The following is a 68,205-nucleotide window of genomic DNA, read 5'->3' on the forward strand; positions in this document are numbered from 1 at the left end:
ACACTCAGCCCCTAACTCTGAACCCTTTTGTTTTCACAAGACTCTACTGAAATTCAGGAACCAAAGGCTTCCCTCAAGATGACCAAAAAACAAAACAAAACAAAACAAAAAGGAAAAGGAAAAAAAAAAGAAAAAAAAAGCATGCAGAATATTACAAGACATACCCAGTGCTTAATACTATGAGCTAAACAAGGAAAGACAATTAGAGCGTGGTGAGCCCTAAGTAAAGGGTTGAGGGAATCTGTGAAAACAGAGAGAAGGAAGAGAGTGCAACAGAAGTCAAGACCTCCTCCCGGAACTGCTAACACTGAGGAGGCTCAAGGAGAAAAGGGGGTGCTTGGCTAGAATTTCTAGGCCTTCTGAGCGCTATCAAACCACACATTAAAATCTCCAAGACTTCATAATTTTACCTTTTAAAGTGCTTGGTGACTGGAAATTTAATTCCTTTACAGTCAGTGCCCTCACAAATCTGTGAGCACTCTCACTCACGTGGCTTTCAAGGTTTTGAACAATTAAGCCAGAAAGCATTTATTTTGTTTTCTGGGTATTTGGATATTTTTGTTCTTTGCAGTTTGCAACCAGTATTCCCCCCCCTCCCATCCAACCTCCCCTCCCCCTGTTTCCTGCAAACATTCTCATAGCTTATAAATCTAAGACACAATGCCTTTAATTGCCTAGTCATTAAACAGTAGTGACCCACAGAACCCAAGACATGGGGAAATATGTGTTTGGGATGGAGTTCCAGGAACTCAACAGCCTGAAATTGCTTGTCATAGCTAAAGTTGGATCCCTTCACACAGCAAGAGAGGCAGCCCCTGAGAAACACAGCCTCTTCTACCATTCTTCCACAAAGGCTAGCAAGAGCTTCAGGATGGCCTGGCACACCCAGACACCCAGACACCCAGACACAGCAGCAGGAAATAGTGTCCCTGCTACTCTATGTCCCAGTCTTGGTGACCTGGACACATATGCCAGAGAAGAGACACCTAAGGTCACCACATGCCATCGCTAGGCTGTGTACCTTCATATTTAACATGGCGTCTACCATCATCCGTTTGAGTACATCATTTCCCCAAATCATAGCAGAGAAAAACCTAACAAGTCAAGCCAATCACAATAGCTTTTGGATGCAAGGTTCTTTAAAGGGCTGAGAGTTGTGGGAGAGGAACCAGGTATGCCTCGGGCCCTCTGAGAAACCCGATGTCAGAAATCACCCAGAATGTTTTCAAGCAAGTATGACCAGGATCTGTTGGGTCAGACTGTCTTGACAGGTATGACAAGGACCTGGGGGGCAGTCCTACACCCAGCACCCTGACAAAATGACAACTCGTGTTTGAGTAAAGCAGTGGTGTGGCTTGATTTGTTAGATATCAAACCCCGATAAATCATTCTTCTCAGATGACCTCTCAGATGTGGTCAACAAAAGTACATAAAGGCCCGACCTGCTACGGACATTCCCACTGTTAGTCACTCTGGAAGAACAGGCTAGGGCCGCCTGAGTGTGGAGTTCCAAGTCCTGGTTACTTGTCATTACTTGGATGGGTGAAAACCAATGGAGACATGGGTTGGGCATATAGACCATAGAGCTGTCCCGCCATTCCTCAGGCGGCCATAACCACACAGGCAACTCCGCATCTTCTCATATGCTTATTCAGCCAACTCTGCCCCCTTTACAGCCAGGTAAGTCCATCCCTACTGTATATACACTGCTAAAACTTCAGTCCATTTCTGTGGTGTTTGGGTTTTCCGCCTACCTACTGTACTTAAGAGTGGCCTGTATCTGAGAAGAGCAGCCTGCTGGTTAGTTTTTGTGTCAACACGACACAGGCCAGGGTTATCTGGGAAGAGGAAACTTCAATTGAAAAAAAAAAATTAATCAAATTGGTCTACAGGAGTCTGTGGAGCATTTCTTAGACTGATGATGGATGTAGGAGGGCCCAGTTGACTGTGAGTGGTGCCGCCCCTGGACAGGTGGTTCTGGGTCCTGTAAACAAGCAGGCTGAACAAGCCAACAAGCAGCACCCTCCATGGTCTGCACTTGAGTTTCTGCCTCCGGTCTTTGCTTCAATTCCTGCCTTGACTTTCCTTCATGATGCACTGTGATTGCAACATGTTATGTCAAAACAAACAGCCCTTTCCTCCCCGAGCTGCTTTTAGTCATGGTATTTTATCACAGCAACAGAGACCAAAACCAGAACAGGCAAAGTCAGCAAGCCAAATTCCCAAATCAGATCTGCCAAACGGAACTCAAACTTAGAAGTAAGCACTCAATAAATGACTCCTCCCTAGTGAGTAGCTAGACCAAGGGACAAAGCCAAGAACAGAACAGACTGTAGGAGCTGAGGGCTCTCCAGACGCCAGCAGGCGGACGACTCCTGCCTAGGGCATTGCTTCTTTGGGGAAATTGAAAAGGGATCAAGAACAGGTTGGTTAAACAAATATTGCATTTGTGGGAACGCATTCCTGTGGTGGTAGGAAGCTGAGGCACAGCAAGTGTGGACTATTTCCTATAATCTTATCCAAATGGGGTGGGGGTGGGGGAGAGAATCTATCTTTCCTTATCTTCACCACTGCTCCCAGATGCCGACTCTAGACGCAGCTGTAGCAGAGGGCTGGAACCTACCGGACACACCTGCACCTACAGACAGACACACGTGCTCTCTGCTGCTTGCCACAGTCTGCTTAGGCTTCTACCTGCTCCCTGATACTGACCAACAGTACCATTTCCAAAGCTTGTACCAAAGGACAGGAAGTCTCTATCAGAGAAAATATGGCAGGTGCAAGGCAATGTGGCCACTAAGGTCTTTTTGGGTAGGTCTGACTTAAAACAAGAGTGACCTCAAATATATGAGGCGCAGAATTCTAAGATGCCCAATCAGACACTAGTTCAGTGCCATGACTGGCAAATCTTCGGACAGGAGGATTCCCCAGGCAGGACTGCTGTAACCACAAGTTACTTCCAGGTGATCTTTTCCCTAGGGTGCACCCCAAAAAGAAGTCAGATTCAATTTAAATGTCAAGGATTTGATAGTCTTGTTGGCTTGCTGATGGAGGAGTCAAGCAAAAGGAAAGGCTGGCAGAATGTAGAGGAAAGTTGTTGGCAGTAGCCAGCAAAGGGGGGCGGGGGGGGGGGGGGGGGGAGGAAGAACTGGACTTCCGTCTCACACCCTGAAACCTCCTGCACCTAGTTTTTCCCAGAGCCTTCAAATAGCCTCAGGGCCAAGAGCAACCTTGTGAGAGGTCAGATAGAGATGCTACCCACACGAACCACACTTCTGACCTACTGACTCTGGGATGGAGAGTGAGTATTGCTTTAAACTGTCTGTTGTGCACCAGCACAACACTAATAGGGAAAATTCTGTGCTCCGGGCCTCATCCAGAATATCCAGGTGTTCCTCCAGGACAGATCTCCAGCCTCTGCACCTTCAGGCAGCAGCAAATGGCATTGCTCCTTCACTGAAAAGAAAATGTTCCGGGGAAGATAAGTGAAGCAGCGGCCATCCTAACTTCCAAAGCCCACTTCAATAGCCCTTATCCTGTCCACACGTCAAACACAGAACCTCCTGATCGGCTGGGGGTCTGCCACGGTCCTTGGTATGCCTGCACATTCCAATTGGTCTCTGCCTAAGTCCCTTCTCAGAACTGTGTTTGCAGTTAAGTAGTCTTGAGTGGTGAAGTAGTATTTCTAGTGGAACAAAGAACTGACTATGAAAAAGGAGGTATCTGTAGCATCTGTGGTCCCTGCCTGTGGTGCAGGGCTTACTGTATGCACACCAACCTGCGCTCCTGGCTTCCACAGCAGGCCTTGGCAGTAGCAGACATCTGTTTGCATCTGTATGCTGCCTGCCATGCAACAAAATTCTATGGCTCTGACTCGGGACTCTGATGTCTTCTGCTAGCATTCATGAAACAGGAATATTAACTTACAAGTAGGTAAAACCCCAGACTCTGCCTGTTACATCTTTAAATGAGGAGATCTAGTGTTTTTGCATTATAAACATCGAATGAACAAAATACACTTTTGAATTGTCTTATGGAAATAATTTACACTATAGTGTTATTAGAAGAATAAAAACAAAACTTTAGGCCATACCTGCAATACAGGGAAGATTTAGCACATTCCGTAACAGCCGTCCCCATCCCAAGCACCAGACCCTCACAAGCACAATATTCCAGACTAAGTGCTGCATGTGCTCATGCAAGCAACTCATTCACAAGACAAGAGACAGAACAGACAGCTTTCACACACACTGTCTCATTGCTCCTACACAAAGCCACAGAAGCGCTGCCAGGACACTGTTCTAGCAGCATGACCACTTAATGAGGGCCTCTCCTCCAGATGAGCCAGGCAGCCCACACAGCCTGCGCCTCCAGAGAGTGTCGCTGTCACCAGAAGAACCTCTGGAAGCCACGTGGTACAGACTTCTCCTATTTGCTGAGCAGTGTTTTCAGTGGAGAATGAGTACAGTCTAATGTGGACAGGCGGCCTGGATTTGGTCCCTTTGGTCCTTGGCAGCTTCTGCTCCATCCTTCTGGGGTCCAGGATCACTTGAGGGTCTTGCTGAGGTTAGAGAAGCCAATACCCACGCAGGTCATCAGCACTTTGTCCCCACCCTTGAGTTCTTCCCCACATGGCTTGGTTTCAATTTTAAACATAACCTGGAAAAAGCTCTTCAAATGCCGCAAAAATTCTATCCTATAAGAAAATAATGAAAGCAGTCATTAAAAACAAAACAAAAACCTGTCTTCTTAAAAGCCAAGATTTTCATTTCTGAGACTAAAAAGACTGAGACTTAAAATGTCTAATCAAAATTGCTTAAATAATACTAAGCCTGTCAGTTTCCCACGAGGACTGGAGCAGCCTTCAGAGACACACACAACCCAGCGGGGTAAGTTTGACTGGAAACAGGGTACAGGTTAGTGTAGGACACACAGCCATTTGGTCCCACACACTTGTTAGAGAGAGGACACATAAATATGGAGGTGACTGAGTGGCCCATACAACATGAACCTCCATGAGCCACAGCACCATGGAGGTGAACAAAGACTGTTTCTGGAACTGAACCCCAGCACCTGCCTTCTACTCACTCAACGTTTTCTGGGTGTCTCTACTAGATGCAGCCACTGTTACTGGTGCTAGGATGAAAAGATGAAAAAAGGAATGCTTCCCCCATCATCTGGGACAAACTAGAAAAGTTTAATATTCTTAGGAACATTTAAATAAAGTAACACAGAAGGAGAAGGGAAGCTGGGGTGTGGCTCGCCTCGCTGAGGGGAAGAACTGCATTTGTGCAGATGTGCAGGAGACAAGTGTTCAAGTACCGCGGGAACAGCTCACAGTGAAAGACTCATGAGGCCGTTTCTTACCATTTCCTGTAACAGAAAAATGGCCGCTCCCTTCCTGAGACAGCAGTTCTTCAGGCGGGCTGCAAAGCGGCTGCTGGGGCTTCAAAGTGCAGCCCTAGCACACTCAGCATGGCCCTGGTCTAGCGAGGGCTCACCTGGAGCAGTCACTAAACACACAGGGCCCTCAGGGCTGGAGGAAGCACCCTCACGGAAGAGCCTAGAGTCACAGAGCACATGTGAGCACATGCGCTCCTCCTTCCCACACTGCTGTCAGCGCACAGGGATCGGGAAGCTATACCTGCAAGAACCCCTGGTGGTCCTTATCAAGCCAGTGAAGAAACACAGGTCAGTGAGGGGCCCTGGTCTGCTCATCCGCAATAATGCATCACACAGACAGCCTCCCTACCCAAGACACACACTTCAAAGCCTCAAGTACACAGGGATGGCCTGAGGACTCCAAACACAATGATTCTAGACATGCGTATCCACGTAACAGAAGTAAGTGGGAGTCAAAAAATAATCCCACTTACTTAAGGCAAATTAATAGCTTGATCTGAGAACAACTACACAAATGATATGGGAATAAACAATTATTCAATTATTCACAAGCAAAGAATGGAGCATTTGGATTCCTTCCCAACACACACATACACACACACACACACACACACACACACACACACACACACACACACACACACAATCCAAGAACGTCAAAGACCTCTGTAAGCATTGAAACTGTACTTCATTGCTTCTGGATAATGAACAGTTTCTTTTTTTAAATAACCAGTTTCTTAAGAGTTGCTAAAATAGAGACACCAAAATCACAGCAGTAAAAGAGAACATAAAAAATTCTTACAGTAATTTAGGAAAGCAACTAACAAGACAGGCAAGCGATCCAAGGAGAATCTCCTGAAAGACATGCGCGTAAGCAGCAAGCACATGAAAAGAGGCCCTGCAGCATTTGCTATGAGGGAAATGAAAAAGCAAAATGCCAGAAGAAGCCACTTTGTCCCCAGCTGGACAGGCACTGAGAGAGGCACACAGTAACAAGTGTGGTGGGAGGCAGTGAACGAGACACTTCACGTGCCGTGGTGGCAATGTAAAAAAGCAAGGGGTTAAGGTGTGGCGTGCTGCTCTGGAAGCATGCCTGAGAGGAGTGAAAGCACACGCCCTACGGAAGCATCTACACGTGCATTTGTAGCAGCACTGCTCATAAGTCCATCAACTGATGAAAGAACGAATGTGTCGTATTCACTGGGATATTACCCAGCTCTCTAACGTACTTGCTATGACATGGGCAAGCTTTGTAGACTGTGCTAAGTGAAAGAAATGGTCACTAAGTACCATCTATTACCATCTGACTTGTTTTAGTCGAGATGGTCACACTAGGAACAGGGAGTGGGGAGAGTGGGAAGAATGGGCAGCAACCACAAGTGGGCACAGAGTTTCTTTCCGGGGTGATAAAATGTTCTAAAGTTAGACTGTGGTTCTTCAACTTTGAGTACACTGAAAACTGTTAAACTGTACACTGTAAATGGGTAAACTGTATGGTCACGTAAGTTGTATTTCTATATGGTTATTTAAAATAAGTACACATTTATGTCCTGATCCTGGGTCCCACCCCTATTCAGTTATGCATGAAACTAAGGCTAAAGCCTGCTGCAGTGAATGTGCTTCCCTGTGCTCCATCCATTCACAGGAGGAAAAGCTGCCCAGAGACTGAAGTGTGGCTGATCACTCACTCTCTGAGCTGCCGGCACAGGACAGGGACCAAGCACTAAGCTGCCTGGTAGCCCCAGACCTCAGCTGAGATCTACCCTGCTGTCCCTCCAGCTGAGAACACACGACTTCATCTTTACAATGCAAGCCCGTGTTTGGAGTCTTTCTTGAAGAGCACTCCTCATTAGTAACACCAATCCATGTCACTCTTCACTGCCTTGTGGGTTTCTATAGCGTTCTCTACTGGTGGCTTCTTAAGTCACTGCCACATCGTGTCACTGCCACACAGTGCTGACTCCCTGGGTAAGTCATGTAAGCATCTCAACACTGATGGCCTTCTGCACACGCGAAGCTCTCCACCTGCTCCTGAAGGCATAGAGTAACAAGGCACCAAGGAGAGTGAGGAGTTGGGGCTAACTGAGAAATGACTTCCGCATTCTTGATTACTAAGGGAAGTCAGTTCTCCCCCTGCTGGCTTTCTGGTCTTACTAACCATGATAGTTTGTTTTTTTGTTTTTGTTTTTTGTTTTCCTTTTCCATCCATCCCACCACCTTCCTCACCTTGTCTTAGGAGAAAAAAAGGAAACAAAGACACGAACCTCATGGATAAACAGGCCACATGTGTGAGCCTAGCTTCCAGCCGGCAGCAGCAAAGCAGCAGGGCCTCCCCCATCCGTCTGCAGGCTGAGGGGACACCGCCTGCTCTCTCACGGCTGCTGTACTAACACAGGCCTGAGGCAAGCCTCCCTCTGGGCCTCCCCCATCCGTCTGCAGGCTGAGGGGACACCGCCTGCTCTCTCACGGCTGCTGTAGGCCTGAGGTAAGCCTCCCTCTGGGCCTCCCCCAGCTTCTTCACTCTGAATCATTTAACTGTGCTCAAAAAGCCAGACCCCTCCTAGGGCTTCAGCTTGCTGGGTGTCTTGGGGGAGGGAGGGAGGGATGCAGAAATGAGCGAGTGGCCTATGTATGGGCAGCTTTGAGGAGCTTGTAGCTTTTGGAACGGGTAAGAAAAGCAAAGGCTGTTGGACTTTCCGCAGGTGTTCTGCCAACCTCTGAGGCTGTCTGAAGACCGCTGCAGAAGGCAGGATGGAGGTACACTTCAGAACGTCCTTCTTCTCCCTCCAGCCCCATTCCCCCTCCAGCTCCTGTAGCTGGATATTAAAAAGCAAAGATGAAGTTGGAAAATGACCAGGGATGAGGTTAAGCCCAAACAAACAGCTTCCTTAAGAAAGTGGCAGGGGGGCGGGGAAGGGAGGGTAGGTAGGGAGTGGAAGGGGGGGGGAAGAACAAGAACATTTCTGACTTATAAGGCCAGCCTGGTCTACAGAGTTCTAGGGCATCCAGGGCTGCACACAGAAACCCTGTCTCAAAACAGAAGAGAAGGAAAAAAGGAAGGAAGGAAGGAAGAAAGGGAAAGAAGGAAAGGAAAGAAGGAAAGGAAGGAAGGAAGACAGATCCAAGAGTAAGGAGCAGCTTCTCTTATAGATAAACCCACTTAGAGCAACTGGAGTTTATACAACCTCTGAGTAAATGATCTTAATTCCTCACTTGACAACTGATTCTGCAATGAGGTTGTGTATGTGTGATTTTTTTTTTCAGGACAAAGTGATTCTAGTAAATAAGGCTTTGCCATGAAAGCCTTCGTCTATCTGACAAGCAGGTTTCAGAGAAATCTGGAAGCAGATAATTGTCTCTGGGTGTCCAAAGCTTGGTTGTTCCCACTGCCACTGTCAACGGGCAAGGACCATCTGCTCACAGAATCCCAACAACCAGGACTGGACAGGCTCAGATGCAGCCCCTCCAGTGCCCTTGGAAGGCACAGGGGTGGGGCAGGTGGTGGTAGTGGTGGGTTAGCCTTTTTCTGGTGCCACAAATGGAAAACCCTGCCTCTTGTTCTACCACAGCAGCAGGTTTCTGTGTCACCTGGATGTGGGCCAGGGTTAGGTGTAAGGAGTTGTCCCTAGAGCTGAGTAGGGAAAGCCCGCTTCACCTGGTCCCCTGCAGTCAGCACACAGCTCCAAGAATGGCATTATTAAGTTTGGTTAAAGGCAACAGGAAACAGGAAACAGGAAACAGATCCATGCTAGCTGCAAGGCTGGCACACAGGGATCTCAGCTGAATTCAGCCAACCACTCACCACAAGCAGGTATCACTTTATTTTACTATAATGCATTTTCTAAGGTTAAACTATTAGAAGTGTCACAGGAGATTACAACTTTCACTGCTCTCCACAAACATAAGTCAGAAAGGGACACTGCAAGAGCTCCCAGAAAGCAGCAAAGCCAGTAATCGGGTGACCTTCACATAGGTGTGCTTGGCTGGCTGAGCAGCTGAGGTTTTGCATACCTGTACTTCCGTAACTAAAGGAAAGACGTCATTACTAAAGTGTAAAGGAAGAAAAGTATCCTGCTGTAAGGTATGGCCGACCTGAGATAGGACATCTGAAAGCCGCAGCATGATGTTCTCTCAGCAAAGCCTTGATGACGGACAGGTCCCAGCGCTTACTTAGGCTAACAGGTAAGGAAGCAGCTCCTCCAATGAGCCTCTCCCAAGTCAGAGCCCCGCCTGCTCTGTGACCTTGGCGAGGGGCATGGCTTATCACTAACATGATGCACACAACAGCACCTTCTTTTTCACTCACACAGGGTTATGCTGGAAACTACTTGGGTTAAAAGATTTAAAACAACTTATCTTTTTGTTCAAGAGGGAAATCATGCCTGGTGCTGAAAACCCAGACAACTGGCCAGGATTAATGAAGTCGTAGATCCTGGAAGAGAACCTACTGTAGTGAGCTTTGGTTGCTTTAAAAACCCAGTTATGTCATGTAAACATGTTTTTGTTTTAATCTCAGGTGTGGGATATGAGGCTGCTTCAGACTGTCCACAGCAGCTGGCTCTTTGCCTTGTGTGTGCTCTGGCAGGGGCGTGATTCTGCCAGTTGAGATAGTTTGTTTCTGGGGAGTCTAGAGAGGATATAAAGGCCAGAGCCAAGAGAGGCGGTGTGGCTGTTCCTCCTGCTGGTTCCTGCTCTACTTGTTGCTGGTTTGTCAAGTGGTCATGAGAAAAGATGTCCTGGTGGGATGCTCAACACTAGCCTCCCTGGTGGCTCTGCGGCATAGAGAGAACGTAAGTTGGACTCCAAGGCACAGGCAGAAAACCAAAGCCTGCTAGGTTTGACCTCCTGTCAGGATTTCTGAGCATTCTAAGTTGCCTGATAATTGACTGTGTGTGTGTGTGTGTGTGTGTGTGTGTGTGTGTGTGTGTGTGTGTGTGTATTGACTGATGTATATATATATAATTTGACATATACATATATAATATATATTTTGATATTATTTCAACTTGTAAATAAAATGTAATTTCTCAGTTAACTGTAAAATTAGGCTTCTGGGGCACAGGGTAGAAATACTGCCATCAACTATAAGCCAGCAATATTCAAATTTAAAAGAAAGAGAGGTTCTCTTCACATGTCTACAGCATCCAATACTATTTATTCAACTGAGAAAATCTAGTCTCAAAAAGCTCACAAAAGTAGACTTATTTTCTCAAAAGCACAGAGGACCCAAAGCAGCAACCTTCTATAGCAACAAAGAGAGACAGGCAGGAGCAACGCAGCTGCCCTCACTTCCCAGCAAGGGCCTAAAGACAGAGAGAAAACCTTCCTAATCCTGGTGCTCCATAAGATGGCACTTAAGAGACCACTCACTCGAATCAATCACATGCAAACTACCAGAAGAAATGCACATGCTAGTTTCAACCAAGAATAATCTTCCTGCTTTCTTCAAGCAATGTGGAGTCTAAAAGTCCACGTTTCCATGACTTTAATGGACCAAAAAAATGTATGTGATAATCCCTGCACTCCTGTGAAGTCATGGAACCTGCTCCACTCACGGGTAAGATGCCAATTGTGCCTGTAAGGTCTCCTGTTCACCCTTCGTCTTTCTGAGATGCTGGAGCCTTCCATAAGATTAAGGACAAACGGGTCCCCCCATTTAAAACATGCCTTTGCCGAACATAATTCCCTTCCTCTTATCTGTGCTTGCTTACACCAAAAAGTGCTTAAGGCAGGTGGGGTAAGTGTATGGCAGAGGGGGTGGAGGTCCACTTTCCCACCTTGTGAAAGCCCTCTGCATGAAGCCCCAGTGGGAGGAGCATGTGTCCAAGCCTCAGACCCAAATCCTGAAGCACAGATGCTCCCCTCTAGTCTACTCTTTTAGAGTTCCACTGGGAGCAGAGCACTGTTTCCCCAGGAGCTGCAGTCATCAGGTTTCTGGAAGAAGGAAACCTAAGTGGATTATGTGGTAAGGGACATGCCGAGGAGGGAACAGTCACATCCAGCCATCTCCAGAAAGGCTGTGGGCATTCAAAGATTATACAAGGCCCCAGAGAAGAACTGAAAAGCTCTCCAAAACCAACCTTACAAAAATAAATAAATAAATGAAAAAAAATACATATTCCATGTTCACATGATGTTCTGCCAAGACCCAAGCCCTGGACCACACACATTTGGAGACAGTGGTTCTTACTGTTTCCACGAGAGCCACGGGGTCTCTGTTGCCCTGAAGCAGAGGCCGGACACGGCACCAAGCAGCTAAGCTGTCAACCTCCCCAGGATGCTCACAGAACCACCAGTGGCTTCCAGCAGCTCTGATGGAATCCTGGGCCTGGGGTGCTGTGCTGGCCGCCACCTCCTCTCTGAAAGCTCCAGTGCCATTCTGTTTGAGCAATGTGGACTTCTGAAGTTAGCAGATCTTTGGGATTACTCAACTCTAGGCTTCCTGTCCTGTGACACACTTTACACACGTTATCAAGAGATAATGTGTGGCTCTTCAGGCCCTGCTTATCAGTGTCCCCAGCTGCTAATAGAGTGTGCTCTCTCTGTTCATCTTCTGTTCTAAAAAACTCCCGTTGCCAACTCCAAAAGCAAAAGAATCTCTTTCAAGCTTGTGGTTCCCCAAGCCGCTCTCTCAACGTGATGGCACCACCATTCTTCAGTTATCACAGTACTGTACCTTTCAGATACACAGCATCGGTACCATGATAACCGAAAAAGGGCAGTTCAGTCTCAGATCTACCTGCCCCCTCCCAGTTTACCACCCCCAGGTGACCATACAGCTATCTTAAGTCTGTAGGCATGTAAATGCATGTGCATGCACACATACACGTATGTACGTGTATAAACACACACACACACACACACACACACACACACACACACGTACGTTTTCAACCCTGCTCATTTATTCCTGACTAGAAATGCTTCTTGCGCTTTGCACTCTGTAGCTCAAGTCTTCCAGCTAGCTAGTGTTCCTGAAGAGTGTGTGTTTTTATGCCCTAAAAGTGAGTGTCTGCTAATATCCAACTGTTCAAAGTCACCTCTGTAACTCTTAACTGGTCTGGCAACATTCCTATGAATTTTGCCTCTTTTTATCTCTTCCAGCCAATATGCAATTCCATTGGAAAAATAGCCCACTTGCCACAGTTAAGAGTGCTGGCAGAAAGATGAGAGTGAAAAAACTTCAAGTTACAAAAAAGTTTCTCTCCAGATTAGAAACGAAACATAAAGTACGGACACAGAACTGCCCAGTGTATACGATACAGCTCAAATAACAGGAGGACAGCAGCTGTAATGGAAAGAAGAAAAGGTCCAAGCCCATGTGTGAGTAAACAACCTGCAGGCTAACAGTTGGCAGCTGCTGGCTGGTTAAAGATCAATACAGGCAGGTGCATTGCTGCGGACACAAGTTACACACAGCACATCCTTGTCATACTATATAATCAGAAAACCAGGCTGACCAGAGCATCATAGTCAAATGAAAAAGCAGCTTACGTGTAGGGCGAGAGTGGTCCCAGCAGGACTTTGGAAACATCCTGCTGTCCAAGGGTCATGAGCAGCAGAGCTAGACTTTGGTTGGTCGAGTCCACACATCCACCCTGTAAACACAAACACTCTAATGATTAGTCAGAGTACAAACCAGGAAAGGGAACCAACAAGCAGGGAGATGGAAGGCGGGAACACTCAGAGGACCAGAAGGCCCAGAACAGAGGACTAAGGTTCAAACACTAGCAAATGGAGCATGGGCCTCCTGGGAAAGACTGGTCTACCAACCACCTTGAGGTTAAGCTAACAGCGAACCCAAGCAACAGCTGAAAAGATGACGATGCGTAAGACATTCACATTCTCAGACAAAAACCTTTACAACTGGGCAACAAGTGCGTCAGCTTACTTCTAGGAGAGCTATAGCTGCTCCCAAGGGTTAGGAGATGACCTGTGGTTATTTAGCATGCCACGGGGCAGTCAATCACACACAAACAGGGACGAGTCTCATGGCACGCATCCCATTTTGCTCCTAAATGCTTCCCGGTGCTCTTAACTGCTCTTTACCTCCTCCCATGCGCCTGACACTGCCAAGTGCCACAGTCAGGCCACTTGTGCTTATTACTTGTCTGATCTTATTAGCTATCTCTCCCCAAGTTTTCTTTCCTTTTTTTTTTTTCTTCCAAGCATTAGCAAAACACTTTTCTTCAAATTTTCTCTCCTGAGGCAAAACTGTTTGAGCTGTTTCCTTTCTTCACTCTTTACTTCCAACCCTGTCAGCTGAGTTGTTGTTTAAATATGTGTCTTTAAAAAGCCTTTATTCCTCATTATTCTCTCTAGGGTAACTGTAACACTGTCAACCTGCATACAGCTTTACAAACAGGATGTCATGAAATATCCACCCATCTTGCATATGGAACAAATCCAGTTTGTGGCTCTCTGCTGTGCAAGGGCAGGCTGGGAACAACAGGAGGCCAGCAGTGCTGCAAGGCCTTTCGTTTTGAATGCATGCAGGTTGGGGGGGTAAAACGAATTCCCAGCTGCAAGCACTCCTTCGCGGGCTGTCACCCTCAATTTCGGAGGCCTTTATGAAAATCTATTCCTCTCCGAAAGTTAGTAAAGAACAAGAAACCTTTTTCATTTTATTTGGCAAACTTTAGGACAAATGCTGCTTTTCCAAACAAAACAGGAAGTCTGACCAACAAAACAATTGTTTCACAGCTCTTGTTCATTTTCCTAAGACTGCCTAAAATTAAACTATTCTCTTCTCTGCTTCCTACACCAAGTGCTATTGCACCATCCTCAGCTGACTTGTGTTAGGTACTGGAGTGAGATTTTAATGCAGTAAATATGTCAGGGTCCATGTACAGAACAGCATGGAGGGAGCAGGGTCTACAAGATGAGGGTGTTCTGTGCCCTTGCAAGAACAAAGGCGGCTGTGGGGAGCAGGAACTTGAAATGGCCTGAAGGGATAAGCGGGCCTTGGAAAGAAGAAAAAGGCAGCATGGGAAAATGGCTCCCAGCCAATGGGAAAGAGGCCAGGCTCTAAAGAGGTAAGGGGGAGGGCTGGGGGTGGGGGAGGGTGGGGACTGCGGTGGGGCTTTTCTAACTGGTCACAAATACTGACTATTGCAGAGGCTAAGAGGCCAGTGTAGGGCTCTGCACACGGGCATAGAGAGATCAAGTCCAGGTTTGGAGGAAGAAACAGACTGAGAGGGAGGTTGAAGAGGATGTGGAAAGACTCTCCCCTCTGAAGGCAAAAAGAGCAACTTCCATGAGAGTGCGAGGTGAGGTGAGGCAGAAAGAGAACAGGGCAGAACCAATTAGGGCATGGTAACCCACGAGCACGAGTAACTCTGTCAGAGACTTGCAATTTTGATTTTAAAAAAAGAAAGGCATCTTCAGAAGGGAGGGTTTTCTCACACGTCATATCACAGACCTACAGAGAATTAGCTAAAATAGCACCAAGTATTTTCATCCTTTTACTGATTAAAGACTAGAGACTCACAGGAAGTTTTCTTAATGACTAAAACAAAGCAAAGCTGGCTGAGGAACAATCAGATTTTGAAAGACCTCAGTTAAAGGTAAGAACCCAACACCTACTGCAGGCTACATGTTTTCCTCCCATAACTGTAGGCTACGCTTTTACCCTGAGGCTGCGAGGCTGCTATTTATGAGAAGATGAAACCCGAACTCCAGCTAGACCATGGGCTCCTGCTGAACTCCTCTCGAACACAATGTTTTCCATTCTCCCACAGTCTACTAAAAAGAGACGGAAGTGTCCCCACAGATGGAGAGAGGACACATCAGCTCACAGGGTCAGGAGGAGACCTACACAAAGCCCACAATGTTCTTAGAGACAGACAGCTACCACCATGCCCTTTACCCAACCCAACACACACATGGGAACTTTAATAAACTTCATGAATAAGTTAACTGGTAAATCAGTGGCCTCATCATTGACCCACAAACATCTAATGAGCACCCACCTTTCAAAACCAACGCGAAATCTGTCATCAAAAATGAACGGATTTGACACCAAAAACCCTGCACTGCATAAGATTCCTGACAGGACATGTCTTGAGAAGGACCTCACTTCCTGTCTCCACTGCTTCCAGCAACAAGCACAATGGCTATACCACGCTCCTCAGGCGTATCAGGAGGTACTCCTGTTTTTAATTAGGTAGACACAGCCACTTAGAACCAGGGTTTACTTAATTTTAAAACAGTTCAGTCTCCCTAGTCCTACTGCGAGAATGCCGACATTCTGTCACATGACCACTGAGGCCCCCAGGGCTTGGATCTGGGGAGCAGACTGTGTGGTCATTCTGGGGATCATACACATAAGGTAATGGATGGATCATAATCCATCTCTTAGGAACGTGTTTTCCTCTTGCCAGCATCTTGTCTTCCCTCACAATCTCCTCCTTACTGTCAGTCACCTCAGCTGTGAGAAAGTGAAGTGTGTGCTCACATAAGTGCCTGCTGCACATGTGACTAACAGTTTGTAGCCATGAAGAAGGCAGGCAACCTGAGCTACAGAACTGAAGACTCAAAATACTAACTGGCTGGAGTCTGTCCTTAACAATGCCTAGTTTTCACACTTCCTAGAGCCTCCACCATGCTGTGACGTTCTGCCCTTCCCTAAATTGTTTTCAGTACTCTAGAATATAATGAAAAAATCTACCCACATACAAATCCAGATTTCTACCTTGATAAATCTGAAGGTGAGTCCCCATCTTCACACAGCAACAAACGGGGAAGCTAAAGCTGAGTAGTCACAGGACTAAAAAGATGACTTGGTGGTAAAACACACTTGCTACTCTTGCAAAGGACCCAGATTCATCCCAGCATCCACAGTGGCTCACAGCTGACAACCCTGACATCTGACAACCCTGCAGGTACAGCTATGCATGTGGTGCACATAATAAATACATGCGGGCAGACACTCATACAGGCGCATGTGGGGTGGGGGAGAGGGTTACTTTGGTCTGTTCAGTGTGCCAGCCACCATTTCCCACCCCCACCCCTGACAGGGTTTCTCTTGTAGTCCTGGCTGTCCTAGACTTGCTTTGTAGACCACATTGGCCTCGAACTCACAGATTTCCACCACGCCCAGCTTGCCAGCCATCACCTTAACCTTACCTGCTTTCATGTTTTATTTTGAACCTTCACTCCCTTTTCTGACTGTTTCATTTCTCTCCTCTGTCTCCATTAAAACCTAACTCTTCTACATCCCAATAGAGCCAGATCTCTGCTCATGGTCTAATTCAATGAACCCATTAAACCAGTTAATTCTAAACTGCTTGATGCACAAGCATAGGTCAGCTCTTTAGCTTAAATGCTTAGAAAGGAGTAAAGAAGGAAAGACATCCAATTGCCTTTTTCCTATTGTTCCTCTCCCTGAGTCGGCAGAGGCCAGGGACATACCCTATAGATTTCTTCAAGCAGCAGCTTTGCACAGTTCCTGCCGAGGTCCTCAGGAAGCACTGCTGCTCCCTGGCCCTGGGGATTGGAAGCCAGTTCAGCACTCAGGAAGGTACCGTTGGTAGTTTCTGCAACCAGTGACAGTCCAAACCCTGGAGACCTAGTGATGCAAGGGCAGACACCGAGTTAGTGAAGGCACCCACAGCAGCTACAGGAAAACAGCTGTGTTCTTCATTAGGGAAATACAGACTGCGAGGCACACAGAGCAGAAGCGCCACAAGAGAAAGTCTGCATTTCCTATTTCTCTCTCCCTCCCTGCTCTTTGCAAAGACCACTGTGTTTGTAACAATCACAGAACATGACACCAACAGGCTCCTAGATACTGAGTGTGCAAATAGCATCAGTGCTATTCAGTCTCGTAGAGAATCTAGCACTGCCTCCCTTTACAAATGAGAATATGCCGGGAGTCAGCAGCCTGAAGCATGGCCACTCCGCTGAAGGGTGGCAAAGGTAAGTGTGAGGCCTCACAGATTCCAGAGTCTATAAAAGTTCTCCAGTTCCCATTGGTCAATTCTGAACTTACTACAGCGCTGGGGACCACCTGACTACAACTCTGAGAAATAACAGATGTTTCCCATAATGAAAAGTAAGGTACCAGAAAGGGCAAGAGGAGTTACATGTTTGCACTTTTGTCTTAACTACAGTCAGTGGGCCGGAACTGTGGCCTTGGCCATGTCTATACCATCGATAGCTAGAGCCTAACCGTCTTTTCCAGGACCACTGCTGACTTATACATCCACTAAGCACCTGAGAGAAGCCTCCACGGCCAGGAAGTATACTGGGTAAACTCTGAGATTCAGTCCTCATTAAATACAACAACCAACTCAGTCAGAAAAAAATAAAGCAAAACAACAATTCACAAATAAGTTAAAAAAAAAAAAAAAGGCACCTCTCCACAAGTTAGCCAGATTTGATGCTGCAAATGTACTTTGTCCGCTGCAAAGTAAATACCCTGGAAAAGTGTTCCCAGAGGCATGGTCCACACACAATTGCAACACAGGTCTGCCTCCTCTAACACTGCTCAACACCATTTCTCAAATGCCTTCTATATCCAGAATACTGGCCAAAGCAGTTCCAGAAAAACTGTAGTATAGTTATAATCATTTTTGTTTTTAGAAATGGTGTTTCACTGGTAGCCTCAGCTGCCCTCACACTCAAAATTCTTGTTTTAGCCTCCATAGAGGGTAAGATTAGACACATACCACCAAATCTGGCTAGTGATGTTTTCAAGCACTATATGGAACCGTTATGTGGAAGAATTCTATTGTCCAGTTATAACTTCTTTAAAAACTGTAACACCTGCCAAAGCAAAGGCTCCAGAGCATCTGACTCATATTTAACACTCTATCAGCACTCACCACTAGGGACCCTGCAAAGTTCTGCTGCAGCACACAAGATGCCAACAAACTATGTGTCTCCCATGAGGGAAGCATGCACGTGGTGTCGCTGAGGATCTGCACTGGAAGTCTGCAAAGCATTGCCTCCAGTTTTCCAAGCTATAAAGGACTACCTTACTATTTATTTATTTATTTATTTATTTATTTATTTATTTATTTATTTATTTATCTCTTCTTCTTCTTCTTCTTCTTCTTCTTCTTCTTCTTCTTCTTCTTCTTCTTCTTCCTTTTTCCTTCAAGACAGAGTTTCTCTGTATAGCCTTGGCTGTTCTGGACTCACTTTGTAGAACTGGTTGGCCTCGAATGCACAGAGATCTGCCTGCCTCTGCCTCCCAAAGTGCTGGGATTAAAGGCATGTGCCTCCAACGCCTGACTTTTTTCTTCTGTCTTTCTCTTTTTCTTTTAAATAATGGCCACACTGGACTAATGTACATAATGGTCTAAGTACTAACAGAGGCCACCAAGAACTGCTGGCTCCCAGGGTTCCAGGCCACGTACATTACATTTCAACAACTCTTACATGTGTGGATCCATCACTGGGTCAGACGGGAGCATAATCCAGACATGACTCCACAAAGATTTATTACCTGTAACTTGAGATTTCAAAACTGAACAGAAATGTAAGTCGGTTTTATAAGTAATTTTTTTAGATGGCTCTTCGGTCTGTATGTAAGGCAGCTGCTACTCAGGAACTGACTGTATGCCCAACCAGCTGAGTCAGCAGCAAGGAAAAAAGCTATCTTACAGCTGGTGGCAGGCAGCACGGCCTCCAGGCCTGCACGTTTCTTTCCTGCCCATGCTGGTAAAGCAAGAGATTAGAGAACAGACTACCCTGGAACATGCAAACAGCTTCGGCTGCTACCTACCCCTCCCCAGGCCTCAGCAATCTCCTCCAAAAAGAGCTGACCTACTAAGTCCAGACCTACCACTACGGTAGCAGTGGAAAGAAAAGACCAACATTAGGAGCTACCATTTCTGTACCACGTACTGAGTGCTGGATACACTGATGGGGTACATAGCTTTTTAATGCTTACAATTATCCCGGGATACGTCACTACCCTTGGTGTGTACATGAAGAATGCTCTGGTGTCTGAATAATAAAAGGTATGAGAAGCCAGTGACCTTTCCATGCGCAGAGGGAAGGGCCAACTCTGTACACACAACTTTTCCAGGCCCAACCTCTGACACCATCACTTTCCACAGGGCAAGGTGAAGGGCAAACTTCTCACTTACACTAAACCACACCCCTTGACACTTTGCTCTCAAGTCGGGAGAAAGCCTATGAAACAGCTGTGAGGACTAGCTGTGCTGCCCCTTAAAGGTGACTTTTTTTGTTTTTTGAGACAGGGTTTCTCTGCGTAGCCTTGGCTGTCCAGGACTCGCTTTGTAGACAAGGCTGGCCTTGAACTCAGTGATCCACTTGCCTCTGCCTCCTGAGTGCAGGGATTAAAGGCGTGCACCGCCACACTCAGCTTAAAGGTGATTTCCTAATGCAAGCAATGTTTTTACTGGGGGGAGACAAAACCTGGAAAGTTCTGTTCAAACCGAGATGAGAAAGGAGTGGGTAGCATTGTCACTGAGCTCAGCTGCTGACAGTTCTAAAACAAACTCACTTCCCAGAATTGATGCCTTTCATGTGGTCTGTATAAATATAGATGTCAGGTATGAACTTGTTGAGGATGCTCCTTGCAGAATCCACAATCCGGTTTGCCATTTGAGGTGATACACGCACAGAGTACCTGCAGCCCGGGGTTAAGGAAGTAATGATGCTTGGATTGGGGCTGCGGGGAGGGGGGTGGTGGGGAGAAAGGTCTAGTTAGAAAGCTAGCACGTTCCTGCCACGCTGGGACTTAAAATCCCACTGTCACCCAAGAATCTAGATCCCTAGAATGGAAGGTACGGTCAGGTCCCACAGCCCAACCCTGACTTCCCAACCACCCTTTCTCTAGAACTGTCGACTCCACACAGTGCGGAAGATGTCGCAAGTGGGATCCCTGTGATGACCGCAAGCTCTCTGCTATTATTCTTAGTGCAGTCCGACTGCTTAAGGAGCCTCTCTACGAACATAAAGGCAGGCCAGATACAACATTGGGTGGCCCAGCCACCTCCCGGCGGCCCACAGAGAGACACAAAGCAGAAAATGTTTCTTGACAGATCAAGGTTGACTGCTATTTTGACTACAACAGGTTTTCCAACCATGTTATTTAAGAATCAGTTATTGCAGCTGGGTGTGTAGCACCCACCTTTAATCCCAACACTCAGGGAGGCAGAGGCAGGTGAATCACTGTGAGTTCGAGGCCAGCCTGGGCTACAAATGGAGTCCAGGACATCCAAGGCTACTCAGAGAAACCCTCTCTCAACGGTCCCCCAACTCCCGCCAAAGAATCAGTTACTGCATCTGTGATGACAGAGGGGCGCCTACCTGCTCCTCTCAGATGAAAACTACTACCCAGAACTCTACAACAAGGGACCCCAGGAAAGGAGGAAGAAATTAGCAAAAGGGCCAGTGCTGAGGATGTGGAACCCATTAACCCCAAACTCAAGCTTTGTTAACAAGACTGACTCTCCTGATCCCACTGCTAAGCTGCAGTGTATCCTCAGGAGCTGGTGAGATCCGTGCAGGACTATGCAATGGGAAAAAGAAGATGTGGTTTTCCCACCACCATGGTACCAACCCATGTGGCCTCCAACATAGTGTGACCTGCCCATTCCCACAAAGCTGCCCAATAATTAGTCAACAACACACTTGGTTTTCATTAGAACTAAGAAACAAAATGCTGGGCATGGAGCCTGACCTGTCAGCCAGCTCCTCACCTTGACTGGACCTGAACATGCTCAAGCGCAATCTTCCTGCGTCCTGTGTCAATACTCCCAGGCCTGCTCAGTGAGTTCACCCCCAATCTGGAAACCTCCACCCAGTCAGTCTTCAACCTCAACTGCCTCCCATCACTCTCCAGGTCAGACACCTCCGGCCTGAAGCCCTCCAGGCAGCACCCGACTCACCACGTTTCCCTTCAGACACATCTTGTCCTTGCTCCACAAGGGCAGGGGCTGTACTGCCCTATCCCTCGGGACTCTGCAAAGCACTCTGGTACACAGAAACACTCAATAAATATTTGACTTGACTCAAAGGACAAATCCGAAATGGCGAAAGAGCAAAAAGGGATTTTTTTCAATACACAAAGACCCCAGTTTCATCACCACCTCTTCTGTCCAGAATGTACTTTGAACACAGTTTAGACAAACAGCCCCGGGTCTCACAGCCTTTGGACTGAGTGGGTGCCATCTTTCTGAAGCCTGAGCCTGTCCACTGTCCCTGGGACAGTTCAGGAGATGACACCACCCTGTGACAGCTCCACAGGATTCGCAAAACCATCACACTATCACCTTGTTTTATGCTCACAGTAGCCCTACGGCGGGGCCTTAAGCGCTTACTACAGAGTAAGTTCTTGGGATGCAGAACTGAGCCACCTGCTCAAAGCTAAATAGGCTTCACTTCAAAAAACAGCTTCCTTTTAGCCCTCCTGAGACAGGGAAAGCAGAGTGCAGGAGGCTGAGTGTGCACTACATGCAAATACATACATACATACACACATACATACATACATACATACATACATACATACATACACACAAACGGGGTGAGGACGACACATGGTATGTGAAAGAAAAAGAGACAAAAAGAATCAAGCCAGCCTCTGTAGTGATGGGGAAGCCGCCAGGTTGTCCCACAAGCCCCAGGTCCCCACCTGTTGTCCTCAGCTGCTGCACTCAACTGTTCCACACTGGATCATGAGCTCTGGACCAGCATCATGGCACTAAGAGCCTGTCCCTCCTCTCCTGTCACAGTGGGTGGCAGTCAATAAATAGGGATACGCTCCAGTCAGGGCTGCTGACTCAGGCTGCCACCAGCTTCCCCAGGACCTGTCTGCTTGGTCATTGATCTGCAGGCAGGAAAGGCATCACTGGAACTTGGGGGGGGGGGGCGGGGGCGGGTGTCAGTTAAAACCACAGTGCTCCCAACTCAAAAACAAGAATGAGCTCAGTCCAGCCAGAACCAGCCCTACAAGTAAAAAACCACAGAATTAACTACAGCTTTTCCAAAGTCAGCTTTTATTCTGGGGTTCTGAAGCTGGCAACGGTGGAGACACAAGGTCACAATCCTTTGACGGTTCACTAAATGCTGGTTGTGCTGAGCAACGCTGGCACAGTTGCTCTTCAGGCAGGAGTGTGAGCCAGCGTGCTGTGAGTGCCTCCACGGGCAGATCCAACCAGGGACCTGTGCCAGTTTAACTGTTCTGTCCCTGCTTCACTCAAGAGGTGGGGACGTGGCACTTGACAAGAGTCTCCTGCCTCAGACTTCACAGAGGGAAGGTTCAAAGAGGACAAAGCTCTACCGTCACAGCCTCCAATGCCTGACCCATCCAGCATAGAACTGTAGCCCTTTACCTTATAAGACACCAATGGTGTTCCCCACATTCAGCTCCTGTTCCTCACAGCACTCACACCCACACCCACTACCCCATCTTCAATCTGAGGCTTCCAATTCCTCTGCCTCCTGTCTTCCCCAGAATGGTGAGTCCTCCCACCTTCCTAAGTGAGGCACGTCCTGGCAACTGCTTCCTCCTGGCTCCTCAGCTCACCACATCTCTCCACCATCATCCTGCACTGGCCACCCATGTTCCCAGGCACTTCCATCCCTGGAGGAAACAGGCACCCTTGCTCATCTGCTTCTCCTTCCAGGCTTGCCACCATGAAGGATTTCACCTTCACCTGAGCCCTTGCTCTGTGCCCTTGTCTTTTTATCATCCTCAATTAGGATGGGCTGGCTGGCTCGCAAGCCACAGAGACCCTCCAATCTTTATTTCCCTGGTATTAGAGTTGCACACCTGCAACTACAACTCCTGCCTTTGTTACACACCTGCCACTACAGCTCCTGCCTTTGTTACACACCTGCAACTACAACTCCTGCCTTTGTTACACATCTGCCACTACAACTCCTGCCTTTGTTACACACCTGCAACTACAACTCCTGCCTTTGTTACACATCTGCCACTACAGCTCCTGCCTTTGTTACACACCTGGAACTACAGCTCCTGCCTTTGTTACACACCTGCAACTACAACTCCTGCCTTTGTTACACACCTGCCACTACATCTCCTGCCTTTGTTACACACCTGCCACTACATCTCCTGCCTTTGTTACACTCCTGCCACTACAGCTCCTGCCTCTGTTACACTCCTGCCACTACATCTCCTGCCTTTGTTACACACCTGCCACTACATCTCCTGCCTTTGTTACACACCCGCCACTACAACCCCTGCCTTTGTTACACTCCTGCCACTACAGCTCCTGCCTTTGTTACACACCTGCCACTACAACTCCTGCCTTTGTTACACACCCGCCACTACAACCCCTGCCTTTGTCACACTCCTGCCACTACAGCTCCTGCCTTTGTTACACACCTGGAACTACAGCTCCTGCCTTTGTTACACTCCTGCCACTACAACTCCTGCCTTTGTTACACACCTGCCACTACAGCTCCTGCCTTTGTTACACACCTGCCACTACATCTCCTGCCTTTGTTACACACCTGCCACTACAGCTCCTGCCTTTGTTACACACCTGCCACTACATCTCCTGCCTTTGTTACACACCTGCCACTACATCTCCTGCCTTTGTTACACACCTGCCACTACAGCTCCTGCCTTTGTTAAGTGGGTTCTGGGAAGCACACTCAGGTCCTTGTGTTTGCAAGGCAATCGCTTTACAGACTAAGCTGTTTGTCTAGCCACAACCTGTCTGGCTGAGCCATCATAACCTCATCTTTCTGCTTCTCTTTCCTGTGGATCCTAACACTTTCAGCTTTTCAGCCCAGTCTAGAACTGGCTGCATGTGCTCCCCGACCATTACTTCAACAAAAGCTCTTTATAAGCCTTCAGCTTTCCGACCAGGACTGACTCCTCAGCATCTAGCAGGGAGTGGCCCTAGCATCCAGGAGGTCCTGTCTTCTTTATATCCCTCTTCACTTGGGTCTTTCCTTTCCGGGTCTGATGGCTTCTCCGGGTGCCAGCCTTCTGTCTTTGCATTATTCCCAGCTGCAGATGTCAAAGCATTCATTCCCAGCCCTCATCTTGCCCCAGAGCTACAGATCCTCAACCCCAATCTCCTTTCCAGACTAATTTCAATGGAGCCATCAAACTCAACATGTGTAACACTGAACTCTGCACTCATCCCCACCCCATCCCACCCTGCCCCAACCTTCGGCAGCTACTGTCAGCAAGTATCCCTACCAACAAGCCTTGGTGAGTGGAGCGTCACCCAACCCAACGGCGGCTCCCAGTCATCTCCGTGTGTGTCATGCGCTCTCCCGCTACAGCCTCTCTCATTAGCAGCTATCACCAACTTCTCTCAGCCTCCTTGCCTCTCCACGAGCCACAACAATCTGTTCCCACTGTCTCTAACTGGCTGCCAATAGGTGGTTTTCTTCCACAACCATACTTTCCAAAATTTCCACAAAAGTTCTTCCATGACCAAAGTTGTCCTTCTAATATGCAAATTTGCTCTCCAGATGAAAATCACAGACTTAAATAAAATCCAACTGCTCCCCAAGGCCTTCAGCTCTTCTCTGGCCACTGCTCAACTCTTACCCCACCGTGTTCATCAGCTGTTACTGAGCACGCGAGTCCTACACCACACTGCCAGCCACTCCCCGGAGCTTCGGTGCACCGCTTCCTCTGCGAAGGCCCACGCCTCCCACCGCAACACCTCCTTTCTTGACTACTTCACAAGCTTTAAGGCTCATTCAAAAAAAGCAAAGGTTAAAAGCCTGACAAGGTTTATCCCATTTGTACCAATTAGCTCTGTGACAGTCTTAGCAAGCAGAGCTTTTATTCCTCGGTTTCCCTATCTGCAAAATAGGACGTGAGTCAACTTGAAACATTCTGCAGCTTAGCACTGAGAGGCACGAAGTGATCTCCCCCCAAGGACACAGAAGTAGCAATTCACGACAGAGCACAGTGTTAGAACTCCGGCCTCCAAAAACACATCCAGGTACGTGCCAGCCCCTCATTCCGCTCCCCAGCCACTGCTCCTCCCCTCCATCACTCTATATGTTATACTGGAGCTGGGGTTTACAGAATTATTTCCTTCCCCAGGCAGTATAGGATTAAATGGGGGGGGGGGAGGCGGGAGGGAGGGAGAATCAATCTTGTCACTGTCTGGCAGATAATAAAACCTATCTCAACTCTAAGTTCACTACTAAAGCCTTTAGAGATAGTTGTCTGAAATGTAAAGGGTGGGAAGAAGTAGGGCTGTTATCTTCATGACGCAGGAAAAGAACAAGGACACTAATGCAAAGGATACGCCATTCCTCTGATACGCTTGATTTTTCCTGGGTCGGTGAGCTGGACGGGTTTCAGGACCTTCCTCACAGGGCACGAGAAAAGCACTTCGCCTCCCCCTCCGGGAGGCATTCCCCGCCGCAAGATCTGCACAGGGAAGTAAGGGGGAGATGGGAGAAAGCACACACAGAAACATGGGTTCCCCTGACACCCTGACCCAGGGAGGTTCACCATTGCCTCTAGGCTTTGAAGACTCTGGATTCTCAAGAGATCCTGGACACAAATTACACCAGGATGATTCAGCTAAGAGGCAAAGGGCCAGACTCCATGTGGCTCTGTTCCTTGGCTAACCAAGAGTTGAGGTAAGGTGTGAAGGACTCAGTGTGTGTAAAGTGCTTACAACAGCACCCACCACAGAGGATGTGCAACATGACTGCTGGCTACTACAGCCATCATTAAAGGGTCTTTGGGGAGGCTGGAGAGATGGCTCAGGGGTTAAGAGCATTTGCTGCTTTTCAAGAGGTCCTGAGTTCAATTCCCAGCAACCACATGGTGGCTCACAACCGTCTATAATGAGATCTGATGCCATATTCTGGCCTGCAGGGGTACAAGCAGGCAAAGCACTTAATAAATAAGTAAATCTTTTTAAAAAAGGGGGGGGGGCGTCTCTTTCAGTTCACAGTTTGAAGCAGTTAATATGTCCTGTATGTGATGGCTTCAAATGATCATTCTTCCAATGAGGTAAATGACATTGTCATAGACAGATACAACCAGCACCCACACATTCTTACCTTTAGCTCAAATGATTCTCCATCAATTCCAAACTGCTTCAATAGAGGGAGCGCTGTGGCCTTAAGAACATCAACCTGTAAGTTATTTCAAAAAAGAATTTTTACTAAACCTTGAACTTGTAGCCAGAGTCCAAGCAGCAAACAAAACCCAGGAGACTGATGGACTCACACAGAAAACAAGCCAGGACCTCTGCTCGCTCTCACAGGTATCACACCTATGACACTAATTACTCTACTGAATTATTAATAATTATTATAACATTATCTTATTAAGCTTTTTTACAATACACATAACAACTATTTTCTTTTTGACACTGAAGAGCTGATGTTTCTCCAGGTCAGGGTGAGCCAAATGAACCCCTCAGTGTTCACCTAAGAACCCTGATACAGGGTGTGGTGGGGGAGGGGGTCCTCAGGAGCACCAATGGCCTGAAACACATGAAACACTGAACCCCTCAGCGGTGATTACAGCAGCACTGACGGTTCGTGGCAGCATTTTGCCAACTACCGTTATTTCTTCTGTATCCAGAGCTCCGGGGAAGCCAGAGGGAGGCAGCCCTATGACAGGAAGCAAGGGCAGTAGCTTTAGGAGCTAGAAGATTAGAAGCCCTAACCTTGGTCCCAAGCTCAGCCTCTGAGGAGCTAGCTGCATGGCTCCAGGGAAGAAAATCACAGCACTCTCGTTTCCTTCCCTAACGACAGGCTTCGGGCCTTGCTGTCTCCATGGTGCCAACCGTCTAACTGGCGGACGCGCAGTAACGATGCTACAATAAGGCTCCAGGAGCAGAGGACTGACAAACAGGAGACACGACGCACAAGGCCTAGGAACTCAGTTCAGAATGCACTGGGTGTCGCTGGAGCTGGCAAAACTATTCAAGGTTAGTTAATTTAATTAAATACTAAAGCTAAACACATCCAAAACCGTAAGAGTTGTGCCTTGCTTAACAATGGAGAAGTTCTGAGAAAGTCACTGGGTAGGTGTCCTTATACAAACCTAAAGGGAAGTGTATTCCAGGATTTCCCCAAAGTAAGTGGCTTTCCTTCCAGTAGTAGTGTTCCCTAATTTCTCTATCTTGACAGTCTTCTCATGTGATTTGTCACTGTGACATTGGGACTTTTAGGGGTGATTTAGTAATGAGAATGCAGCCTTCATTAACCGATTACGGACAGTGCAGGAAAATGGCTTACTTATCTTTGAAACAAACCTCTGATATAAAGTTAGGTTTTGCTCAATTTCTCTGTCCTGCCAGGCCATGCCCTCCACCAGTGCTAAATGTGCACCACATCTCTTGAATTTCCCAGCTTCCAGAAGAGAAAAAAGTTTTAATTTATCAACTACCTAGTTATAGCAATGATCATCAGACTAAGATATAGACTCAACAGCGGCACATCTCATAGGGCCAGCCTCTGCCTTACAGGCCCAACTACCCATCCCTAGAGAAAGGAAGTTCTTTGAAAGAAAAATTAATTCATGAAACTCATGAAATCCTTTTGTTTGCTTGTTTGTTTGTTTTTTATTTTGATTTTTGGTTTTGCGAAACAGGATTTCTCTGTGTAGCCTTGGCTGTCCTGGACTCACTTTGTAGACCAGGCTGGCCTCGAACTCACAGCGATCCGCCTGCCTCTGCCTCCCGAGTGCTGGGATTAAAGGCGTGTGCCACCACTGCTCAGCTGAAACCCATTCTTTATGCAACAAGCAGAACCATGGGCAACAGAGAAAAGAAGACACCTAAACTGAAGGTCCCCAAGGCTGAAGAAGTTACTCTTTACTCAGGATAAGCCTGGGCTCTTAGCCTAGGCTAGTCAGGTTAAACAAGGTCTTTTCAGTCAACAGGTGGCAACACATCCAGAGGAGAAAAGCACTGGTAGGCACGGCATTCCCTAACTATGAAAACAAACTTGCTTTAAGCATTCTGCGTGAAAGGTTAAAGCACTATTTCAGGGAAGTTATCAACCATCTCAGTTACTAATACATACAGTATTTTTAAAGCTTATTTAATATAGTATTCATGACATTTAGCAATTATAGAATGAGTATGAAACAGAAAGCACAGTGCTAAAACCCCAAGCTTGTGTTCACCATCATTCCAGACCCTTCCCTACCTATAATCTAACTGTGGAGATGCCGCCTCTCCTATCTTAACCAGTTCCTAGGATCTCTAGACAATGAGAGGAGAGGCAGCAAGAAGCTCCATTTTGGAATTTTAAACAGGTTGCAGAACATCCTTTCACCTTTAGCTGAAAAATGAAAATCTCAAGCATCCTACAAAAGAGTCCACGTAGCTACTGATCTGAGAACTGAGGAGTAAGTCCTCAACCACCCGAGAACACGTTAATCATTAGGGACCACTGGTAAGCACGAGCAGTCACCGTTAACTGCTCCCTCCCAGCCAGGAAACTTGCAACACCTTGTAGCTGCCCTCAGGAGCCGCTGTGGGCTGTACCTACAGGGAAGATAAGGGCCTCGCAGCGAGGACTCCATGGCCTGCAGCTGCACAACGCCTCTTACAGACAAGAAAGCATCCTGAAATGTAGACTCCTTCCCTCCGCCCGGGGATGCTAACATGGACACTGACAACTATGGTGTGGTGAACAACATGAAAATTCTTGTTGGGTATTAAGCCATTTTCCTCCTAAGTACAGGAAAATTAATATGTTGGTGAGAATCTTGCTATTTCCCACAACTACCAACACTCATCACACATCCCTTCACCACTCTCATGTCCGCTTTGTCTGAAACCTCTTAAGTGAAAAGTCCTTGAATTAATGGCCTCTGCAACTAACGGATAGGGCAAGATTATACTGTGACGATACCCAGATTCATATCCTGCCTAAACCTTAGCTCTGCTGCTCTCTAGCAGCAGTACTCACACAACCTTACAGAAACTCCACCCACACCGAGCCAGCAGAGCCACACTGCATGTCAAGCGTGACGAGACAGCAAGCATCTGTTCTGAAGTTCACGGACACTAGAGAGAAAGGCATTTTGATGAATGCTAGCCATCACCTCCAACTTGATGATTATGAGTCTTGAGTCGTCTGTGTCTTGGAGTGAACTCGTTAACCTCAAAGACTCAAGGTAAATAGCCAAAGGAGCCCACATAAAAACAAAACTGTGCTTATACGAAACTTCTTTCTAAGAAATTGGCTGTGACAATAGACAGAAGAAAAATCACACCATGGTTTGACCTCAGTACTTACCGAAGGGTCAACCTGGTCATTGGTTACTCCTCGCAGGATGATTTTTAATGGGTGCTTCATAAACGGAGCCAGGCAAAGCAGAGCCTCCAGGTAATAGCCGATGCTACGGAGGACGCTACAGTCGTGTTCCACAGACCCGCCGTATAAGAGGCCAGGCTGATAATACAAGGTTGTTCCTTAAACCAAGAGGAAAAAAGACAAATGATGCAGTAGGAACAAGACTAAGTACCCATATAAAATGCAGTGAGTTCCAAGGGGAAATCTGGCCAAGGCATCAAGGAGCTCAAACTGCCCTTTCAAGAGTCCACACTTCTTGTCAAAAGCTGGCTGGCTCACCACTGCCAAACCTCTGGAGCATAATAAACTGTGGGCACAATGTAATGCCAGGGACACACAAACCCCTCCCTGAGCTAGCTATGCTGCCACAGTCGCAGCCAAGCACAGAGGGCTCCAAACAGACCCCAAGCTTACAGCACACTTAAGCTGCTGGCACTAGGCCTGAGGACCAAGGTCTCAGCACACCAGCAGTCTGCATCCTGTATACTCCCTACAAATGAGGTCTCTTGCACACCCCACTTACCAAACAATACCACACAAACCGGGTTCTTGTGATACCCCATACCATTAGTGGTAGCTATTTTGATATTAGTTAGTGCAATATCTCAACTTATTTTATGTCAGAAGACACTCATCATTGCCCTACTTCAGTTTTTCACACACACCAAAAAACCTCACTGCATTTATATATGGTACCAAAAAAAGAAAGAAGAAAATATCCTAAGTGGTGTGGGAGTAAATGGGTAAACCAGTGTTTCTACCATTCTTTATGATGTCTGTGGAACAGCTGCCAAAAATAAAAACATTAGAGGTTTTCTTATATTATATACCCAATCCAAACACTACAGCCAGGGTCACACTCTGATCCAAGTTCCTACCATCCCTCACAAGGACCACCTGGATCATGACCCTGGACAGAATTAAGTCACAGCAACAAACTGTAGGTCAAGAAGCTGAAAAGGAGCCTGTTGTTCTGTCTGTATATCTACAAATTAATCAGACAAGAAATTGATGAGGGATGGCATTTATTATGAGGTGGTGGTCAAACATCACTGTCAGCCTAACATTATTTACCATTACCTGTGAGACGGGTGACGACACCTCTGGGTGTGTCTGTAAAGGGTTCCAGGGAGATGACTTTCAGGAGACTCACTCTAAGGGGATCAGGGCCCAAACAGAATGAAAGGATGAAGAATAACATCCTCTTCCTCTACCCCTGCCAGTTGGTGGACTGCTGAGCTCTGCCACACCCTCTCTGCCACCTGAAACCCTAAGCCAAAATAATTCCTTCCCTCCTCCCTTAAGCTGTCAGTCAGGCTATGTGACAGTAACCCAACACTGGCACAGCTGGAAGGGGACATGCGAGCATCTCGTTCCTGGGCCTGCTCTGCATTAAGTGGCTGAAAACAGGCAGAGACCAGCACATCTACGTGACACATGCTACCTGTGAATTCAAACTAGCCTTCTTTCACCAAAGAGTCAACATATGGGAGAGGCTAAAGACTCCTGTGTGGTATGTAGGTATGTATGTAGTTCATGGTGTCAGCCAACGGATGTTTGCCCCGTTTCCTATTCAATGTAGACGGTAGTTTTAATAACAAAAAAAAGAAAACTATCAAGGAGCTCAAATGTTTATCAACCCCTGCTTGATAGTTTAAATAAATGACATTATAAAGTGCCAGACTGTAACCCACAGGCATACAGGGTGAGACCAGCACAGTCCACTAAGTGGTGACAAGGCTACCTCCAGAAGTGTCTAGAAGAGGAAGGGGCTGAAAAAACTGTTATATTTCTTGAATTTATTTGTATAAACTTGAAACAAAATAGAGTTCAGTACCTACAACAATACAGTACACCTGGGAGTTTGCTGTAAGAATTCAGCATAATTGCACAAGCAAACAGACTTCAGAAAGCTTCCATGGATGCTACGTATATGAAAAAAGGAGTGCTTTGTCTGCAAAGGCCACTTGTGTACTTCTCTAAGCCAAGTGTATCTCTCTTATTTCTTTTCTTACAATGTTGAAGGTTAAACCTAGGGCCTCGAGCAAGCTAGGCATGCACTGGACCACTAATTTATAGCCTTAGTTCTGTATGCCTCTTAAAAACTGGGGAAAAGCTTGTGTATGTATATATACAATAATAACATAAACATGCTGGGCTTTCCATTTGACAATAATATATTAATGATCAAGAATAATGACCTTGCCGGGCAGTGGTGGCACATGCCTTTAATCCCAGGCACTTGGGAGGCAGAGGCAGGTGGGTCTCTGTGAGTTCGAGGCCAGCCTGGTCTACAAAGTGAGTCCAGGAGTCAAGGCTACACAGAGAAACCCTATCTTGAAAACCCCAAAAAACAAAAAACAACAACAAAAACCCGACCTTTCAACCTTTCATTAAAATCTCCACTCTGCACTTCCTTGGGTTAATTCCAAAAGGTCTTCTCTTATATAAACACAAAATGGTTAGTAAAGTTTTTTGTTAACACAATACAGTTTTTATACCACTCAGGGGAAAAGCAGAAGTGTGTCTAAGTGGCACATGCAGATGCTTTTAGAAACAGAGAGAAGCAGCTTACCTGTTTGGTTGATTTCAATCCGAGAACCATTAGTTACTTTATCCAACAGCCTTATAAAGCTTGCTTCAAAATCTGTGAGGAGGAAAAACAAAATCTTCCGTAAGGCACCATTTCTAGAAAGCACCCCTGGTCCAGGTACTGAGAAGAGGGGCCTTTGTTTGTGGCGCCACATCTAGGGTTACCACTGGAACTGGCTGACAGATCAATCATGAACTGAGAGAGGCAGTGGAAAAGCACTAACAAGAACAATTCCGCTCTCACACCTAACAACAACAGCAAACACACGTGTGTATATATACATATATATATAGATACAGATATAACACACAGCACTCTACCAATCTAATAGAAGTTAATTTCCATCACACAGGACCTCTAAAAAAGCTTGGCATGGCAGCACACCACTTTAATCCCTGCACTTGAGAGGCTAAGACAGGCAGATCTCTGAGTTCAAGGCCAGAGTGATCTACACAGTGAGCTCCAAGTGGCCAAGGCAGTATAGTGAGACCCTGTCTCAAAACAAATAAGCAAACCTACCCAACCTAAGAAGACATCAAGGGGGCATGCCAAGTGCAGGGGTCTGAATGAGAACTGTCCCTCAGACTCCATACCCTCAGGGATTTGAACACTTGGCCCTGTTTGCTGAGGTTTAGGAGGAGGGGTGGCCATGGAGGAAATCGTTACTGGGGAAGGGGTTTAAGGACTCAAAGACTTGCAGCCTGGTTCAGAGTGTGAGCTCTCAGCCTTCTGCTCCAGTGCATGTGTCTGTTGCTCGCTGCCACGCCACCCCATGAGGACAGTCTCTCGTCGCTCTAGAACCATTAAGCCCTCATACTCTAAGTTGCTTTAGGCATAGGGTTTTATCACAGCGACAGCAAAGTAATTAGTATACCACGCAAGGGCGAAACAGTAGAAAGTACAGAGGGTTTTAAAAATCGAAGTTGTCCTCTCTCCTGAATGTCGAGGAGGCTATAAAGTAGAGTCCATCTTCGGTGTCACAGATGACAAGTTCTTCTCTCCCTTTCTGATCTATAACTATCTGACTAGTTCAATGAGGGTTTTTTGTTGTCAGTATTGGTGGTGGTGGTTTTCTGTTTTGCTTGGCTTTTCATTATAAGAGTACTTGAGGGTCTGGGGAGGTGGCTCAGTAGATAAAGGGCTTACTGTATGTAGCAAGTACCAGAGTTGTAAATGCTGACAACCCACCTGTAATCCCCTGTGGAAGGTGGAGACGGGTCACCAGACAAGCCAGCTAGAACAGCCATAGCTGTGAGCTCTGGACTCAAGCAAGAGACTCCGCCTCTAAATATGTAGAGACTGATGATCATGATCCAGGAAGACATGATTGTCAACCTCTGGCCTTCACATGCATACAAATGTACACCCACACATATGTGAACACACACTGCAAAACTAAGCAATATTTTAAGTTGTACTTAAATATAAAATAGTATTACCATCTATTTTTAAATGCATGAAAAGACAGTTAATAAATGGAATTCTATTGATAGGAGTAGGCAGAATTTAATTTTATACAAAATATTTATATTTTATGCTCAAATGTGCTTTAATTCCTTTCTGAAGATTTGTTTTTATGTCATGTGTATGCATGGCTTTGTTTGCACATAGATACATGAACCAAGTATGTGCTGGGTGCCCCCAGAGCCAGACGAGGACGTCGGGTCTCCGGGAACTAAAGCTAAGGACAGTTGTAAGCCACTGTGTGGATGTTCAGAGCCAACCTCCAGCTCTCCAAAAAGACAGCAAGTGTCCCTAACTGCTGATCCGTCAGTCTAGCCTCTCAAATGTGCTTTTATAGCTATTATCTAAAATCTAATAACTTGTCAAAAGCCAGGCCTGCTGGGCTCCCAGCACTTGGGAGGCTGAGGCAGGAGTTGGAGCCAGCCAGATACACAGTGAGTTCGAGGCAAGCCCACACTTCAGTGTAAGAGCACACAAAACACTAGGAGTCTTTAGAAGAGAGAGGCATGAAGAGGCTCGTAGAAGACAGAGGGCCTTTAATGTGAAAGCAGAGTGTCCTCCAGCCTGTCCCCTACCTGTCCTTCTCTAACCCTAACGTCTACTGTTGGACAACAGGAAGGCCAGCTCTCCTGCCTAGACAGACCCCACTGCTGTAATAAGCCAGCACCTCAGAAGTCACATACACTGATCCCAAAAGGCGAACAAACCACCTCAGCAGCTCCCAGCTATGTGCTCTGTTGCTTAATGGGGCCCCACAACTCCTCCATAGCAGATTCTGCAATCTGCTCAAAGTCGAAAAGAGCAAAAGGCCAAAAGTCAGAAAGACACCATTAAATCTTAAAACAGACAACTTAGTGCTATGACTGGAGGTTACTTTCAGCCATACATTGTCATTTAATCTTCAGAATCACAAGGCAGCAGCACCATTCCCATTGCACAGAAAAAAAAGGCTGAAACCTAAGACTGCCAGCTCACCTAACATGTTCAAATGACAGCAACTGCAGAGCCAAAGCCCATGTGTCCTTAACCACACCATGACAACTTTGCCTCTCCTCCACTTAAGACCTCAAAACCAAGCCCTTTCCCTAGGAAATCCCAACCTCTCTACAGAATGAAGGATTCTGCAAGCAGCCGAATGGCCCCTGAATCAACTTTTTAATAAGAGCAAAATGGACCACAGTAGACCCCAATCAGTCCTTGACTTAGTTTTCTAGGTTTTTTGTTTGTTTGCTTGCTTGTTTTGTTTGTTTTTGTAGCCCTAGCTTTCCTGAAACTTGCTCTGTAGACCAGGCTGGCCTTGAACTCAGACTCAGAGATATGCCTGCCTCTGTCTCCCAATTGCTAGGATTAAAGTAGTGTGCCACCATGCTACCTTAACTTTTCAGTTTTAATTACTACCAGTCAGGCCTGTGAGATCTCAGATGACAGAGGCACTTGTCACCAAGGCTGAGGACCTGAGTTTGATCCCTGGGCCCTACATGATGAAGTGACAAGTTAACTTCTGACCTCTACATGTATGTATGTATATATATAAAGTAAATATTACTACCAGTCAATGATAGTCTGAAAATATCAAATGGAAAGTTCTAGAAATAAACAATTCCCTTCTGTTCTGCCTGAATATGAATCTTATCTTTATCCAGCATACTGAAATCAGCTAGCATCAGATCCACAGCACATTTTTCTTTCTTTTTTTTTTTTTAAGTAATTTATTTGGATTTTATCTCAATTGTTATACCCTCACTTGTATCTTCCCGTTCCCTCATCCTTCCCTCTTTCATCCTATTCCCTTCACCGAGGTCTGTGATAGAAGGGGACCTCCTGCCCCACCATATGATCACAGCCTATCAGGTCTCATCCTGGTAGCTTGCTTACCCTTCTGTTGAGTGCCACCAGGCCTCCCCAAGTGGTCAAATAGGGAACACCAGAGTTCATGTCAGTGTCAGTGCCCGCTCACCACACAACTGTGTGCTCTCCATTGGCTAGATCTGGATAGGAGTTCTAGATTTACTGCATGCATTGTCCTTGGTTGGTAGTAGTTTGAGCAGACACCCTTGGGTCCAGATCCACCTGCTTTGATGGTCTTCTTGTAGGTTTCTAGGGCACTCTGGATCCTTCTATTTCCCCATTCTCTCTATTTCTCTCACCTGGAGTCCCAGTAGGAAGTCCCAGTATCTATCTCAATCTCCTGCTAAGTGAAGAATTTCAGGGGACATCTAGTGTCCAATTATAAGTGAGTACGTACCATGTGTATCTTTCTGAGTCTGGGTTAATGCATTCAGGATGATCATTTCTAGTTCCATCCATTTGCCTGCAAATTTCAGGATTTCCTTGTTTTTAATAGCTGAGTAGTATTATCCAAAATATAAAGAGCTCAAGAAATTAAACACCACCAAACCAAATAACCCAATTAAAAACTGGGGCTCAGAACTAAACAGAATTCTCAACAGAGGAATATCAAATGGCTAAGAAACACTTAAAGAAACGCTCAACATCCTTAGTCATCAGAGAAATGCAAATCAAAACGACGCTAAGATTCCATCTTAAACCTGTCAGAATGGCTAAGATAAAAAACTCAAGAGGCCAGGAGGTGATGGCGCAGGCCTTTAATCCCTGCACTTGGGAGGCAGAGGTAGGCGGATTTCTCTGAGTTTGAGTCCAGTCTGGACTACAGAGCGAGTTCCAGGACAGCCAGAGCCATTATGCAGAGAAAGCTTGTCTCAAAAAAACAAAAAACAAAAACAAAACTCAAGTGATAGCATATGCTGGCAAGGATGTGTAGAAAGGAGAACACTCCTTCATTGCTGGTGGGAATGCAAACCTGTACAACCACTTTGGAAATCAATCTGGCACTTTCTCAGAAAACTAGGCATATACCCAAAAGATGCTCCACCACACAACAAGGACATATGTTCAACCATGTTCATAGCAGCCTTATCTGTAATAGCCAGAACCTGGAAACAGCCCAAATGTCCCTCAGTCAAAGAATGGATAAAGATCCACAGCATTTTAGTCAAGGCTTCTTTATCTTACCTGATGATGACACTAGAGCAATGCAATGTGGTTGTCCTTAGGAGAAGCAAATGCATACCATGTGCATTATGCATTCACTATATGGGGAAATGTTTTAGGAATGGTGCATGCTGGCAATCCTAGCACTAGAGAGATTGGGGCAGGCGAGTCAGGAGTTCAAGTTCAGTGTAGAATACACAGCAAACACCAGGCCACCCTAAGCTAAATAGTGAGACTCTGTCTAAAACAAAAACAAAACATTTGTAGAACTGGAGTTCAATACTATGTGGGGTTCAGGCATCAACAGGGATGGGGAAGGTTGGGAGGTGTGGGGGTGGGGTGTCTTAGAACAAATGCCTCAAGGAGAAAGGCTATCACTACCCATCAGAGTAGCTAAACTATATAAAGCAAGGCTATCATGAATCTTTAGCTTCAGTTTAACGTGTGTGTGTGTGTTTCTATAGAAAGCATCACAAAAATTAAAAACTAGTTGAAGGCTGGAATTAGTTACATCCATGGGACATTCTATTTCTAAAAACAGGCACAATTTGTATTATAATGCCACTTTCTAGTTAGGTTTATAGTAAATGCAAAGTACTGTGAAAAGAAGTTTATTTGCTCAAGCTTTCTAGTTATTTAAAGGAGTGAAGAGGCATTTATGAATAAAACCTAAAATTAAAGCTCCATATAGCATATAGATTAAGACAATGTAGGAAGAGGAGGAAGAAGTCAGGAGGGAGGGAGGGAGGGAGGAAAGGACTTTAAAATCACTTTGTTTTGCAATGCTTGGGTGCTCGTCATCGTGACCTCAGTCAGAAGTGATCGCTTGGCAGGAACATGAGTAGGAAGAGAACGGTTCCTCAAAAGACCTCCAGCAGGATCATCCTGGGTCATGGCTCGCATGCTCACAAAGCCAGACCAGAGCTGGTCCAGAGTCCTCCCAGCAGTGAAGGTACAGCTCCATCACCTGGTGCAAACGATCACCTCAGGCACCTAACAACAGCCAGCTCCCCAGCCTCATGAGCACGATGCACAAGATTCTCACCCGTTCTCCTGCCACACCTGGAACCTTCCCTTCGGGATCACTCCTTGGTGTCTAAAATTTCAGAGGACTGAAAAACCAAGCAGTGTTACTACACTGTTTGTAACTCAGGGCAAGATGTGTCCACACCAAGATGTGGCAGACACTGACAAGGTCCTACTTCTTGGCCTGGATAATCTTTTTGTTTTGGTTTGGTTTTTTGTTTTGTTTTGTTTAAAACAGTTTACAGTCAAAGCTCTTTATTTCCTTTTGCACATCAGGCCATGAATTCGTAGAGTGGGCTTCAGCAGCTCAGGCTCCTTCCCGTTAGTCCTCACAAAGTGTGCTGCTCTGGGTGGCGCAGGCTGGCCCTTCAGCTGGACACAGGTGTCCTTCTCCTTGGCTTCCTCCTTCTTCTGGCCGTTCTCCTGCACGCGCTTCAGGAAGATGTCCCTGCTCTTACAGTGCTTGGTGTGGTCAATGCACACATTGATTCTCTTGGAGAGAATCTTGCCCTTAACCTGCTTGTTCACAATGATGCCCACAGTGTGCTGGGTGACGTTATAGACTCTTCCGGTTTTGCCGTGGTAACACTTCTGGGGCATTCCTCTTTGAACAGTGCCCGTTCCCTAGGTGTCTACAATATCACCCTTCTTGTAGATTCGCGTGTATGTGGCCAAAGGAACAGCTCCATGCTTCCTAAAAGGCCTGGAGAACACATAGCGGGCGCCCCTCCTCTTTCCCTTCGTGTTGGCTATTTTGGCGAGTTACTACAAGATGGCTGCTGTGGCCAAAAAAAAAAAAAAAAAAAAAAAAGCGGCCTGGGTGTTCTTGATACAATCCCTCAAGCACTATTTTGTGTCTCACAGTATTTCTCAGGTTCTTTTAAAATTTAAACTCTGTGTGTGTGTGCGCGCGCGTGCATGCGTGCGTGCGTGTGTGTGTGTGTGTGTGTGTGTGTGTGAACTCTGTTGCGTCAGATCTCTCCATCTACCTTTATGAGTACTCCAGGGAGAGAACTTGGATGACAGGCTTGCATTGCAAGTACCTTTGCTCACTCAATCATCTGGAAAGCACAGATTTATGCTTTAAAACCAAGTGTCATGCGCACTCCCATTGGAAGCAGGAGGCAAGAGGACTGGGGCTTTAAGTCCCATCTGGGCTATAAGACACCCTTGTCTCAAAAAATAAAATAAAAAATAAAAAGAACTAATTGCTATCTGTCTGTCTCTCTTGTGCGTATGCATGCATACACACACACACACACACACACACACACACACACACACACACACCCATCCCCAGCTGCTATGGAATTCACTATGTAGACCAGGCTGGCCTGAAACTCAGAGATCTATCCGAAAGCGCCGAATTTCAAGGAACTATACTAAACAGTTGCACTTTAAAGGTGTTCTAACTCAAATGTCTACAAATAGCAGGCTGACTAGTCACAGCAGTGTGCTCAACCAGTGTTGAGTCACCTCCAAGGCACAAAAAGAACAACTGTACAAGTATTAGGATGAAGATGACTGCTTTAAAAAAAAGTGTGTGAGAAAAAGAGGAAGAGACCTCAATTTTGTGTGCGTGCATGCGTGCGTGTGTGCGTGCATGCGTGCGTGCGTGCGTGCGTCTGTGTGTGTGTGTGTGTGTGTGTGTGTGTGTGTGTGTGTGTGTGTGTGTAAAACAGAGCCTGCAAAAGATACAAATTAGAAACACTGGCTGTTTCAGAGTTGAGACTAGAAAACAGACTCTAAGTTCCTTTCTTCATTCTAAACTACGAACCGAAATGGAGTCAGCTGTCCCTTGACAAACCATGTGCATGCATTTTTAAGTGCACAAAATACAATTACTTTTTCACACAATTTAAAAGAAAGAATAATTTCATCAAATTTTGAATACTATTCAGTTTTTAAGAATGTTCTAAAGCTTGACCTGCAGGATGATATTAACTGTAATCTCAGAACTTAAGAGACAGAGGCACGAAGAAATGAGTTTCAAGGTAGCATGAGCTACATAATAAAACCATGCCTCAAAAAATGGAAGAAAAAATATAACAGCTTAAAGAAATTACTTAATTGCACAAAGAAATGTTCACACTATATTAAAAGTTAAAAGGGAACATATTCAATGTGGTTTCAAGTGTGTTAAGAAAAAAACTAGAAAGCAAGATAATAAACTGTTAAGTAAAGTTAGTGTCAGGGCTGGAGAGATGGCTCAGAGGTTAAGAGCACAATCTGCTCTTCCAGAGGTCCTGAGTTCAATTCCCAGCAACTACATGGTGGCTCACAACCATCTATAAAGAGATCTGGTGCCCTCTTCTGCAGGTGTGCATGCAGGTAGAGCACTATATACATAATAATAAATAAATAAATCTTAAAAAGCAAAGTTATTATCATCATTTTCCTCATTAAGTCCCAAAGACAGAATTTACAAACATACTCCAGTTCTGTTAAGATGTCTAATCACTGAGAAAATATTCTTTTATATGATATTATAAAACCCTTTATAATTTCTTGACCTGCATAATTAATTCTTAAAGAAACATGATGTTTTTCCTAGATTATGAGCTGACAAAAGGAAAGCTACAGAACATAATAAAATACCTTAAACAGAAACACAGATCCTGAAAGTGTATGAGGGGTCCACTAAAGCAAACGTTACCTCTCCAAAATCTTAGGAATTAGAAGGAAAAGCAAGAAACAGGATGAACTGAGAGCCTAGAATTGGTAAAGAAAATACAGCACTATGGAAATGTCTAGAAGACTGTTACCTGGAAAACGGGAAATGGTCTACAGTCTAGAAACTAAGATGTGTAATCTACACCAATTATTTTAACATTTAAACCATAAGAATAGTTAAGAAGTATTACTTTTATAACCTAAGTGTGAAACCACAATTTTCTCACGTACATGCAAATTTTCTGTGTATTTTGGCTTTTTTTTAATGCAACTGTGAGAGAAAAAAAAATCAACAACATTGATGTTGGGGATTCAAACTTATGTTCTCATGCTTGCAAGCGCTTCAAGCTAAGCTAGTGCCTCACTCCTCTAGGATTAAGAACTTTTATAACAAACCAGTCTCCAGCACTACATTTAAAATTAAGCTAGCACCCAAAACAAAAGACCCAAATCAAAGAGAATAAGAAAATGTATCAGTACTGAAGAGCAGTCCTGAAATTCTTGCAAACTTTTTCAACAAAGAAAAATAAAATGACTGGTAAATTGCATATTCCAGAGTAGAAAAAAAAAAGAATACATAAAGAGGGCTCTTGCAAGATAATAACAAACTTTAATTTTCAAAAAAAAAAAAAGCTAACATACAACTAATATCATTTAATGAAAACAGACAAAAAAAAACCTCAAATAACATAAGAAAACAGATACACACACATCATGTATTTTAGTTACCCACTCTAACTAAGAAGGATGCACCTTAGTCAATTTGTGTGGAAGTGTCTCTCTTTTCTAATTAAAAACAAAACAAACAACAACAACAACAACAAAAACCAACAAAACGGTAAGGCCTGGAGTGGAGGCACATGCCTTTAATCCCAGCACTCAAGGAGGCTGAGGGAGTCTGGTCTCCAAAGTGAGTCCAGAACAGCCAAGGATACACAGAAAAATCCTGTCTGGGAAAAACCAAAACAAACAAACAAAAACAAAAACTGTAGATGAAACCTAAGAATATCTATGTCACTATTAACTACAGCACTAAACAAACAAGTAAGGGGGATCACACGGTCTGCTGGTGAAAAGGCGTCTGATAAGACTCAGTTTTGTACATTCTGATTTCAAAGATTTGGTGCACACACTAAATTTAACAAAGGGTTTGATTTTAAGATAGACGCCTTAACTGGGTGTGATGGCACATACCTTTAATCCCAGCACTTGGGAGGCAGAGGCAGGTGGATCACTGTTGAGTTCAAGGCCAGCCTGGTCTACAAAGTGAGTCCAGGACAGCCTCTTGTGTAGCCTTACACAGAGAAACCCTGTCTGGAAAAACAAAACAAAAGATAGAAGCCTTACTGAGAGAATGGAGAAATCTTCCTGAGTCATGGGGAAATGTGTGCTAAAACACCCAGGCTGTGCTGAGCTCCGAACACAATAGATTTTCCCTCTATACAGAACGTATCTATGTTTAATTTGAAAATTAAGTAAGAGATCAATGCTTCTATGGCCTGATAAAGTAAGGTGAGTGACAGCACTGTGGAGTGGTACAGGTCTGCGCTCTAAGGGTTCTAAGTACTGGGGTACCTTTGTTACTTACTGAACTTGAGGGCAGAGTCACACTTATGCCCCAAGTCGAGTCCAACAACTCGCCCTCAATAAACCTCTTAAAGAGTGAAATTAAGAATGGAAAGCAAGCCAGGCGGTGATGGTGCACGCCTTTAATCCCAGCACTAGGGAGGCAAAGGCAGGTGGATCACTGTGAGTTCGAGGCCAACCTGGTCTACAAAGGGAGTCCAGGACAGCCAAGGCTACACAGAAAAACCCTGCACCCCCCCCCCGAAAGAATGGAAAGCAATAGCCAGGTGGGCCAGGTGGGCACGGTGGCACACGCCTGTAATCCTAGCAATCTGGGAGGTAGAGGTCAGCCTGGTCTACAAAGTGAGTCCAGGACAGCCAAGGCTACACAGAGAAACCCTGTCTCAAAAAAACAAAAACAAAAAAGAGAGTGGAAAACAGAAAAAGGAGATGTACTCATGCGGCCACAACAGGAAGAGTGGTAAAGGGATTCAAGCAAACCCAACTCCTCAGGACTCTGAAGTGGATCAAAACGTAAAGAGAGGGCCCCGCGCACAGCTGAGCATTCCTGCTCAAGGTGCGCCCCGCCTAGCACTCAGCTATCATTGTCAAGGCTCCAATCAACAGAGAGTCTCCAACAACAGCAAAACATACCGTTCTAACTGACCACAAATCTATACCAAATAGACTTAAAAAGTCAACCAAGTTTTGAGAATTAAGATCAGTGATATTCTCATACCAACAATAAAGTTAAGATCAGCATCACAAAGAAAGCAAGAACTAATCCAAGCACTAGAAAACTAAATACGATAGTGAATAATCCATGGGTCAACGAGAGCCTCAAAGGAAAAACTTTAAACCACACTGTAGAGAAAGAAAACCAGAAGACAACGCACCAGAATGCGTGGGATAGAGGTACACCACTACTAAATGGGACCGTTTCTGTGCACCCCATGCTTGTATTAGAAAAGAGGCATCACTGTCTAACCTCTACCTCAAGAACCTAGAAAAAGAAAAGCAAAACAAGCTCAAAACCAGAGAATGAAATAATAAAGATAGCAGAAAATAAATTAATGAATACGAGAACCTCACCAAAACAAAGACCAATCCCTTCCCTCTCTCGTCACCATGGTAGAGGGAGGGCAACACAAAGCAGAACCTCAGAACTTCAAATATTCTGGGCAAATGCTCTACCACTGAGCTATATCCAAAAATCAAGAATAAAAACAAAGAATCATATTTAAAAATGGGCGCTGGGCGGTGGTGGCACACGCCTTTAATCCCAGCGCTTGGGAGGCAGAGGCAGGCGGATCACTGTGAGTTTGAGGCCAGCCTGGTCTACAAAGTGAGTCCAGGACAGCCAAGACTACACAGAGAGACCCTGTCTTGAGAAACAAAAATAAAAAAATAAAAAATATAAATAAAAATGGGCAATGGCATGAAAAGACATTCCTTAGAAAACATTAGATATATGGTGGCACATGCAAATTAACACAATGAAAAATGACTGCATAAACCAGGCATGGTGGTGCACACCTATGATCCAGCACTCAGAAGCAGAGGCAGGTGGATCTGAGTTCGAGGCCAGCCTGGGCTACAAAGCAAGTCCAGGACAGTCAAGGCTACACAGAGTAACCCTGTCTCGAAAACCAAAAAAAAAAAAAAAAAAAAAAAAAGAACAAAAGAAAGAGAAAAAAGAAAACTGACTACATGGCAAGCGTGACCCAGAATGTCTAACATGAGAAGCATTTCCAATGCTGGCAGGGATGGAGGGGGAACTAAAGCACTGGTGCATTCTGGGGAGAACAGAAAGTGGTACATGCGCACGTGGGAAGAGTTGGCACCGTCGTAAAAGACTGAAAGAGGCGATGACCATGCAACCCAACATTTATACCAGAGAAAGAAAGGCTGTGGTCCTCATAAAAACCAGCCCACACTGGGCTGGACAGCTGGCTCAGTGGTTAAGAGCGCTGGCTGCTCTTCCACAGGACCTGGGTTCCACTCTCTGCACTGCACCCACATGGAGGTTCACAACCACTATAACTCCAGAAGGCCTGATGTCCTCTTCTGACCTCTCAGAGACCAGGCATCCAAGCAGCACACAGACATGCACGCAGGCAAAATACCTATACATCTTAGAACAAAAGAGCCACCAGTCTACCAACTGTGTAGAATAGTTCAAAATAAAAACAGAGCCAGATGTTCTTTGAAAGTAATTTTAGAAAGAGAATGAAAAAGTGGTACTTGCGTTTCATTTTCATACTCAGGAATTTTTTTTAAAGGATCAAACTTGATTTTTAAAAAACTTAAATGCTCAATCCACAAGCTGCATGCTACCAAGGATAATTATGAATACAGCCCATTTAACTTCTAAACTTACTTATGTGTTTTTTGTTTTGTCTTTGTAACTCAACTCTAGTTAAGATGCTACGGTATGAATTGTCTCTAACTTTGTACATAACATATAGCAAAAAGTTAGACACCCCTGAGAGATTCTTGCTGAATGAAGTATCTACCCCGTACGGTTCTATACTCTACTCATCTAACCTTTCTTTTCTTTTTTTTTTTTTTTCTTTTCCCAAGACAGGGTTTTTCTGTGTAGCCCTGGCTGTCCTAGACTCACTTTGTAGACCAGGCTGGCCTCGAACTCACAGCGATCTGCCTACCTCTGCCTCCTGAGTGCTGGGATTAAAGGTGTGCACCCCCACACCCAGCACTCATCTAACATTTCTTACTGGCAAAATTGGAAATAGAAAACAGATTAGAAGGAGCGGTGAAGGAAGATAATGGGCGTGAGTACAGAGGGACGATGTGAGCAACTTTCCCTCCATTAAGTAAATCTCACAAGAAGGGCAGGTTGTCATTTAAGGCAGACAAATATCCTCTGTAAGAAACTGAAGGAACTCCATGGCTCCAGGGCCAGGCAGAGTTGTCTTCCTGTAGGCATATGGTCATTGTTGAAAATAATAATAATAATAATAATAGCTTCAACATCTCCTCAATGGGATGCAGGCCACTCACGTGTTGACAAGAGGGAATGGCGGCCATTCTACTGCTGGCTCCAAACCTCCTTCCTCCCGTAGATTATGAACTGCTGCAGAGCTAGCGAGGCAGAGATTTGATTGGGTCCCGGTCTATATTTCCAGGTACTGCCACAGCAGCTAGGACTCAGACCCCCTCCATCTCACCAACAACTACCCTGGGAAAAACTCACCCAGGAGGAAAAGCTCCCAGAGCAAAGAAACACCTCAGGGCTGGTCATCTTCCAGGGACAGTTTGATCAGATCCAAGAGTCCATCCAACAGGTGAGCGCCTACTGAAGGTGCTGTCTGCAAAGGCGCTGCCCACAGGCACTGCACATGCAGACCCACTGGTGCAACAGCCATTTGGCAGCTTCTGGCCAAACCAAAGTCAGCCAGCTCGACTGTCCCAATGTTCTCTGGGCTCAGGTCTAGTGGAGCATGTAACCGGCATGAAGGAAATCTAAGCCTTTTAAACTGCTGCATTGGTCTTGATGGTCTCGGCTGGCAAGCCTGACGGAGTCCCTAGTCTTAGATCGTGATCTGTGGGCTCTAACACTAGGGTCACTGAGCTCCCAATGAGCAGCCACACGTAACATGAGGCTAAAGGCTTTTAGTCTCAGAAACACCACTTCATAGACTGCAGAGGGGCGAGCCGCTCTGGCTCTCATATTCTCTCATTCTTCCTCTCCCTCCCTCTCTCTCTCCCTCCTCTCTTTCTGTTTTTCAAGACAGGGTTTTTCTGTCTAACAGAGCCCTAGCTGTCCTGGACTCTCTTTGGAGACCACGCTGGCCTTACAGAGCTCTCGCTGCCTCTGCCCCCCTGCTGGGATTATAGGGGTGCTTTGTTTTAACTGGGTGGTGGCAGAATGCCTCACACTCTTGAGGTCCACATGGTAGCTACTGTGCCAAGAGCTCTGGTAACAGTTGAAGACACTGGCTCAGATGAAGCGTGCCCATTCTCACATCAGGAGAAACCCTCACGTCAAGCCAAGAGCCCTTGGGTGGTCTGTCACTAGGGCCCAAGCAGGTACCTGCAGCAGTCTACACTAGAACTCTGAGCCAGGCAACTAGACACGATCAGGGACAAAAGCTAGACAGTCCCCTCAACCCCTCACCATGTGACTGACCAGCTTAAAAAAAAAAAAAAGACCAGGAATAAAACCCCACATAGAAAGCAGCAATGTGGAAAGTTTTAGTTACGAAAGGGTCTGCGGTTCCCCTGCACCAGTGTTGTGATAGTTGGTACTATGGTTTGACCAGATATTCCCATTGGGCATGTGGGTAGAGTACAGGCAAGAATCTTCTATGTGTTTCAGTTGTCATCAGAGCTTTTGGTCCGGTTACATACCTATAATGACCTTAAAAAGAAAAGTTTAGTTGCCAGGTATGGTGGAGCACATCCTTAACACCAGCAGCGGGAGGCAGAGGCAGGAGGAGTGCAGTAAGTTCAAGGACAGCCTGGTTTACAAAACAAGTCCAGGACAGCCAAGGCTACACAAAGAAACCCTGTCTCAAAAAACAAAACAAAAAAAAAGTTTAGTTTAAAAAAAGAGCGTGCACAGCACAAGTGTCCCCCTACCCTGACCCCCAACCCCCCCAAAACAGCATTTTTATAACATCTAAGCAAGAGCAAAAAACAGGCCGGACTCTTGACATTCTTTAAGAGTATGGCTTGTTTGGGGCAACCAAAATTCATCACCAGGGAGCACAAATTAACAATCAATAGAAGCACAAGGGGACGCCTAGTTAACAGGACAATATGCGACCTATACATGTCACTATCCATCATCTGGTTCCCTCCAGTCCAGGTGTCTCTTAACAATTCCAATTTCCAGGTCATAATAGGAAAAAAACAATATAGGAACATCTTCCTTCTATAAGATCTAATTTATGAGCAGCCAGATTTATCCCCTAAATGCACCAGCTAGCCAAAAGCTGTTTTCCTTCCCAAGGAACTTCATGTAGCATTTCCTCCTTTGATTAGAACTCTACTTAGCCTTCCCATTTCAGAACCATAGCTCCTCAAGCAGTGTAGAGCACTCCGATGGGCCCAAGTAAGTCTAATTTTGTGGTAAAAGACTCTGAAGCTGAACACATGAACCAGGTAAAAGTCTTATCACCGGGCTCCTAAACTTAATGTTTTAGGCAAACCAAGTGTCTCATTTGTGTGATTCAAAAAATTCCCTTCAGTGTGGATCTTCTCCAGTTAGCTCTCACATTACATAGAAACCACATTAGACCAAGTGAACTCCTTAAGCCCTTGTCAAATCCAGAGGGAAAGACAGCCAGGACAAGCCAGGCGTGGTGATGCATGCCTTTAATCCCTTTGTCAGGAGGCAGAGGCTGGCGGATCTCCTGATTTCGATCCCCCTGAGTTTGAGGCCAGCCTGATCTACAGAGTGGGTTCCAAGATAGCCAGGCTTACACAAAGAAACCCTGGGGAGGGGGCGAGGCCTAACCTAGGACAGGTGCTTTTTCTTGCCAACATAGAACACCCAAGTCTGTAAAAGGAAAACGAGCCCCTTAGGCTGGAGGGGCTAAACCCTATAGCCCTCATGAAATAGGCATTAACACCTATCAACTCACTTAACCATCATGGCTATTTTATTTTCAGGAAGATGGCCGAAGCTACAACAGAAATATTTTGAGACAAGTTAAGACTACTAGCCTAGCTGACAACTCATTAAGTGACCCAGGCTGGCCTCTGAACTAACCTCCTGCCTCCACTTCTGGGTGCTGGGGTTAGAGCAGGTGTGTGCTACCACACCAGCTGTCTCTGGAAGCATTCCAGGACCATCTTTCTATGGAGTCCAATTTCTTATTATTTAATCCTCTCTGCACAGGAAGAGAGCAGCTTTAACGCATTAATTTCTTTGCTTGAAGTCCCAGGGCTTGGGCAAGACCTGAGTCTCATGCACTTCTGAAGCCGAGGGTCCTCTGCAGCTCCCGCTGGCTTCAAACACAGCCTACTCTACGGCAGTGTGACTGACACCACCATGTCTAGCTCCTTGAGCAGTTACTGTAATAGCTGCTGCTCATCTTCAGAATCTGGAATATAAAGAAAAACTTTACCCACCCCTTGCTGGGGCAGTGCAAGAAAGCTGGCCCCAGCCCTCATCTGAGCAGCCAGGAGAGCTGGCCCCAGCCCTCACCTAGGCAGCCAGGAGAGCTGGCAGGCTGACCAAGCCAGCTACCACCGGGTCCCAGATCCAGGGCCTCGAGCTGGCCCACCGAAACATCGACCCCATCTATGAGCTGCTGGAGGGCATGAAGGGGCCAGTCCTGTTGAACTAAAGCTGCAGGATCTCCATGACTCAGGGCAACAGCACAATGTCCGAGAGGAGTCCCTGTGAGGCTCCAGTATTGATGGTGTAGCAGAAGCCGGAGGCCTCGGACCAGACCAATGACTCATGCACTGAACATTTGCAAGCTTTTTAGGCAGCTGATACACTGCAGCTTCCAATGCCACTATGACAGACGGATGGACAGACAGACGGACGGATGGATGGAGAGGCAGGAAAAACGGAGGAGTGGGATGGTATACGCACAGTGGAACTGGAGACGGGACAGCTGTGACAGGTGTAAGGGAAGGCTGTGATTGGTAAAGGAGCAGATGGCTGCCCAGAGGGGTTGCTGAGATTTTATTTTCTTTTGTGGGGAAGGTTATAAGGATGGAGGTCAGATATGAAAGGACTGGAAAATGAGGTGACTGGAGTGCATGATGTAAAACTCCCAAAGAATCAATTAAAAAAAGAAAAACCGTAGTTATTAAAGTCTACTAGAATAGTTTTTCAGCACCAGTACTGACATTTTAATAGAATGACTACTAATAGACAGAGCAGTTCCTGACGGCGAGATCCACCCTGTAAACCATAGCGTATTAGTAGCTTCTTGGGCTCTCTCTATTTGACAACTCCTCTAGTGACATCCAAAAAATATTTCTAAATACTGTCAACATCCCAGGGAACAAAACTACCAAAATAGGCTCATGTGCATAACTGATGACATAAAAGGGAAATTTCAAAGGGACAGCATAAGTCTCTTTAAATACTGACAGTTTCCAACGGCATCAGGGAAAGACCAGACAGCACAACTTTACCTGATGCTCAGTCGAATCATAATAAACCAGCTAGCATCTGTTTCTCCAGCTCACTGGGCCCTGTTCATTCATCTAAATATTAGTCCTCACAGTAGTCCCACCTCAGAAAAACCTAAGGCTCGGAAATGGGCTTTGTTTTCACATTTCTTTTATGTGTAAGGGTGGGTGTGTACATACAACCATGTGCATGTAGAAGTCAGAGGACAGCCTGAGGGAGCACCATGGCACAGGCATGTACACACACACACACATACACACACACACACACATACACACACACACACAATGTTTGGGGGGGGGGAAGGCTTAAAAGAACCGTTTCCATCACCTTTACAGATCCCCCCGGCCGCCATTTCCACTGTCACAAGAGAAGGGCATCCAAATGCCAAGCTAATCTCTGCTCTGGGCTCCACGAGTTCCTCTAGCACACTTGACTTCGCCATGCTACTCCACTCAAGCTCTTCCTGCTTAGAGGACAGGTTCCCCGAATGCAAGAGCAACCAAATTCTATCTCGACTCTCCTCCCTAAAGCCTTGCACAAGTGAAGCCTAATAAACTTCTGAATGGCCCTGAGGCCAACTTCCAACGCGCACTCCCTTTCAGGTGTTTAAGCCAGCACCTTTGAGGGATGTGGCTGGTTCTTGCATTCCAGCTGTAGACTGGACTGGGTAGTCTCTGAGTTTTTTCCAAGTTCCATAACCTGAGTCAGGAAGAGGCAAACAGATGGATGAAGCTACCGAGGATTGAATATGGACCCAAACCACATTATATGTTCATGTATGTATATATTATGCATACTTAACCTATGTATATAGTCACAGGTATATTAAGTCTCCAAATGAATGTTGAGATGTGTATCTGGTTCCCTCTGTAAGTAACCAAGCAGTAAACCTTAAGTAAACTTAAGCCAGCACAAGGCCTCAAGTTGGGGGGGGGGGGTGTCTCTGTTAACAAGTGAGTACATTGAGGGGGTATGTTGGTTAGGCTTTCTTGTCAACCTGACACAAAGTAATTCTATTAAAATGTCAGTGCCGGTGCTGAAAAACTATTTTAGTAGACTTTAATAACTAGAACTTTTTTTTTTTAACATTTTTGAGAGGGAATCTCAATCAGAAAGAGCACCCATCAGACTAGCCTATCAGCAAGCCTGTAAGACATTTACTTGATTGATGGTAAAAGTGGAAGGGCCCAGCCCACTGTGGAGGATGCTGGCCCTGGGCAAGCCAGGAGCAGCAAGCCAGGAGGAGTGGTTCTTCTTGGTCTCTGGTTCGAGCTCCTATTCTGACTCCTCTTCCTGATGGACTACACAACTGTAATTGAAATAAACCCTTTCTTCCCCAGGTGGCTTTTGGTCATGGTGTTCTATCATAACAATAGAACCGTAAGACAGGAAGTAAAGCAAATTCTGTTCTACAGTGGTGCACCTCATAAAATAGCAGCTAGTACTGCCTCCCCCAGTACAAGAATCCCCTCCCCTTTCAGAAAAATGCCAAGGGCCAACTCATGTTTTTGAAAGAAACAGGAGGTCATATGTGAGTTCCATTCAAGTTTTTAGAAACATGAAATATTATATTGGAAGGCCCCTATCATCAACTTTGAAGCCGGGTGTGGTGGTGCACCCCTGTAATCTCAGTACTAGGGATGCAGAGGCAGAGGCAAAGGCAGGCAGATCTCTTTGAGTTCAAGGCCAGCCTGGTCTACAAAGCTAGTCTAGGACAGTCAGAACTACAAGAGAAACCTATCTCAAAAAAACAGGGCGGGGGGAGGGGGTCAACTCTGAATTCTATCTTATGGGCATATATTTGTTATTTGTGAAAGCCTCGGCTTCCAGGCTAAAGCACTTCTGATCAAAAAATAATTTAAAACAAAACAAAACTTGTGTTCAGTGGTCATAGCAGAAGCAAGGTCTCCTGGCTAATCTGGAGTTGAAAAACATGACAAAGGGCTGGAGAGATGGCTTAGTGGTTAAGAGCGTGACCTGCTCTCCCAGAGAACCTGGGTTCAATTTCCAGCACCCAGCACACCCAACTCACAATTGTCTCTAACTCCAGGATCCAATACCCTCACACAGATAGGCATGTGGGCAAAACATCATTGCACATAAAATTAAAACGCTTAAAAGAAACACACACACACACACACACACACACACACACACACACACACACACACCAAAGCAGGTAAAGCAACAACTTTCCCCAAGGACCAGATTTGAAACTGGGGGTACAGGGAGGGGGGGCAGAGATGAGGGAAAGAGCACAAACTACTCACAGTCTCTCCTCATCTTTGAGATTTCTCGCTGTCTGCTTTCAGTTTTTATTTCTGTTTGTCTGCTTTCAGCTTTTATTTGTTAATCTGTTTGGTTGTGTTTGGTTGTTGGTTGGTCGGGTTTTTTTTCGGAACGGAGTCTGACTATACTGTAGCTCTGACTAGCCTGAACCTCACTGTGTAGACCAGGCTGGCCTCATCTGCAGCGGCCTCCCAGTTTTTTTGTTTTAAGACAAAAACTCATTGAGTAAACCAAGCTGGCCTTGAACTTGTGATCCTCCCGCCTCATCTTCCTGAGTGCTGGGATTACAGGTATATATCCCCAAATCCAGCGTTCTTTCCAGCAGTCTAGGGAAGGCAGGAACTTAATGACCACCTTACTAAGCCTTCTAGTTTCCTTTCTAACCTTATATTTCCATCACCATGTACAGAACTTCAAGAGTGGCAGAAACAAAGCTATTGGGGGGGGGGGCGGGAGAGGAGGGGCCGTAATTCAGACAGAAGATGAAACGGTCTGGCCACCTAGTCCAGAAGCCTCTGCAGCAAAGATAAATACATTAGCCTGATCCCGGAAGTCTCCCGAACCAACAACTATCACCCCTCTCCACCTTCAGGCTACAGACAGGTTTTCTCTTTTTCTGGTTTTCATTAATTCCATTGTCTTAATTTGGCGAGGTCAGGGAGACACTTTTGAACACACACTGAAATTCTAGGGGGGTACTAAAAACCAAAAGCCGGCCAAGTCAGGACACTCAGGTCTAGGATGTAAACATTATCTCAGCGTTAGGTAGCAGGCCTGTAATCCCAACACTTGGAAGGTGGAAGCAGAAGGAACTGGAGTTGAAGGTCATCCTCAGCTACATACCTAGTTTGGGGCCAGCCTGGGCAACATGAGACCGCATTTCAAAACAAAACAAAAACCTATCTCAAAGCTTCTCTACCGCGCACATCAGTGACTAATAGAAACAAGCACATAATTTAAAACAATATATATATATATTCCACTCCCGAAGAGATGGGGGGGGCGGGGGCGCGATAAATAATGGCGACAAAAACTGGTGTCCAAGCGGGGCAGAGGTTTCAGAGACCTGCTTTGGATGAGATCCTGGAACCAACCAGTGGTACTTTTCTCTCCAACGTCTGTCGGTCCACTCTCTCTCATTCACTCACTACATGTTGGTCCAATAAACTGTTTTTCTCCCTTGAGAGGTTTATGGCGAAAGCAAGAGACTCAAAGGAGGGAAGCGAGTGGGCGATGCCTACGGTTTGTAGCAACAGCTAGCCAGGAAAACGTGTAGCTGTTTACTACCCGCGCCCAGGAGCCGCAGGGTACAGTTCCTCGCGTGGCGCAGCTCTCGGACAGACCTGCCTCCCGCGCCACCCGACCACCGCCTCTCCCACGCGCCCCTCCCACGCGGCCACTCGGGGCGGCGACCCCCGGATCCCCTCTCCTCCGGCCCCCTCCCAAGTCACCTCGGAGGCCAGGGTTGTCATCCCTGGCTCGAATCCTGCGGATCTTGACCGGGCGCCCGCTCAGGGTGGACAGGACCAGCCGCTGGCGCAAGAAGTTGCAGCCCGCGTAGCTGAGGGAGTGCGCCTGGGTCGCCATGTGCGCGCCGTCCGCGGAGGCCCCGGGAGCTACGAGTGCGACCCGGGCCACGACGGCCCCCGACGCGTCCACGTGGTTTGGAACAGGAAGACAGAGCGACTAGACACCGGGTCAGAGGGGAGAGAGGCGGAGCCTATGGCCGCCTGCCCGCCTCCTCGCCTGGCTGGGGCGGCCCGGGCGCCGGGGCACACTGCCATTGGCCCAGGGAGGAGCAGGGCGGTGCCCTTTCCGCGTCGCCATTGGTCCCCGCTGTAGCTGGGCGGTGCTCTGGCTGCGTCGCCATTGGCCGGTAGTGAAAGAGGGCGGTGCCCGAGCCCCAGCAACAGCGCGCGGCAGGAGGGAACCCGTAACGCTGCGGGAGAAACCCTGGCGCTCGGACCGGGACCGGGTCGGTGAGCTCGCGGCTTCCCCAGCCTATGAGCTGAAAGATGCAATGGCTCCGCCTGGGTACCCGGCTGGCTGGCACTTAGCATCGCACCTGCGGCAGCCCCTGGGCGAGGATGCCAACCTCTCCCGCGTTTTCCTGATCCCGAGAGAACGGGGTTGGCGCGCTTGCCTTGTTGTTCGCGGGGTCTGGGTCTGAGCGGTGATCCTCTAAGGTGCAGCCTTGAACCTTAACGCAAGCCTTTAGACAAGAGGCCACTGCTTATTTTCTAATAAGGGGCCTCGCTTTGTCCCTTTGGTATCTGCCGCTTCGTTTATATTCTTTGAGTTTGGTGTCAAGACAGATCTGTCAGCTCGCAATGGCTCAAAATGGACAGTTGAAATAACTTCAAGACACATGCGCATGCATATACGTGATATGGGTGGGCGGGGGTGTCTTGCTTCTTCGTCTTTCCTGTCATCCAAGCCTACACCCTACAATCTTCCTAAATATTGTGTTGTTTCACTCCTCTATTCAAAAACTATCAAATGACTACCAACTTAGGAACCCACAATCATAGTGTTTGGCTTGCAGCGGTTCATGAGCTATTATAACACCAGACCTTGAGTCCCAGAAAGCACTGGGGAAGATGAAGTGGGAGCTGGAGAAAGAGTGGCCATCCTAAGCTAGTGAGAGTGACGAGGAAACCCGGAGGAGCACCTGAAGGGTAGCAGTGAGCACAGAGGCACGGAGTCTATGGATCAGCCCTGAAATCCACTGAGGCAGCTTTACCCACTTACCGTAATGCTGTTCTGTCAGACTGCCCGTTAGACAGCTGAGTGGTCTGACGCGCAGCGTTGGAAAAGCTCCAGGGTCCTTAGCGTCTCCTCTAAACGCTAAAGCACCAGGAGTACTTTCACACCAGGAATGGATTTTCCATTTTTCTTTTTCTAATGTCATCTCATTTAATTACTCAATAATCTTGAGGGGAAAAAATATTATTCAATAAGAATATTCACATGCGTTCAGATCTAGTTTTATTGCAATCCTGCTCAGTTTCGTTCCATCAGCGCTTCATCTCTGCTTCTAGATTTTTTTCAAGCCCACCTGCCATTTGCAGGCCAATAGTACTGGAACATTAATTCCCCAAGTCTTCAAGCAATGGCTGACTACAGTTGACAATGAACTATCCTGGCTCCCTTTAAGCTTGGAGATGGGGGGGTGGGGGGATGGGGGGTGGGGTGGGGGAATGCTGACTCTGTGGTGTCCTTTAAGCTCCAATTACTGCCGGTGGTATCTTCTTGGTTAAGCACCATTTCCTGGCTTCTTTCCCTGTATCTCACTCTTGCAGCCTTTTGAAATGTGTTGGAAATAACTCTCAAATAAATTACATCCACTCTAATTCTTGCCTCAGCATCTTCTTCTGGGCAACTGAGAATAAGTCCAGACTTATACAATTTGAGATTCAGAACGGAATTGGGGGGCGGGGTGGTTTGTTGTAAGCAACATAGTGAATGGCGGAATCGAAGCAAAAAACTCCATCTATCTATTCGTTTAGACTTCTGACCCTTCTGTAAAAAAGACCGTCTTCAGCACAGCAGGGATGCAGCGAAATCCACACAGAGAAGAGTGCCCTAGCAGCCAGAATCAAGTGCCACACGGGGTATGGAGTAAACCTGCAGGTGATTTCACTCATCACCTACCCTATGACTAGTCTGTGGAGGTACCCTCACCAATGCCATCTGGAGCACAGATGAGCAGCTTCACTGAGCTCCGCCTGCCCAAACTGCATAGTCACACACGGATTAGCGCCACTGTTTTGTTTTCTGTTTGTTTGTTTGTTTGCTTGCTTGCTTGCTTTTGTTTGTTTTTGTTTTTTGGCTTTCAAAACAGGGTTTCTCTGTGTAGCCCTGGCTATCCTGGACTTTGTAGACCAGGCTGGCCTTGAACTCATGGCGATCCACCTGCCTCTGCCTCCCGAGTGCTGGGCTTAAAGGCATGTGCCACCACGCCCAGTTTTAAGCTACAGGCTTGGGGTCATTTGTTATACAATAATAAATAACTGGAGATCACTTACTGTTGCACAGATGTGTTGTTTCAGTTTAGTTAAGCTATAACTACACACCCCTGTTAGCAACCCACAACAAATGTTAGTCTGATATGACTAAGCACATGGCCACAGTTTCCACACCAAGAGCCATGTAAATGGCACCGTATTTTGTCTTCACACCAAGCTAGCTCACACGTTGGACTGTATGTGAGCAGAAGCTTACGGCACAGCTTTGTAGAATGTTGCCTATGCTTACATTGTCCGTACAAGTTATTAATCTGCTCATACAGTCTTCTGCTTCCTAGCTAAATGATAAATGGCAAACATCTCACTCTATGATCACTTCTCTAACACTTCTTTGCTAGGAAGGACGAAGTTCTGCTTGACTTGGCCACAGGGCACTGGGTTTAGGAGCCAAAATAGAAATAAATTCTTCCTACTGCACAGAAAAAGTTGCTCAAAACCATACTTACACACACACCCTATTATTTCGTCATATTCTTTTCTCAAGTCAACATGTATCCCAGAGCTTTTTTTTTTTCCTGCTCTGGAACTATTGTGCTCCAATTTTAGGATACGTTTCTGTGTTCAGCCCTCTTCAAGCACTTACGACGACTATTCAAAACCATGTTTGGGCATATTCTATATAGCCTTTTATCACTTTTATTTGTTTACTAATCTCTCTAATAACACTTTGCATCCAGAAAAGGCAGGCCTGAATAGTTTCTTATGAAACTTACTATGACAATAAGAAATATACACAAAGCTTAGTACCTAGTATGAGTTTAATGAAAGTATGACTTGAGTAGAATTATTACTTAGTCAATTAATTGAAAGATGCATAGGAACGGTAAATCAGTAAAATCAAATGCTTCAAAATCATTGATTCCTAAACTTTAGCATTCATCAAATTGCCTTGAAGGGAGAGCACACACACACACACACACACACACACACACACACACACACAATATATGTTTAAAATTTGCCTAGGAGTTTATTAAAAAAACAAACAAACAATGCTAGGTGTGGTGGCACACGCCTTTAATCCCAGCACTCAGAAGGCAGAGGCAGGCGGATCTCTGTGAATTCAAGGCCAGCCTGGTCTACAAAGTGAGTCCAAGATGGCCAAAACTACACAGAGAAATCCTGTCTCAAAAAACAAACAAACAAACAACAACAACAAGCCAGGCATGGTGGTGCATGCCTTTAATCCTAGCACTCAGGAGGCAGAAGAAGGCGATCTGTGAGTTCAGTCCCAGCCTGGTCTACAAAGCAAGTCCAGGACAGCCAAGGCTACACAGAGAAGCCCTGTCTTGGAAAAAAAAAAACAAAACAAAATAAAACAACAACAACAAAAACAGGCTTTCTCATAGCCAAAGTTTCTTCAGTATGTTTGGGTAAGGTCTGAGAATTTATAGTTCTAACTATTTCCCAGGGCATATTGATGTTTCTGGCTTATAGACTATGCTTTGAGAAGTTGCTAAAAGAAAAAAGGACCTATCAGGTGTCTTAATATTTTGTTTTGTTTTGAGACTGGGTCTCTGTGTAGCCTTGGCTGTTCTGGACTCACTTTGTAGACCAGGCTGGCCTCGAACTCATAGCTATCTGCCTGCCTCTTCTTCCCAAGTGCTGGGATTAAAGGCATGGACCACCATGCCCGGCCCTAACATTTTCTAACCTACACATAATTGGAATTGTTAGGGAAAAGGAAATAGCAAGTGTTTGAGGAAATAGAGGGCAACCACTTCCAATTTTGACTAAATACACAAATCTAAGAAGCTCAACCAATTCCAAAACGAATGGAGTCAGAGCTACGCATCAGGATGCCACCTCATCGAACTACGGAAAGACAGAGACTTAGAAGTGGCAAGGGCGAGGAGGCTTATGGCTCACAAAAGATCCTCACTGAAACGAACAGCTGGTCTCTCCCAAGGAACCATCAAGACCAAACACAAATGGGAAAGCATTTCATTTTACAAGAGGGAAACTCTGTCAATAAAATTTATATTCAGGACTGGAGAGATGGCTCAGCAGTTAAGAGTACTTGTCTGGCTCTTCCAGAGATCCCAGGTTTAATTCCCAACACCCACGTGGAGGCTCACAACCATCTGTATCTCCAGTTCCAGGGCATCTGTCACCTTCTTCGGACCTCAGGGAACACCAGGCATGCATGCAAGCAAAACACACGGGCATAAAATGAAATGAAATTATATATATATATTATATATATATATATAATATATATATATCCAACAAAATTACTACAAGTTAAAACCACATGCATAAAATGAAATGAAATTATATATATATATATATCCAACAAAATTACTACAAGTTAAAACCAAGTCACCAAGAAAGTTTGTCACCAGGAGACCCACACTACCTGAAATAAGAGTCCTCCAGGCTGAAATGAAAGAAGAGTGATGACACTCTAAACCAGATGACAAAAAAAAGTAAGGTATTAGCGTGTTTTTGCTTGCAATTTCTCTTTTTTCTAATCTGCACAAAAATCTAAACTGCATAAAACAGTGGTTATGAATCTCTGTTGGTGTGCATACAATAAATGAAACTGTGGTTTACAATAATAACAGCAGAGACAAGAGGAAGAGAATGATGGAAGCAGAGCTCTCTATATGTGATGGGTTCTCTCTCTCTCTCTCTCTGTCTCTCTGTCTCTCTCTCTCTCTGTCTCTCTCTCTCTCTGTGTGTGTGTGTGTGTGTGTGTGTGTGTGTGTGTGTGTGTGTGTGTGTGTCTCCTGGATTCACTTTGTAGACCAAGCTGACCTTGAACTCACAAAGATCTTTCTGCCTCTTCCTCCCAAGTGCTGGGGTCAAAGGCGTGCTCTACCACACCCAGCTGTGATGGCTATTCTTGGTTGTTAACTTTACTACATCTGGAATTAACTAAAATCCCCAAATGAAGTGGAAAGATCTACTTCTAATGTACTCTAAGGCAGGAAGACACATCTTTAATCCATATCTTTAATCCACAGTCAATCTAGGCCACACCTTCTGCTGGAGGCCTCTATATAAGGACATGGAGTAAGGAAGCTTTTGTTCTTTGCCTGCTTGCTCTCACCTTGCTAGCAAGCCCATTCCTTCACTGGCATTAGAGCCTAGTTATTCCTTCAGGATCCTAGTGCATGATGAAGACCAGCTGAGCCACCCAGCCTCATGGACTGTGCAACTACAGAATTCTTGGACTGTCTTTCATAGCCAGTCATTGTGGGATGAGCTGGACCACAGCCTGTAAGTCACTCCAACAAATCCCTTTTCTATATATAGAGTGATTCACTCTGTAAGTTACTCTAGAGAAGCCTGACTAATATACTATACTCATGAGATTAAATTATAATTAGTTTGAAATAGACTGTTCTAATATGTTCACGTTGGTTTACAATGCAGCCACTAAGAAAATACATAAAATATGTACAATGTAAATGCCAAAAGAATTAAAATGATACAATGTATGTCAATTTAACACAGTTAGGTATTAATGTAAGAACTGAGGGGGAGGCTAGGTGGTGGTGGCACACGCCTTTAATCTCAGCACTTGGGAGGCAGAGGCAGGTGGATCTCCATGAGTTCGAGGCCAGCCTGGACTACAGAGTGAGTTCCAGGACAGCCAGAGCTGTTATACAGAGAAACCCTGTCTCAAAACAACAACCTGGGTTCAATCTCAGCACCCACATGGCAGCTCACAACAGTTTGTAACTCCTGCTCCAGGACATCCAACACCCTCACGTACACATACATACAGTCAAACACCAATGTGCATAAAATAAAAATAAACACATTTTTAAAAAGAAATATATGTGCACATAACATAGCCCCAAAATGCATGAAACAAATGGGCACAGAAGAGCCAGGTGTGATGGCACATGCCTTTAATCCCAGCATTCAGGAAGCAGAGGGAGGAGGTGTTCAAGGCCAGCCTGGTCTACAAAGTGAGTCTATGTCAGCCATGGCTACACAGAGAGACCCTGTCTCGAAAAAAACAAAAACAAAAACAAAAACAAATGGGCACAGAATTAGAGAAACAAAAAGAGTTGTATCCAGAAACTTCTCAATAACAAGAAAATTTTGTAATTCTTGCCTGTAACTCCAACACTCTGGAGGCTGAGACCAAAGAATCACCACGAGTTCAAGGTCAGCCTGAGCTACATAGCGGACTTGAGGCTGGCCTGCGCTACATGAACTCTATGTCAAAGAAAATTAAAATATAGAAGACTCGAACAATACACTAATACAAGCAGAACCAATAGATCAATATGAATGGAGAATGTTTCACACAACTATAATAGAGAAGGGCTGGTGGAGCAGTCAAGTGATAGAGCACTTACATGCCCTGTTCTTTATCCTATGGGCAAAGATGTATTTACAACACACACACACACACACACACACACACACACACACACACACACACACATTCCTCTTAAGTATACCTGGAACATCCTCCAAGATAGACCTGCTATGGAAACAACAACCAATTTTCAATAACTTAAAAAATAAAGAAGTCAGACAAAGTATCTTTTCTGATGATAATTGTGGTAGTTTGAATGAAAATGGCACCCTTAGGCTCATAGGAAGTGTCACTGTCAGTAGATGTGGCCTTGGAGGAAGTGGTATGGCCTTGTTGGAGGAAGTGCATCACAGGGAGCAGGCTTTGAGGTTCCATGTGCTCAAGGGGAGTCCAGTGTCATTCTTCCTGCTGCCTGTGGATCCAGATGCAGAACTCTCAGCGACCTCTCCAGCACCATGTCTAACACGAGTGCCACTGCGTTTCCCGCAATGATGGTAACGGACTAAAGCTCTGAACTGTAAGCCAGCCCCAGCTTTCTTTTGTAAGAGTTGCTGTGGTCATGGTGTTTCTTCACAGCCATAAAAATATTAAGACATTGCTGTACCCAGATCTCGAGACACCCCCCCCCCCAAAAAAAAAAGACCACCAGGACCACTGATGCAATACACTCAGGGTCCTTTAATACGGCCTCGAGCTTGGACCACGATCTTTCCTGATGAAACAGGATAGGAGAATGTCTCTGGGCTTCAAGGGTAATGGGTTTATAAAGGGAAAAACCATAAGTAGGGGGCGTGGGTCACAGGAATGTTGACCTTTAGGCGGGTTGGGTGGAGGCTGAATCAGAGGGGAAGGTTGTTTTTAATCTCAGGGGAATATTGGGTGCTGACTATATCTAATCACCTGGATGAGGTTTCTGGAGACTGCTGGCAGGTGCAGTTTCCGGCAGTACGTTCCCGAATGCAGGGACAAGTAAGGGTCACCTAGAGGACAAGCTCTCATTGCACATTAGTCACAGTCTCACAGGCATTAGTTACAGAACACAAAGAACAAGTTTGCTCCTTGCAACATAATGAACTGAAATTAGAAATAAAAGGTAGGAGAAAAATTAAAAAAACTCACAAACCATACACTTTTTAAAAAATTTATTTATTTATTATTATGTATACAGTGTTCTGTCTGCATGTACACCCACAGGCCAGAAGAGGGCATCAGATCACATCATAGATGGTTGTGAGCCACCATGTGGTTGCCGGGAATTGAACTCAAGACCTCTGGAAGAACAAGTCAGTGCTCTTAACCTCTGAGCCATCTTTCCAGCCCCCACCATACACTTTTAAACAACTTTTAATCAGTGAGAAAAGAAAGTATGGTGGACATTAGATGAGATAGACGTGAACACAAATAACATAAGCCATGATTCACGCCTGCCGTTCAAGGCTGGGCTACAGAACACGACCACCGCCCACATTAAAAACAATACACTGCAATGTACGAGATAGAGCAGAGGCACTCAGAGGGAAATTTGCACCCAGAAATACCTACATCTAGTAAATGACCGACTATGTTACATTAAGAAACAAGAAGCATTAGCAAGTATATAAAGTAACTAAAACTCTCATACACCTTTGAAGACACTATAAAATAGTGTGAGCACTGTAGAAATCAGTCTGGTATTTCTTTAAGAGGCCAAACACAGTCAAATGAGGTGGTTGCATGCCTCTAAGCCTAGGACTTGGGGCCAGATGCAGGTGAATTTCTGAATTCAGAGTAAGCCTGGTCTATATAGCAAACTCTAGGACATCCAGAGCTGCTACATAATAGGCTTTGTTAAACAAAACCAAACAGCAGAATACAGCAGCATATGCTTATCCTTCAGCACTTAGGATACTGAGGCAGAAAGATCATGAGTGGAAGGCTAGCCTGAGCTACAGTGTGAGACAAAAAGTGAAAGGCTGGGCCTTAGCTCAGTAGAAGAGCAACTGTGTGTCACGTGCAAAGTCTTGAGTCCTGGAGTCAATCGCAAACACCATACTCATTTGTAAAAACCAAAATGTAGAAGCAACTCAAATGTCCATCAGGCAGTGAACGGACAAAGTGGTGTTTCCACATGGTGACAAAGGCGTGAGGCCGTGACGGATCTACAGTCTCGACAGACCTGAAAGACCCTTTAGGCGAAATGAAAGAAGCAAGACACAAAAGGCCACGAGATTTGTGATTCCATTTATATGAAATGCACAGGACAGAAAACAATTATGAAAAGAAAAGAAGGCAGTAGTAGTTCTCAGGGGATGAAAACCGAGAGAAGTGGGAGTTGTAAAGCTGACTGTGGGGTGACAGAATTGTTCTGGAATTTTAAAAGTCATAAATGTTGTGCAACACTGGGAACACACATTTTAAAAACCACTCAGCTGTGCACTTGGAAATCATAAAAACTGAGAAGTTTGTTGTGACTTTTAATCTCAATCAACTGCATGTGTGGATTGGGGATAAGTAAGACCATGAAAACAATAGTGTGTAGTAGAAACATGGCAGATGCTATGACAGCATTTGCTGACTCGCCACTGCCGTGGGGAGAGTCTGTTTCCTCTCCAGAAGTTGCTACATTAGGCCTTGCCACAGACACCCTGGACTCGGCTAGTATTTATGTGGTACTGGGTCACATTTTATTAGGTCATGTTTATTATGATGATGTTGAAAAGAGCAGCTCTTCTTGTAAGTGGCCTGAGCTAACCTTTGAAGATGGTTCTTACTACCCTCTTGACCCAGAAAACCCTACAAAATCATGCAAATAAAGAAGTTCACATCTTTGTTCTCACTTTAAGAACACCAGTAAACTGGGCGTGGTGGTACACGCCTTTGGTCCAGCACTGGGGAGGCAGAAGCAGGCAGATCTCTGTGAGTTCAAGGCAATCCTGGCCGGGGAGAGAGGGAGGGAGAGATAGAGAGGAAAAGATTTTTTTTAAATGACTAAAGAAAATCAGGTAGGCCAGCCGTCCACAGACCTTTTCCACTCTCTTGGTTCCCTCAGGCTCAAGTGCAGGTCATGCCTGCCAGAAAACCAGGCAGGCCACCTGCCTGTCAATCTTCCCCATTCTCTAGCTTCCGACAGACTTTTTTTTTTTTCCAGTTTTTCAAGACAGGGTTTCTCTGTGTAGCCTTGGCTGTCCCAGATTCACTTTGTAGACTAGGCTGGCCTCGAACTCGCAGTGATCCACCCACCTCTGCCTCCTGAGGGCTGGGATTAAAGACATGCGCCACCACCACCCGGCTGCTTCCAACAGACTTAATCTTCAGTTGTTCCTCCACCTCCTTGTTATGTCCCAGCCCCCCAAGTCCCACAGTCAGTGGCCATGGGTCTTTCTATGCATCTTTACTTCTGAATAGAGGTTAGAGAGGCATCCACTGTCTGCACACAGCTGCTCAATATAAGGCATAAGGCAAAACTGCAAAGAGTTCATAAAAATGGGCAAGAGTTCTACTCATAAACTAAAACAAATCTAAAAATAAAATTAAAAAAGAAAATTTACTGTACCATGACACGTGGTGTTAGTTTCCACCTCTGAAATGTGCCTTTTCCTAGCCATAAATATTGAGTTAAGACACTACCTTCCCCAGCGATGTAGTGTTCTGCCTACTAACTGAAATAATGTCAGAATTACTTGAAAGAACAAATTGTCCCAAAACCCAATGAAATATTTCAAAAGTTCTATTCATAAGGTTTTTTTTAAATTATTATTTTATGTGTATGAACATATGCTTGCATCTCTGTGTGAGCATCATATGCATATTTGTTGCTCGAGGGGATCTGAAAAGGGGGTTGGACCCCCTGGAACTGCAGTTACTGGGAGTCAGGTGTAAGCCACCATGTGAATTCTGGGTCCCTTGGAAGAGCAGCAAATGCTATTGCTTCTGTGCCATCTCTCCAGACTCTGTTCAGAAGTTGTTGTTGTTGTTGTTGTTTTTAAGATTGGAAAGGCATGCTATTAGCACGCTCTTTTTTATTTAACCATTAAAATTAGGAGTGCTTTTTTTTTTCTCCTGCCCACTTGATTGTGTGACTGCAATGACGAATACTCTTCACCCTCAGCTTGCTACACCTGGAATCACGGAAAACCCAAGCAGCTAGGCACACCTGGGGGCCATTTGCTTTGATTTGGATCATCTGAGGTGGGAAGATACACCCTAAGTTGAGGTAGCAAAACTCATCCTAAAATGTGCAACACTTTTTGATAGCAGCCCACATGAAAGGACATGAAAGAAGACCGCGTTTGCTTTTTGTCACCTGCCCTCGCTTTGCTGGCAGTTTCATCTATCCTGTAGCTGATGTTGGAACCTGCTTCTTTAGGATTCCAATGTATACTAAAGACCAGCTGGGAATCCAGCCTTCTGAACTGAACAACTATCACATTCCTGGCCTTTCTGTCAGCTAAGAGCCGTGGTTGGATTACCTGGACCACAGCCTATAGGTCACTCTAACAAATCCTCCTTTTAGTGTGTATAGATTCAGTCCATCACTTCTACTCTAGTGATCCCTAACTAATACAGTGACCATGCGTTGTTTTGACCTATGCAATATGAGCAGAAGTTACCTGTGTCACTTGCAGACTGAGGAGCTTTTCTTCTGCTACTGTGACCCATAGTTTTTCTGATTAGAAGCTAACTCCGTTAGCTTAGATCCTGGAGTAAAACCCACCGTACTACAGCAAACAATTCACTATGGACACAGAGCCAGAGTGAGAAGTGAAATCTTGGCTGTTTCAAGCTGCAGAGATATGGGGGTTGCCACACAGCCCAGCCTCGCCCAGGGTTCTCAGTCTGTGGGTCAAAACCATTCTGGGGGTTGAATGACTGTTTCATAAGGGTGGCCTAAAACCATCAGAAAACATAGATATTTATATCACAATTCATAACAGTAGCAAAATTCTAGTTATGAGGTAGGAAGGAGGATAATTTAGTGGGGGAGGGGGCTGCTACAACACGAGGAACTAGTTTAAAGAGTCACAGCACTGAGAAGGTTGAGAACCACTAGCCTAGCCTGATAGAGTCCTTAATACAGCTCCACATTATGGAGACCTGAGGCCTCTGTGTAGGTTGCAGGTGCTGGGAGACTGCTAACTCCCAGAGGCACCAGCCAGGTCGTCACTGTGTACTTGAATGAACAACATGTGACCTGGAGTCTCAGCATTGAGGAGGCTGGGGCGTGAAAAGAAAGAATTCCAGGCCAACTTGGACTACCCAGTAAGACCTGTTTTTTAAAAAAATCAGCACTCAGGAGGCAGAGGCAGGCAGATCTCTGTGAGTTCAAGGCCAGCCTGGTCTACAAAGCGAGTCCAGGACAGCCAGGACAACAAGAAAAACCCTGTTTCCCCCCCGCCAAAAAAAAAAAAAAAAAAAAAAAACAATTAAAAAAGAAGGGAATGCAGCGTCCCCTGTGGCTTGGGGCCTGGCACCCTGGCTAGGAGTGTCAAGGGACTGAAGAAAGGACAGACACATATATAGAGAAGCTGGGATCAGATGGGGCTCTTTACAGCAACGCTACATCAGAACCTGGAACATTCTGTGTGGTTATTAAGTACAGTGGGGTCTCAGAGGTTAAGAGCACCAGCTGCTCTTCCAGAGGTCCTGAGTTCAATTCCCAGCAACTACAAGGTGTCTCACAACCATCTATAATGAGATCTGCTGCCCTCTTCTGGCGGGCAGAACCCTGTATGCATAATAAATAATCTTAAAAAAAAAAAGGTGTGGGCTACCTAGCCCTTTTTTAAAAGGGAGGGGACAAGAGGAGTGGCTAGCTAGTCTTTGTAGGAGGTCTCTGCAGGTGAGCAGTCTTAGGCTCTAAATATCCAGGAGGAGGAAGTCACCGTAGCTAGTCATTTCACACACTGACGAACTATTCACAACCTCTTGCTCAACCTCCTGAGGAAAGCATTGCCAGTCCACAAGCCAGGCCCTTATGGGTGATGGCTTTGCCAACATCTCCTGGGCCAAGTGGTTTTGAATAGACCACGCCCATCTCAAACCGACCTCACCCACTCAGGACTTCCTCCACTCCCTGCAACATTAACAGCAGTCTACTGTTCTGTTATTAATTATCCCTGGAATTGCACTGATTTCAGACCTGTAGATTTTGGGGAAGACTAACCCTTATATTCTGCCCAAATGTAAGCTATTCTGTATATAACATGGGACTGTGGTCTTCCAAGTTCCTCTTGTAGCCTCGGTGGATATGTAACAGGGCCCCAGACCTTAGCCCAGTGACTCCACGATAGAAGTGCCACTCAGGCCGTAGAACTTACCACCTTCCAGAAATGAAAGCAAAGACCTAATCCACCAAAGTCCACAGTCCTGGGAAAGTCTCTAAAGGTCTCTTGTTTCTGCGGTTTTGCTTCTGGCTGACTGTTCCTTTTAACCGAAGTATGTCAACCCAGGACATGGTTTTGTGCTTAAAAGCTCATCCTGAGGAAAGCCGGGGGATCAATTGGGACCCTGAACACCCAGCGTAGTCGCCAGGCAGCTAAGAAAGGCTTTCTATTGGCAGCTGGTGAATACCCCCACGGCATTTCTGGAGGTCACACTGAGATCCCAGGGGCCAGACCTCAAGATACCAAGGTCACAGAGCCCCTTTGGAGAGAGGAGTGTGGTGGTCAGGGGACTTCTAGGGGGTGCAAGCTGAGATGTTCTACGTCCCAGGGCTCCCTCTGATCAAATAACTGCCTAAGGAATGTGTCAGGGGGGGTCTGACACCTCCACCCCAAAAGGAAACAAATTAGAAAGTCACCTGGTCTGTCACTTCTGGGGCTTAGTCTGTTTAAGTCGCCTTCTGCTTGGACACATGGGCTAACATGGCTCCTGATCCAGTGTCTGGGATCCATGCAAGATGTCACTAGATCTTTGTCCAGGTGTATGAACGTGTGGTAGGCACCCTTGGTTGTCTTTACTGTGTGTGCTTTTGTCAGTTTAAAACCTGTTCCTCTTTCTGTTGGGGACCTAAATCCCAGGTCACCCAGAGAAACCTCAAAACACCTGTCCCTGTCCCTGTGCCACTCCAGGAGCAGGAGCGCTTGCTTGTTTTGTTGTTTGACTCCTGCTCATGGTCAGGGCTGGTTCCTGTGGATGAGGTAGAGAGAGGCCAGGCCTCTCATCCAGGTCCCCTCTCACCCCTATCTAAGCAAAGTGCACACAGGGAGAGGGAAACAGTTCCTTCAGGGGAACATTCCCTCTGTCCTGCTCTGTGCCTGCTCTAAGTATCCCCAGATGTGATGGGTCCGAAAATGGTTGACGGAAGACCACAGACTCAAATAGTAAGTAAAAGCAAAGAGTGCTTATTCTGCAGGAACAGCCAAAGCAGGCGCCACCATCCATACAGAATGGTGTCAACTCTGGCCAAAGGCATGCAGGCTTTTTTATAGGGAGGTAGGGGACTTCTAAGAGGGTGTGCTATCTTCTAATTTGATTGGGTGGACTAAGGAGCCATCACAGGGGGCTTAAATTAATAGGCTGGGGCCAAATAGCCAGTCACCTGAGTTACAATCCAGAGGTGTTAGGGCATACATGGTCCCACTAGGCCCCAAATATTTAAAAAAAAAAAAGTTACAAAAACAATTTTTTAAAGGTTTTCCAAAACAGGGCTTCTCTGTGTTGAACAGTCCTGTCCTGTCCTGGACTTGCTTTTATAGACCAGGCTGGCCTCAAATTCACATCAATCCACCTGTCTCTGCCTCCCAAGTGCTGGGATTAAAGGTGTGTGCCACCAGGCCTGGCTTAAAAAAATGTTTGTTTGTTTTTTTTAATTAAAGTTATAATTCGATACCAGTTGGTGGAGGTAGCTTAAAGGGTATTTAACAACAGGGAAATGACTGGGATAAGCCCTTTTGCATAAACTAAAAGCCACCATCACTTTCTCTGATGATAAGATGCCATTAGACTTACAGATACTCAGCAAAATTTTGGTGTCTCACCTTCGGTTGGAAGAAACCAACCCCCAACGCCTGGCCCAATACTAAGCTCCTATAATTTATTGTTCAACTAACCAGTTCAGCTACCTCCCTCCAGATTAAACAATACCCAGTGACCTCAGAGATGAAAAGGGGGAATTGCAGTCTACATTGTCTGGCTTGAAAAGACGGGCATCCTGGTGCCCTGGAGGTCACCCTGGAGTACACCTCTCCTGCCAGTGAAGAAACCTGGGACCTCTGATTCTCACGATTCTGATTCTTCCAGAGAAACAGGTGCACACTGTCTTGGCTTGAAAGATGCATCCTTCAGACTCCCATTGGCAGAGGTGAGTCAAGCCATCTTTGCTTTTGAATGCAGACTCAGTGGGAGGTTACAGCAGGCAACAGTGCCTGGTCCAGCTTGCCCAGGATTTAAAGACACTAAGGGGAGACTTAGCGCCCTTTGTTAGAGGTTTCCTGGGAAAAATAGATTATAAAAGGGCTATTGAAGGCCTGTGCAAGAGTTTCAGACCTTGGGTTACAGGACGCTGGCT

At 45.8% G+C, this 68,205-nt stretch overlaps 1 protein-coding gene and 1 pseudogene across 2 annotated transcripts; both read right to left on the reverse strand.

Moving 5' to 3' along the window:
- Window positions 1-4,040: 4,040 nt before the first annotated feature.
- RCL1 (RNA terminal phosphate cyclase like 1) lies at window positions 4,041-53,126 on the reverse strand. Its single transcript, XM_084750015.1, has 9 exons — window positions 52,859-53,126; window positions 32,237-32,308; window positions 29,605-29,780; window positions 26,404-26,478; window positions 25,635-25,759; window positions 19,883-20,008; window positions 16,816-16,972; window positions 12,898-13,001; window positions 4,041-4,696 (listed from the first exon to the last, which is right to left on the reverse strand). The coding sequence occupies exons 1-9, from the start codon at window positions 52,992-52,994 to the stop codon at window positions 4,546-4,548; spliced, it is 1,122 nt and encodes a 373-aa protein (XP_084606141.1). The 5' UTR covers window positions 52,995-53,126; the 3' UTR covers window positions 4,041-4,545.
- Window positions 37,582-38,908, reverse strand: LOC311590459 (large ribosomal subunit protein eL21-like; annotated as a pseudogene). Its single transcript has 2 exons — window positions 38,863-38,908; window positions 37,582-38,505 (listed from the first exon to the last, which is right to left on the reverse strand). The product of its transcript is annotated as a large ribosomal subunit protein eL21-like (transcript).
- Window positions 53,127-68,205: the final 15,079 nt, after the last annotated feature.

This window comes from Acomys minous (genome assembly GCF_964271855.1).
Source record: "Acomys minous genome assembly, chromosome: 2".
Classification (NCBI taxonomy): domain Eukaryota; kingdom Metazoa; phylum Chordata; class Mammalia; order Rodentia; family Muridae; genus Acomys; species Acomys minous.

Bases quoted from the DNA above. Each gene is read 5' to 3' on its own strand.
- RCL1 (XM_084750015.1), bottom strand. From the start codon at position 52,994: ATGGCGACCCAGGCGCACTCCCTCAGCTACGCGGGCTGCAACTTCTTG. The intron at 32,309-52,858 runs GTGACTTGGGAG...TCCTCCTCACAG, and splicing joins TGACAACCCTGGCCTCCGAG to ATTTTGAAGCAAGCTTTATA. The intron at 13,002-16,815 runs GTATGTCCCTGG...TTGTGTTTACAG, and splicing joins TGCTTGAAGAAATCTATAGG to GGTGGATGTGTGGACTCGAC.